We start from the raw sequence: 72,089 nt of genomic DNA on the forward strand, positions 1-72,089 counted from the left end.
TGTTTTGAATAATGGTTTACAGACACCTAACTATGGCATAAGCTCTTCTGGTCTTTGACCAGTAGAGCTAAAAACTATGGGTTAAACTTGTTCATTTCACTATATATAAACAGGACTCACTGGTCGATAAAGTTTGTTTGCATCATCGGTCCATAAGTGCCAATATTTTCCCCTGATACAAGAACTATCATCGAATCTTCTTAATAAACTCAAGGAAAAAATATTAGAATCTAAATAAAAATCAGTTTATTCCATATCGTAGAATACAAAACTTAAAGATGATCACATTTACTTCTCATTTATAAACTGTAGTCATACAAACAATTTGATTTCAACAGAATTTTTTGTCAACACACTCTTGCACATGTAATAGAAGTGTTAAACAAATGTGATTGGAGACAAGCCATGGATTAATCCCTAAACATGATGTTCAGACTGACTATTTATTTTGTGTATAAATTACTGCACATGTCATGGTAAATCATATACATGCACAAATATATATGCAGAATAGCCAACTTAAGTCATTAATTTTGAAAATCTGTCTAATTGATCAAACCTAATGACAAAATGGCTTCATAAAAAATAGTAACTTACTGAAAAAGTATGGCTAAGCTAAGAAATGATCTAATAAGATGCACTGGTAACAAAAAAAAAAAAGAAATGCCCTAAGGCAATCAATTACTGCAAACAAAATAAAATGTAAAATTATCATCACCTCTGATGCACATTTACATTTGTTTTCATCTTGAACCTTTAACTGTTGAAATACTTACAGATCAATATTAAATTGTTGTTATAATGTAAAATGAGCAGCGGCTGTGTTTGTTAACAGAAAATACTGACTCTGCCTATCTAACTACAATACACAATTTCATGTGAATAAATTGAGTCTCGAATGTCATCTTGTTTGATTAATACATTTAAAGTGATGTCGACTTAAGAGAACATACACCAAATTTTAGTGTCAATATTTAAATACCAACAAATTTTTAAATTAACAACATTTGCAGTATTATCATGAAAACATTTTGTTGAACTCATGGAGTTCAGTGGCAATTCTGACTAAAATTTAATTTCAAGGAATTAAAACTTTTGTTGACAAGATCAATACAGAACAAAGCAACTCTATTTGATTATTTTTCCATATCATACCCATCTACAAATGTAAACAGCCAATCAGAGAATACATTACAAACAATCTTGGATGATTGACATTAGGTGAATGATGGCATCACATGTATAATGACATTAATATGACACTACCGAGTAAGGGTAAGAGATAGATCAAAACACTGAATGTTAGTTACTGGAATGTTTTTCCCTGCCAGAATCTATATGAAAAACTTTGTGGTGTCATTCATTAGAAATCAAATATCCAACAACTTGAGTCTATAATGTCCCTTAAGATTTAAGATTTACATAACTAAATTATCTGTCAAATTTTGATTTCAAATTATATCTTTCATCTAGAATACTGTATACAAGCTTAAATTTTGTGAAATTCCTTCTGATCAAAAATTTGTTCAACTACATGCAAAAGCTTTATAAGCTAGAGTGAAACAGTGTAAGTATATGTATTCTTACATATTACACTTAATAATAAAGATACAATATAGTAACTGCAATCTTGATTTTTAAAATATGGTAAATTCTACACTTGATTTTTATTGAAACTTCTTTTTCCTATAAAGGTGTGGTTTTGTTTAACAAAGATTATGTCTTTGATGAATAAATAAAACACTTTAAATGACTTTTTAAAAGCATTATGCAGATATTTACCTAATTTTTCCACTTTAACAATGATACAATCTGCATTTCAGGTAAACCAAGAAGTTGATCTTAAATATTACATAACTTTCAAAAATTTGTTCCATAATCTTTTAGTGACAAAACATTATCAATAAATTACAATAAACATGATATACAAGAATGTACTTATAGTACACCCAATCAAAACAGCACACACAAATATAATTTGCATTAATTAATTACAATCATAATCTGCTTTTTTGGTCACATGCATAATACATCCCCTCTCTACACACAACAAAATTCATATAATAAAATCCAACTAAATTATCACATAACATAAACAAACTGGAAGCTTTCCCAGAAATAATATACACAGTTAGGTTCAGTGGATTTCTTGTGTAAATTGTCAAGGTGTAATCATGTGTGAAATGATTGCTGTTGAGTTTGACTCCCCGTGTTGCTGTAAGGATCTCGGCTGCTCCAGTGACCCCCCTCTGATACATCTGTGTAGGTTACACTTGGTGCCTGCTGGGAATCTTTATATCCTATGACTGCACTGTTCCCTGTAAGAAGGTAAACTAGTGTATTAGACATTCCATCTGACTTCAGATATCTGTTTTTACAACATACTTTGTAAGTAACCATGTAAAATAAACTGCACGTCATTAGGTTTATTATGAACAGTGTATTATGATAAAGGAACATAAACATAACTGTGTTATTATTAGCAGAAGAACAGCACTTGCACATTTTTTTAGCCAAGAAATTGTCAAGGAAGCAAAAAACCCTTTCTACAGTTTATAAAGAGATTTCCATATATTACATGTCAATCAAATTTAGATATACAATTGTATATTAATGCTATACTGAACCTTTTAGAAAACAACCTTATACACTGCCATGGCAATCCTCTAAAACATTATGTACTAGCTAGCTTTCAAGATTAAAGAAAAACGTCATCCACGTAAATATTATATATGAACAATTTCCAGAATCACGTTTCCTTCACCTTTTCTTGACAGCTGCTTGTTTTCAAACCTATTACAATCAATAATTTTCTGTTTCCACCAATATATCTGTACATTATAACACACTTCTCTGAAATTTGATTTCATACTTTTTCTCCTGGTGATACTTGGCTAATGACCGCAATTTTTTAAAATAAATCCTCTATTCATACTTAACACTATGAGTAAATTCAATTTTTTGCTCATCTCACATTTATGACAGTGACAAATAATATCACCAAATTTAAAAAAAAAAAAGAAGACACAGAAAAGAACAAAAGACCTAGAACACATCTAAAACCACATACTAGGGTGATTTCTACATATTGACATACATATTTATATGTGAATGTATAATTAATGAAAATATTAAGTCAATAGAAAAATGCAAGTAAATGAAATTAATCAAGCATTTGAGGCAATAATAAACCACACAATGAATGAAAAAAAAAATACTCAAAGACATATTCTAACCTAACTTTCACATGAAGCAAAAACTTAACTTCCAAGCTCAAAAAAAGCATGAAACATTAGGTAGTAAAGCAATAAAATATACAATATATATATATATTTCTTTTAAACAAACTACAAGTATCCTTTGGCCTTGAAAGTCACAGAGTATAACAGATTTCTGAACACCTAATTAATTCAGTTCATCTTAAATTCATGTAATATCTGTATTCATTTTCAGATATAGTTAAAAAATATTTGATGATAAATCCATGATTTCCAAAAATGCAAAAAAATGTTTCTTCCAAGGGACAAGTAGAAAGCATTTTCAATGACTGATTGTCTTAGCCCCTCCCTGGATCATGAAATCTGGACCCCATGGACCGTAAATGTCACAATCATGGTAATGAACTCTTAATTCACTGACATTGAAGTCTGTGCACATACTGTGCATTCATATCAAGAATTGAGAAAAATTGAAAATGTAAAATGCCTTTTCAGGATCTGATTAATTTATTTCCATCATAGAGATAGGTAGAGGTGATAATGTCAACACATTGCCTGCTAGATGTCATTCAGGAAAAAACACATTATCAACACTTGTGGGAATGTCTCACTTTGCCCAAATCTGAGGCTTAAATGATGGATCAAGGACAGGGTCAACAGTTTACAATGTTGTTAGTTGCTTAATACAATACACCTAACCATGTTACAGTGTTCATGAGCCAACAAAAAAAATTCCAAGAGGCAGGAACTATGACCACCACTTAGGATGGAGAGGGGTCTGCCTGGAATAATTCTTATCCATCCATATATACTTTCACAAAATATAACATAATTCTGCAAACAGAAAGCTACATATCAAGTGACCAAAAACTAAAAACATAAAAGTTAGCACTACTATTTTTTTAAAAATCTAAACTGATTGTGGTACTATTTATAAAGCCACCATAGGGCCGTGACTACTCACCTACCACCCCATTACCAAAGCAGTGACATGTTAGGGGTGATGCAGGGCTGGAAGGAAATTGTTAGTATTAGCACTTTTATACCTCACCTTCCGTCACAATTTGATTTCCATCATTTCAGATTCTGTTTTATAAAAAATTCTACATGGGCATAAAAAGTTTTCATATTCATGTATTAAGGAAATTGAGATATACTTTTAAAAATTCAACAGTTTTTTCTTCATCCCACCACCAAAAAAATATTCCTGTATTTAACATTATTGCATGTTACTTTTCTGGCAGTCTCTCCAAAAATTTGATACAAATGTAATCTTGAACAATCAAGTGTTGACCAAAATTTAAAATTTACATAAGACCCACATCTGCCTTGGTAAGTGATTGGTGAGGACCCATACTCAACTTACCATTCTGATAAGTCAGTTGTGTCATTGTCGTATTCCACAGGGGATTCTTACCCACTGTTACATGCAGCATTAATAAAAGAACTCATCTTAGCTACTTAGTCAAGAAAATCTATCATTCAGTGAAGAGCTCTGATTTATATACTCTGTACATGTATTATTCTCTCGTCATGGATGATGTTCACTAATTATTAGAAAATAGTATCTCACTGGGTTTTCAGTATAATACTCTGTTATATGTGAAAAAAAATCTGATGACTACCAATAAACAGGAAGATATGTATATAATAAGTTTAAGGGCCCTCTGTACACTGCTAATTGAAGGGTTTTTTTTACTTCAGTAGTATCTTTATGCAGAGTTATCTGCCCTTTGATCTTAAATAAAAAAAATAGAAATCTTCAGTGCAGATATTTGAAAAATGAAATAAGTGAACTCAGAATTTACATCCATATCTGATTTTTTAATGTCAACTCCACACCCACCCCCCATTTTTCTTCAATAATAGAGGACCCTTAAGTCAATCTGAATTCAATTACATAACATACAAAGACATGATTTGTTGGATGATTTACAATGACAGTACACGGTCCTAGGACACAGACAGACAGACCTACCGTTGGTGGGGGGGAGTCGGCTGTTGATGGACCCGTCCGCTGTCTGGTAACTGATCATCTGTTTCATCACCGGTCCCGTACCGTTACTTCCTGTCACATGGTGACCAGTGTTTGTTCCCACATTGTTAGTCTGTGAACAGTGACAAAGGTCGGTTAGTATCCGTGCACAAATGTTCAAAGGCAACTTCACAAAACTTCAATTCCTTTTGTGACGGATAAATAACTTTTCAATTTACAATTTCATGAACAATATCATAATATTTTAACCTTATCTGCATTTATGACATATTATGTTGTACTTATTCTCTTTCCATTTTGAAAACACGTCATTGGACATGTTGGATAAACATAATAAAGAAACCTACAGAAATTTTGCTTTGAAATCAACAAAAAAAATCCTTCCCATTGTAATCCAGCTATACCCCCTCCCCCTAAAAAATTTGGTTAACTAAGGAAGGGAAATATATATGGTAATATATCAGCTGAATAGATGGATGGACAGACTTGTCACTACTGGGCCCCTATATAGAGAGGGCCCTGGTAAAAGATAGTCATTGCTTTGTAAATATCATAATTTCTGTGTCTGCACATTATTATTGTGACACAAACTATTGCTACAAGAAGGATGTATGTGAATGCCAAAACTAGTTCTACATTCAAATTAATTAATTTTTGTACTATCTGTGACATCAATTTGTTCTATGTGTGCATTAGCTACTGTATAAAGGGAGATTTCTGCCCTGGTTATATTTTCACCCTTTGTGCTCAGCTAACATGTGGGCAAATTCAAAATGAGTTACATTTAAAAAACACAGAACAATTTCTGAAACAGATTTGTGACTGAGTGAATTTATAATGATGCAAAATTGTCAGCAAGTGAAAGGGCGAAAAAATGACACAGAACGAAGATACTCCTATATACAGTATTTTGTGATGGTGGTGCAGGTCAGTATAAGCTCACACCTTAGTATTGTTAGTAGATCCGTAATATTCATGTTTAACATTGACGGCATTACTCTCTTTGCCGGTAGATGCATTTACCCCTTGTGACTGTGAACTGTCCGGGATGACAAAACCTCGACGGTCCAACAGACTGAAAAGTAAACACAGTCACTATACTTAGACAAGAAACGCAACAAGAGGCACACATATCTGAGTGTTTATGTGATTTATATTTCAATTAATGATTCGTTTTCCTCTGTGTTTAATAGTTATCTTTTGTAATATAGATTACTTTAGTAGCTTCAGTCTACACACACCCCTTACCTTGGGGGAGTAGGACCACATAGAACTCCCAGGCAGTTTCTAAATATAGATCCCTGACTGAAGGGGTTGAAGTTTTCCTGCCCTCTCTTCGCAGAGTAGGAACCTTTTATCTGAAAAAAATCATAATAAAAGAATAAATAGCTAGTCATATCTCACACTAATAAAATACTTAATCCAATCCCAAAATAGATATAGTGATAATAATCACATCCCAACATAAAACAAGAAAATCTTCAATCTATCCAAGTATCAATTTCATGATGACTTTTGTTATTTCTTACACATAGCATGAATTCAAAATGCTGCGCATTTTAGATATTTCCTGAGAATTACAGATTTTTTAGACTTAAGTCTAACACAGTGAATTGTACTCTGAGTATACAGTTGGGATTAAAGGTCATAAGAAACAAATAGCCGAACATATTGAGTAACATACAGGAATAATTTTATCTGAGCTGATAAAATAGGACTGAAAATGTTATTTAGCTTTTTAATGCAAGATAGAGACAACACAGTTGATCAAAATTACTCAATTGGGAAAATGTGCTTTGATTTACATTGCTTATCTCCCTTAGACTATGACATTAGAAAGGCCCAATCGCTGTTCAAAGCTATACAATGTTTAAAAACTGTAATGTCATTTTGCAGCTTATTTTTAAGAAATATCATAATCATGGCTGAAACCTTGTATAATCATATGATCTTCAAACAGGCTGGTATTTCTTTTTTTATAAATTTCATCGCATATTTGCAAGATTTTTGGCATGTTTTATCAGTGACACTGAGTCAGTGATTTCTCATCGTTTGACACTTCGATAGATGAAAGGCTGGGCATTTATTCACAACACTGTTTTCATTATCAAGAGTCCAACATGGTCACGGATTCAATTTTCCTTGATAATATATACTACAGACCTCGTGAATGCGCTACCTATATGATATACATGACTGTTTAACTATTCCTTTGTACCCTTCCCTCCCAAATTGCTAGAAGCAGTAAAACATGAGGATCAGTTAAAATCCTATAATAATAGAATTCTAATTTCGTCCAATATTAAACGAGGTATAAAATTAACTGATGCTACTCATATTGACTGCAGGCTTTTTTATGAGAGTCCTATATTTATTCATCACAATAACACATACATTACATGTATTTTAATTAATGCTTTTTTCTTTAATTTTTTATCATGAAAACATGACCTTGAAGAAAATCATTTTACAGATACAGTCAAACAATGTCATCTCAAACCAAATGGGGCTGAGAAAAATCTTCAAGATATTCGTTGATATCAAGTTTAAAATACTGACATAATAAAATATAGCTGGAACTTTTAACATCACTTCAACACATCCAATTTGTAAATGAAGTTTGAGATAACGAAGTTCAAATGTATTCTCAGCAAAATGATATGCATATAATTATGTGCAAAATATAATTACGCAATAATAAGCAAGTGATGGAGAAAGGAGCAGTGATACTTACATCTTCATTGGTGGTTTGTTCTGAAGCTACTAGATATGTATGAAATCCTGCTAAGCCCACCACTGACCACACAGAAAAGAAACAGATAATGGCCTCTATCACAGTAAAACAAAGTTAAGGAAAATACAACATCGACAATAGGATTAAAGCCTCTCAAATAAATCGCACAGAGTAAAAGTAGGGTACTTCAAATTCTTGACAGGATTTTTTTTTACCGCAACAAAAAATAAATTCAATAATGAGTTAATTCCTTAAAAACAATCCTTCCCTTTTCTTAAAACTAGATATATAAGTCATATACACTCAATCTATTTCCAAATAACAATAAATTGTATGTGTCAGAGAAAAATGAGCATTTTATATAAAAGCAATAATTGGTTAAAAAAAAACATATAAAATGTAAGAAACATCAAAAGCGAGGTGTAATTGTAATTCTGTGAGCACACCAAAAAGTAAGGCCAGACATGAATAAATGAAATGACAAAATTCAGCACACTGGGAAGACTACTCACATCTTCATTAGTGGTTTGTTCAGATGTAGCTAGATAGGTATGGAACCCTGCTAGGCCAATGATTGACCAGACCGAAAAGAAGCAGATAATGGCCTCAATGATGGTACAATAATGGTTAAGGAGAATGAAATCTAACCACCGTATAGCTTGGACAAAATCAAAAATGCTTAGAAATTTATCTTTTCCTCAACGTCACATGGATTGATTTTTGAAGCCATTTTAGAATCAATTTGTTTGTCGCAAAGAGTAAGCCACTTCAAGACATACTTTTTGTATGGTTCTCATTTTTCTTTCTCGCTTTCAAAAGAAGAATAGAATACTTTGTCAACATGGTCAATATTAACACTCTAATTAACATCAAACTGTTACTTTTTTTCCATATCTAGAAAACCATATAGTTTATTTTTTTTATGGTGGTGAATTTTTAAAATGAAAATAAAAGGTGGAAAATAGTCTGGCAACCAGCAATATTTACTTAAAATCTTAACTTTAAGAAAAAACCCCTGAATTTGGCTTCTAACAAAACCAGTTTCATTCTAGAAATACTGACAATCTACTGGTAATCCCATTCCACATTCTACTACTTCTCCCTTTTGTTTTCTTGAAGTGTTAAAAAAAGGATAACCTCAACAAGCATCTCTCTGATGTCATTTTATATCTAAGTCACAGATTCTTAGACAAATATTGATTTGACTTTATATACAATATAGGGCTGACCAGATTCTAAATAGAGGGCCCCACTACTCCTATAGAAATATTGATCCCTCTGCTCTTATCTGTATTTCAGCAGCACTTTATAGCTTACAGACTGGGATACACTCCTGTAGTAGACCAATGGCTGTTCCAGTCCTTTGATCTACTGGTATATCTAATCTTATAATGGACAAAAGATGAACATCACTTTGGAGTTTCCATAAATACTGCAGAGAAGTACTTGAGATATGACCTCAGAGAAAATTACTACAAACAAACGCCACAACAGTATTGGATCATACGACTTGATTATTCAAATCATGCACTTTGAAAACATTTCAGATAGTTAAATTCAGCTGAGCTAGATACCATTGTATATTATAAGTCCCCCCCCAAAAAAAAAATACATCACTGAGATAATATAAATTATGATATATATTTGAAGAAATGACCAAAACAAGAAATATATAGATGTACAATGTTTATGCAATGTTCATCTTTTCCACTGGGCCCAAAGAATAGTGTGCATGTCTGAAGATTTGCACTTACAGTCTTACACCAATGATATCTGACAAAAAACGAGAAAACAATTGGCGAAAATGCCTGAAATGAACATCCAATTCATCAAAAAATGCTCTTATAGCTCTTATCCTGAAAGAAAGGAAGCTTATAGAATATCCTATAGCTACAGCAATCCAATCTATTGCTTTATGTCTCAAGGGCCAAAGATAGTAGTTAGAGGAGCAAGAAATGAATTCACTCTTACAGCCTAATCTGATTTAAAGGTCTTCTAAAACCTCATAAAAAACAGTCTCCAATTTTTTTCCAATCCTCTTTATCTATAGAAGAACAGCTCTGGATTCATTTTACTGAAGGGAGTCCCTAAGTTAAGGCTGAAATCACTACAGACGATTTGTTATCAAAAGGATATCTAGCAGGGGAGTCTCGCATTGCATGTAAAAAATTGTCCTCCTGTGACCCTGAAACAAAGAAAACATCAAAATGAGCAATGTATTTCATCCCAATTATTACCACTATACATATTAAGATTAAGTCTCCTAAGATATTATTTGATTCCTTTAGAAAGGTTCTCAAATGCTAATTTATTGACCTAATATTGATATAATCAACTTTAATCAAGATTTGTGCAAATGGAGAAGTACAGTCATATTTGCATTCTTTTATCATGTTTACATGTATATATATGAAAATATTTTCTTTTTAAAATAAACATAAACGAAGGTCATTGCTATTTAAAAGTACTTAACATGTGACCATAACAATGTTGCTCACTATATAAACCAGAATACAGGATTTGATCACTTAACATTTTTGTCTTTCCTGACCTGATCTACAAAATATCTGCGTCTTAGTGCCTCGTATAGATTGTCGTCTGAGGTCAGATCACAAAAGATATTTTAAGACTTCCCCTACATCTTATTTTTATTTTGTCAAAAGATGGTGCATATTTCACTTGTTTATTCTTTAAAATCAACAGTAATTTTGCCAAAAGCATCTATTGTACATTTCAGTGCATTGTAAAACATGATTATGACAATCTGTTTTGCTTCAAATGACAGATGCCCTGAAACCAGTGTACAACAAAGTGTGTTTATACAGCGAGTGTAAACATTCCCTGGAAGATCTGCTTTGATATGGTTATTATTATCGATCAATCCTACATGTAAATTTACAGGTGTGTTAATATTTCTATGAACAAAAATATCAACCAAATTAAGTAACCAGAGACCTATAATCATGACTTGATGTTTATAGTTTTCAATATGTATTAAAATACGTACACTGCACTTAGATTATACTTCACTAAAAATTTTTTTCCACACAGTTTGTACAAGTTTTTGCAATTCCTTATTGAAGTATATTTTTGTAAAAAAAAAACAGCAACTTACGTAAAATGAGGTGAGTAAGCACACAGGCGAATATATAGATACAAAGTATGGACAGGGAAAGAATAAATAAATAAAAGTAGCGATAATTCCTCCTTCCCACACAGTTCCCCACCCAGGGGCAGTGGTGGTCAAATCTCTCTGAAACGAAAACACCAACAATTAAAAAAATGTCCACTGCATCAGAGAATTATGTCTAATAACTAATTTAGAAATTAAGACATAAAGAATTACTAGTTAGAGATATCAATCATCAATGAAATTATGTTAAAAAGTCTAAATTTACAAAATTACAAATTCTGTTTCAAGTCTTTGTTTCCTTTGATAACAATCAACTTACCAACACAATTATCACATAGACTACAGTGTGAGGCTCGCGGTGGTCGGAATATTTTGCATGTAAAACAGTACTTTAATTTGACGACTTGTCCCTTAATAACTACCTCCTTGGTTCTGGGGGGTGGGCGGTATGTCCCGGGGGTAGAGTTAGGGACCTCTGAAATGAAGAAATACACTTAATATTGTCTTTATGATCAATACCAATTAAGTTAAATCTAAATGAAACTTCCTAAGAGATTCATGAATTACTAATTATCAGGTGAATTATATGAAAATCTGATAAATAATTTTTAATCCAAAATGTCAATTAGGAACTTATTGTAACTTCCAAAATTAATATTTTTACTGAACGTTAGAACATTGGTATTAAGGTATAGATTCTTCCCCTCTTCAAGCTTAAAAAAACTTGATGAAAATTTTATGTGGTTTGTATTCCTTATTTCTTTTTAATCTACCCACTTTTTGTCACATTCCCTTTATGTATTGTACATTTGCCTCTATTTATACAAAATTGTATGTAACTAATACCTAATTTACCAATATTTGTTTGAAAGATTGATCTGAACTCAAACTGAAAGTCTATAATTATTTGTATTAACTATAAAAATAAATGCCATAAATATATACTTGGTAACTGGAAATGCTTTTGGTAATAATTATTGGAATCATGTGACCTTCTTCTGATACGTAACATCTCCTTAAACAGCTACACGTAGTATTATACAAGGTCCTAATTGTTAATAAAAGACCCATAATGAAGTGTTATTGACTTTCTGGAAGTGTCAAGAGGTAAATATTCTATACTTAGCCTGTTATATAAGAACTTCAAAAGCATTAACCCTGCTAACTCTATGATGATCGTGATTAATAAATTTAATACCTTACTTAATCTGTTATTGCAGCCTTATTTTATTAAATTTCAATCTACCTGATGACACATGTTGCAGTGATGTAAATATTCTGTATTCATGGTATTGTATTTATTCAAATTACAGGTAACTAGCAGTACAACATAGGGACTATCTGTAACCACTACACATTAACTAGGAATTTATTTTCAGAACAAATATTGTATTTTGTAAGCATATAAACCAACATGATCAATGATAAAAAATATTATTACATAAAGAAAAAATCAAATTTCATGAAATCTGTAAAAAGCAACAGTCAATCCTACACAAAGTATTTCTAAATAAACATGTTTTGGGTATAACCATGTTTTACTGTATTGAATGTTAAGTGTTTTGGGTATAACCATGTTTTACTGTATTAAGTTTTTTGGGTATAACCATGTTTTACTGTTAGTGTTAAGTGTTTTGGATATAACCATGTTTTACTCTATTAAGTGTTTTGGTTATAATCATGTTTACTGTTAGTGTTAAGTGTTTTAGGTATAATAACCATGTTTTACTTTATTGAGTGTTTTGGGTATAAACATGTTTTACAGTTTTGAGTGTTTTGGGTATAACCATGTTTTACTGCATTAAGTGTTTTGGGTATAACCATGTTTTACTGCATTAAGTGTTTTGGGTATAACCATGTTTTACTGTTAGTATTAAGTGTTTTAGGTATAACCATGTTTGACTGTATTAAGTGTTTTAAGTATAACTATGTTTGACTGTATTGAAGACTAGACTTACCTATCTGTCTCTCTATATCGGCCGCCTCATCCGGCGAGGCCCGGGGGATCACTCCCGGATCACTAAAACTCGTCCTGAACAGGGTAGACATTACAAAAATAAATAGGGCGATTCCAAAGGCCGGAATGGCTGGGGTGACATTTTTTGCCAGGTATGGACAGCTGAAAGGAAAAGAAAGCAAACTTAATCACATGTCATACAGAATTTAAAAAACATTACTAATGATAAACAGATTACAAAGTCTTAAATTAATTTTGCTGTCTAAACTTTAATTATTCCAGTGTCTATAATCAGAGGGCTAGCTTAGCAAGAATTTATATAATTCATCCTTGTAAATATCAGTATCATAAGAGAAGTCAGCAGAACTTATGTATATTTTGTTCTAAGAGTGCTGCATGTAAATATTCATTATAATTCTTGTTGCTAGAAATAGGAGTTATACTTTATTATCTGTAAGCTACATTAAGATGTTAAGTATAGATTTATATATGTATGTAAAGAATCATTTCTATTAGCAGACATTAATTCCCCGTCCCATCTAGCCTTACCCCGAAAAATATAACTTAACATAGAAACTTTAGAGTATAAAATAAAAAATCTTTCCTTCTCCGCTTATAGTCAGCAACTCATTTTAAGGATACACAAGATAACTATCTGAGATTGACTGGCTGGTTATCATGCTAGTGTGCAAAAGTAATGAAATGGGTTTATTCATTTATTTCCATGACTGTAAGCGATAGCCAGACTCCAAATAGAGAGATTCACCTAGTCTGTTAATATGCTAAAAGATGTTATATGTTTGGTCAATTAGTACAGAGCCTAAAAGCAGATCAGTGCAATCTTGTCAGTTGTGTATATTTATAATTGTCTAATTACATGTATATTATCGGTCTTCATGAAAAATTGTTTTCTGAAGACTGTTAAACATTGGTTAATTGTTGTGTAGCCAGAATATCATGTTCTATTCCTGTAAGAATAAATTCTGAGATAGATTAGATACATCATTGACTTTTAGCAAAAAAAAACAACCCTGTTTAAATATCGTCTATCTCAAGAAATTCATGCATTGTCACATGACATATCCTAATGTATGACACCTGTGTTGTCCAGCCCAGCTATTAACCACTGTGTAATTAATACTTTTATGACATTGCTGTAATGTATTTATTGTACAATATGAAGTAATATGTGATTGCAGTCTAGCTAATCTTTCGATTCTCATTATTTTAAAACTGAATGACATTAATATATCAAACAAGTCAAAATATTTTTGCCACTATATCTACAATGCTATACCAAATTTAAATGTATAAACCGTCATCATTAACTGAAGCTCAGTTTCCTGTTAACATCGTAAGCAGAAATATTACCATTCAGTTCAATCCTGGTAGGTTAAGTAGGTAGTTTTAATTCTCTGTCATAAAATGTATGTACAGTATCTGCTAAATTTTTTGTCACTTGGTAAAACTTAAAGTGTACATGGACACAAAATGACGAAAATGATTGTTTTTAACAGTTGGTCTTATGCTCTGACAAAATATCTTATCATAAAAAGTGAAGCTTTTAGTTAGAAAGACTTAATTGAACATTACTCTAGGTCCTACTACATGTAACTACACAACACCCAAATCACTCACTCGAATCCAAAAAATAAACCACTTGTCACTACAATTAATATACAAGTGAAGTAGAATATTCCAGTATTCCGCGCCATCATGATCCGCCCATTGCAACAGAATTTATTCTTCCCAGGGAACACTTCCCACTTTCTAGTCATTTTTTTCGGCATTTTCTTTGTGGAGCCTGTGTCGGAATATTCGGAAACTCTGTCCGTGGCCACGGCAACATAAGAGTTTTCCTTCACTGGGAGAGGAGAGGTATCCATTTCCCACGGTGAGCTTTTATCGGAAACCTTGTCATTGCAAAGTCTGTGTTTCTACAAAAACAGAAAATCACAAGATGAACATTACTTGAGGCAACCCTAAGGCCACACTCGGTTATTTCGACATGATCTCGTTCCACAGGAAACCATTCTCTTGTTATTGATAATAAATTTATTTGCGCATGCGCGAAGTAAAAAAAAGTAAAGACTAAATCTATTTCTTGAAAAGCACCAAAAATCGTAAACGTCAAATCTGGTGTGCTTTTATGATGTATAAAGGACAACATGTGTATCTAAATAATTTTTTGGCTTTTAAGTATTTTCAATGTCCTTCACATTGTAAACAATATGGCGCCGCCCATCCAGCATGTTGTGCATGCTGATGGGAGAGAAAGTGGTATTGATCAGGTAGGACCTTCTCAAACGACAACTGCAGTCATTGAAAGTGCAGATGAAAAGTGGAATCGAAGGAAAGACAAATTTAAAAGTTAGTATTGTAAAAATAGCTTTAAATGTTTATTTGCTTCTTTAAAAAAGATACAGAAGGTCATGTATGTCTCATGCATAAACCAGGCATAAACCTGAGCTAGCAGACAAAACTCAGACTGTGTTATCAAATTCAACAAATCTTTATTAGAGTAGAAATAGAGCTAGAGGTGTTCATAGACTTAATTGATAATTATACATTTGTATAAAATGGTAAGCTTGGCCAAAGATAAAGATAAAATTCTGATTTAGATCTATCATTCTATGCCCTTTACGCAAGTTTAGTAGCAGTTGGACATATTGCTTCCCCTTACTGGAGAAAAGTCAGCATTATAACAGCCTGACTTATACTTAATACTCAAGTGTACAGCATTAATTAACAGTGTGAGCATTAGCCTTATTAGGGCTATAAGTGCAGATATTTTCAGGTTTAATTTAGATCATGCTTTCCAAACTGCAGGTGACATCTGCTACATTTAAGACTCTGACATCACATATGTCAGCATATGTGTGTTGTATTAGCAAAAGGAAGTCTGAACAGTGCAAATTTAACTTTAACTATGAAGGTTTAATCTGCGGCCAATGATATATACACGACCGTCGTGCGCATAGTAAAGAAAGTCTATTTACACGACCGTCGTGCGAATAGCTAATGCAAATTGCTGAGATATATACACGACCGTCGTGCACATAGGTAGAAAAAAAATTTAACGACGTGTGCAAATAGCAATCGCATTTTTTAAGTCATATACCGATTTCAGCGCGAAACATCTCACGTTATATTTTTAATATATTACATTTTGTTTTTTTTTTTAAATTTATTTATTAACTTTAAGATAAAATATATGCTATATCATATTGCTCAAAATTTAATAATACTGTCTTTTATTAATTGTCGTGTACTCATTATTTGAATTTCTAATTTTAAACGACAATATATTCCAAAAATAACGGATCGTAAGGTGTTCGTTTGCTAAACGTGTGTTTAACAAATGATACCCCACAGTCACACATCCCTTTCTTTTTACGGTACAGTTTGAAATTCATGGATATGTTATAATTGATTATTTTAAAACATGTATAAAATATATGGACGCACCACAAAAATCAATGTTCAAGTGTGCCATTTACCTATGATTTTACCTGTTTCAAATATGTAAATAAAGCAGTTTATTAGCCATAAAAAAGAAACAAATCTTTATATATGAAGATTAATAGAAACCAAAAAAATAAAGGAAAGGGGGGTGATCACTTGGCCACTTTTGCGGATCACCAAGGGTAGATACTAACTTACACACTTGCTCGCGATGATCTGGGGAGGTGGGGATAACATACGTTACTACCAGGGCACCTCCTAAACCTTGACCCACAGAGTGCATACACTCGCACATATATGCTGACAAAATCTGCAGCGATGATCAAATTGTGTTAAATGTAAACAGTGAATCAAAGAGCCATAATCTTTATTAGAGTAGAAATATCATCGCACCTTTTGGCATTATAGGATTTGATCATGTGTTCATACCCAGGTATAACAATGAAACTCTTGAAATGAATATATATTTCTTAAAAGTTTGTAAAAAATAAAATGGAATCCCACATTTATATTTCAGCAATCACACCATGAAGTCATCGATATTGGATGGATAAATTTAATAAAATTCTGAAAAAAAATATTTTTCAACCAAAATAAAGTGCCGTCATACACAAAATTATTCAAATGTTGTTTTTATAAAGGCCCTTTATCACAGGTTTAGAATAAAAAATCATACCTTCTAATACTAAAACACTTCTGTTTTGGTATCAGAGGGTATGGATTTTTATAAAAGGCAAGTTTTAGCTTAGATTTCTGATTTTTTTTAGAAGAAATACTTTGTAAATATGTCATAGAAAAATATTTTATTAAAAAAAAGTCAAAGAACCCTTGGAGTACGGAACACGGTGGGGGAGGGGGTTGGGGTTGGGGGTTGGGGGGGCACATGTGGTCTTTATCAACAGTCTATCATCGTTTAGATACATACGTCAATATTTACTACATACTCCATAAAAACTTGATGATTTTTATAAGTAGTATTTTAAGGGAACTATTAACATTTAAATATCAACATAATTGTTTAATTTGAGGGTATAACAGTATAAAATAAGGTTTTATGACAAGTTTTTTTATAAAAGAGTGTTTAATTTGAAAATGATCAAATGCTTTCCAAAATAGTAAGTAAATATTTTATTAAAATGACTTGTTTATATACTGAAACGCATATTGTTTTACTCGTACATTTTTTAAAATGTACATGAAACAACTATTTTTTACATCATCACCCTTTTAAAGGACACATGGGGTTTTAAAACCCAATATCCCTTATTAAACATATTTATGAAAGTAGTATTTTTCATGATTTCTTCTAAATCTGATGTCTATTTTCGTTGAAATTTTGGATTTAGAAAAACTTTTAACACTCCTATTAAACCCATATTTAAGATTTGATTGCAGTGTTGATATTGCAATGCCACGCCGAAACAAAGATGAACACAACCAGGCTAACGATGAATCCATTAAAATCAAGGCAAGTCCTGTAGAATAAATCAATTTTTTCTTAACGTCTGAAGACCACTATCTCAGGTTGTTTCCATGAAGTAAAAATAATTTGATGCAAAAGTGCATTTCCTGAAATGAAGACTATATCCGTACATTAACGTTGCCAGTACATATTGTTAAGATAAAAATGACATCAAAAAAAACATAAGACATGGAATTTTATCACAACACACTCTAAAAGTGTGCAAATTTTGAATATCTGAATATATATACTATTTGCCAATGCATTGTGTTAACATCAGAGAGAAAGTCGATGTTTTCTTACCAAAAGTGCATGCCGAACTTAAGACGAAAAAACGAACGCCATAATAAGAAATACAATGGTCGTGCGAACAGTGCCGACGGTCGTGCTCACTGTTTTCGCTATTATGGATGTATTGCATATAACCTGAAAGTTAAATTTTGATTACAATCAAGCAATAATTCATGTGAAAATTATCATGTTCATGCATGGGAAAAATTCTCTAAAAGCACGAATAAATATTATGTAATATATAACCTGAAAAAATATCAATAATTCATGTGAAAATTACAAAATTCATGCATGGGAAAAATTCTCAGAAAGCATGCATAAATATTAAAATTTACCAAAAATATCACTGTGTACCTGCCGAAAATAATTTAAAATCATACACCTATATATTTTATGATTATAAGGATGGTCTTCCAAGGCAACTATTTCCGTGATCTAGCCATGCAAGGGAAATAGTTTCTGTCGAGAGGGACAATACACTCGTGAGTGTCTGAATAGACATTATGATTAGATGCTTTATTCTACCAAAGCAGACTTGTGTCACCTCAAGATCTGGATAAAATCAGAAAAGTTTTGAGATGAAAGGGAGGAAAACTGAATGCTGTTATTGAATGATTGTGTTGAGAGCTTATTTCTCCTTGAGCAGATAGCTCAAAATCTATTCCTTGGTAAATGGCTATTTAGAAAAATATAACAGGTTTATGAACATGATGAATTTTTACTTATTAGCCATAAATTTACATTTGAGAAAAAAATATGGAGGTTTTTAATATCTTTATTTACAAATGAGTTTTACAGATTTTATTAAAAAAAAATGTCATTTTAAAATGGATATTGGCCAAGTTTCTGTTGTTACCGGTACTGAGAATCTGTGATGTTTATATTTTATAGAGGTATTAATACATAATTCCTGCTTTCAGAGGGATTCCTTCTGACATCAGTAGTAGGTCTAGCTACTTACTTCCAGTTCAAGAGTGCATATGCCCTAGCAGCCAAGAAAGGTGATGGCAGTACCATTACACCAGTAAGTCAGAAACCAGGGAAAAGTGTAACAATACAACATGATAATGAATCTTTCACCACAGTACAGTGCCATTTAGATTAGTATCTGGGCACGGTTTGCTATTATTTTAATTTCATTTTCTTTAGAATGAATTACCGGTATTTGTGCACTTTTCTCAGTGGAAGATATATCAGTTTTGATCATTGAAGAACATGTCATGGTCTCCCTGTTTTTCATCTGTGTCTAGTCATTTGTATTTTTTGTTAATATCCTGAATGGTCTCTGCTACAGAAAAATTACTGTACGCTGGCTAAGTTGGCAATCCCCCCCCCCCCCCAATCTTTAGCTCTTGCGATATCTCAGCTACACCCTAAAAAATTCTTTGATAGGTATAGATTACTGGTCAACAATGATTGCCCTTATACAGGAGGTGTGTACAAGACATGTCTAATTACTTAATACAGTGTATATCATTACACATCAAGGACTTTTTTTTAACCTACATGTACATGTACCTCTAGAAACATAGGGAAAGTCCTATGCTTCTGTGAATCCCTAGAACTGAATCATAATTCCAGTACCTTCTTGCACATTAGTCTTCCACATTATTTACACTCCGAACCAAAAATATGTCCCCCTAAAACTGTGAGGCTACATGTATGTACCTTTTAAAATGAAACTGTTAAAAAAAAAAAAAAAGAATGTGTGAAGGACTGACAAATGGAGAACTATTATGATTTTATAAGAAATCATACAAGACAGACGGTCTGCGGGTGTAACTGTGATTTTTTCACTGTACAGGGTTAGGTGTATCAGTGTAATAACCTATACATTGGAGATATACGGAGAGTCAGATGTATCATATTCACAGTTCACACAGTATACACCATGATGGCAGTCCTAGCCTGATAGTCTCGATGTTTCACATGGAATTCTAGAATGTGCAAGGGGAAAATTAGTAGTTCTGTTAAGTCCATACTTCACTCAAACTACTTAGGCTATTGTCTAAACAAGCCTACTGTGAAGTAACCGATTTTTGTGGGGGTTTAATTTTCATCGTTTTTGAGGAATAAAGAGACCCACAAATTTAAGTCCACCATGAATTGTAATTTTTCACATAATACATATGTTACAGCACTCTTCACCAATTCTTTATTCATAAAATAACCCCCCACAAACCCATATTTTTTCCTCAAACAACAAAAAATTCTCCACTTGAAAATATGTGACTTTACAATTTATACCATACTTTTATTTATATGATTAAAAAAATCAGCATCACCAAATATTCTAATTCATGCAACTGGAATTAAAAGTACATGAAAGGCAGACATGATTAAAGAATAACAAAAGTGCATTGAACTATCCCTTGTAAAAAGACATCCATTTGACATTTGACTGTTAACATTTTAGCTTATATATAAACTTGTCACTGACTCCTGTCTTGAGTACATGCATCATGGAATACATGTATATGTTGTGTATGATGTGTTATATCTGTGTATAAGTGGGTGCAGGCTTTAATCATTTGATTCCTACTGTACTGTGTTCTTTAGTCTTACAGATATACTCTACAAATGCATTAATATGAGGTTACATGATCTTACTCCTATCAAGTATAGTCAGGTCTGGAGATTTATTAACAGTAGACTGGTCTTGTTATACTGAACACAATGATGGTTGCTTGTCAGCTATTTGATCTGTTGACAGTGTCATGTAAAACACCCTGATTATAATAATATTGGATCATGCAGCAAGGCAATCACATGGCTTCAGTATTACAGCGATTTCTAACCTGATCTACAGTCATCACGCCTTACCTTCCCCTGTTGGTGGACCATGCCAATGGATTGTTGGCCTGTCATATACCTTTAAGTTCCCAGAGAGTCAAGAAAATAGCCACTGATTCCCTTCTCTTTTTAGATTTTCCGAGAAATTGATTGGATAGAGAAATTTTTTTCCTCCTAACTATATGATGCCTGAAACAGAGCTTTAGATGCAACTTGTTGTAATGGTATTGATTTTTGGGAGAGAGCCCTGCTTCTAAAGTCTGCCTTTTGTGATGATAAATTTCCAATGATTGCAGTACTCAAAATGATGGAAAAATTCTGCCGCCAAAGAGAGGGATATTGGGTGGTCAGAATTTTCATTCAGGTGATGAATTATTCAGCAGCTGAGTACAATATGACACAAAGTGTCATGCTGAATGTTCGCAATACTGAACTCAGTGGTAAAGGCCATAATAAAATTCTGGTTGGGTGGTTGAACTCTCCACTCCCATGTTAAATCATTAGATTTAAATAAAGATGCAGCGAGGTTACATGTGCATATCAAATCAAAACAAACATTTAATCTTGTACCAAAGTAGTCATGTAAAAACTTTAATCATCAAGTACATCATATGAATTAATATACTGTAGATTCTTAATTATACGTGAAGAATTTATTTCTGTGTAATTTCGCGAGAAGTGTCACTCACAAAAAAATATTACTCACTTTTATTTTTATGGTGCTGAAATCTATGTAAATTCTGTTGATCAACCGTCCATTCACGAATTATAATTCTCGCGATTTGACGTGAAAGACCCAGTTCGCGATAAAAAGTACTCACGAAAAATAAGGAATCTACAGTATATAATATCATCTCAGACAAAAAAAATTTGATAATTGCTGTCTGCAGAAAAGATTAGTATATAGAATATCTTGCTTTAAAAAACAGCTGGAATTACTCTATCTATCAGCATGATCAGTATACTCAGTATATTATTGATTCTACATTTTCTTTCGCTGGATGTATAGAGCTATATGAATTTACTATAAATATTTATACCCCCCGCTTGAAAAGCAGGAGGGTATATAGTAATCGGTAATTCCGTCCGTCTGTACGTCTGTCCGTCCGTCCTTCTGTCTGTCTGTCCGTCCGTCTGTTACGCTTTTGGGTACCCATCTCTTATCCGCAACTCCTCTCATACCACTGAATGAAATTTGATGAAACTTTCACAGAATCTTTATTACATATTGCCATTGTGCACCTCCTATTTTACTTTTTGATCCGACACATATTTTGGGTTTTCCGGCCACAGCAAAACATGGACTTTGCCATTATAACTATATGGAGGCGGGGGGTATCATTTAGTGAGCTCATCGCTCACAATACCTCTAGTTTTGTTACTATTAATATGTTTATAAGAACATTTTTAAACCCCCCGCTTGAAAAGCGGGAGGGTATATAGTGATCGGGATTTCCGTCCGTCCGTCCGTCTGTCCGTCCGTCCGTCTGTACGTCCGTCCGTCCGTCTGTTACGCTTTTTCTCTTATCCGCAACTCCTCTTATACTACTGAGTGAAATTTAATGAAACTTTCACAGAATCTTTATTACATATTGCCATTGTGCACCTCCTATTTAACTTTTTTATTCGACACGTATTTTAGGTTTCCCAGAGCAAAACATTGACATTGCCATTTTTTGTTTACCTATGACGTCACATAATAGAAGCTTCTGGATAACATTTCATAGGACGAGTTATTCCTCTTTACACATTACCGTAAAACAATATAAAGCAACACATCGACATTATGGGAGGCGGGGGGTATCATTTAGTGAGCTCATTGCTCACAGTACCTCTAGTTTCATGTTTTAAGAGTATAATCTTCATTAACTTTTTCTTTTGCTTTTAAGCACAGTTGGATTTGAACCACAATATGCAATCAAGGTTTTTCCTTGGAATAATTATAGGAAAAGTCTTTAAAAATCCCTATTTCAGGATTAACGAAACCATCATCACTCATATTCATAGGGATTCATACTCAGGTTGTGTACATTCATGCCTGATTGTTCAGATCATGACCCGGAGATGGTGTGGGGTGGGGTTACAGTGTAGGTCGGGGCCACTATGGGTGACTTGAATCAATTTTAAAAATCTTTGTCTTAAGTTCAGCTGACCGATGTTTAGTCATGTTTATATATACTAGTCAAAATTTCTAAGTCCACAGGCAAGTTTTAACTTTACACCGCTCTTGTATTGAATTATTTTTACAGTATAATTTAATAAGTATACAGGATAAAAAAGTAGCAAAACAATTTTTCGAACTTAATTTATTTCATTGAAGCACTTGAACACAATATGCAGAGACATTAAGGCACCCTGGAATTAAAAATTCACAACGTTAAATACTGCATTATCCTCCATTCAAACGAATTCAAAGCAAGACAACCGTTCCTCAAAAATTTCACACTATTTTAGAAAAAAATCTTTTATTGAATGTTTTTCCATGTGGAGACTAGGTCGTCCTCTAGTTCCGCTAGATTCTGCTGCTGGAAAAGCTGTCTCACACACCCGTCTATCTTCTTCCATACATGTAAATTAGGGTTGAGATTAGGATGACAAGGGGGCTTACTGAAAGTGCTGTGCCTTGCTTACAATACCGGTAGTTACATAATGTCTCATTACATGTATTCCCCACTCCTCTAGTTTGACATTGACGGGAGGGCACTTCCGCTTCCAGTTCTATTGATTTTTCTGATAAACTTTAGGATGATTTTATTGTGTTTGTTGAAAATCTAGCAATTTCTAATGATTAAAAGGAATTTAGGTATGCTTTGTAGGTTTTCCGAGCATTAATTATAAAGGTTTTAAGTAAAATAAAGTCATACAGTGAAAGGAAACATAACTTTCGTTAACCATGACCAGCTTGGGCCATTTCAACTTCACTTTCACATTGTTGTGTGGACATACACTGCATTTTAGTCAAACTTTTTTCTGTTTTTCGTTATCAATTAACGATGGAGAACATATGGAAGTAAAACATATGAAGAATACACCCGAAAAATATATGGAACTCGAACTTCATGCTTTTTAACAAAAACGGTCACGGTCGAGTAATTACACATTCAATTACAATTTTTTTTGCCTTGACAGGTAAGTATTGCAAATTAAAGGCAAAATTGTAAGTAACTAATACATTGATATTAAGGTTTTGAACTTTTAGAAAAAATAAAAGTGGGGACTTAGAAATTTTGACAAGTATAGTAAGAAAGTATCCTGAAGTACTGTAGATTAAAGTTTGTTCGATGACCCTAGGGGTTAGGATAGTGTCACAAATGTAATCCAAGTTTTTATAGAAATATATAAGGCAAAACCTGATGTAGGGTTAAGCCAGTGTGACTCAGGTGAGCATTGTGGTCCCTGAGCTTCTTTTTTATATATTTCTTCTGTATAAAGAACGAATAAGAACTTAAAGTGGCTAAGATTACATTTGTCTATCAAATATACTATTTCTATTCATATTTTGCCATTTTGTGACACATCATGTTTACTAGTTGCAATAATGTAGCCCTCTCCGATGTCCCCCCCCCCTCCCAAAAAAAAAGGAGGGGGGGAGGGGCTACATTATTGCAGCTACAAGTTTACAGTAAGTTTCTCAATTACTTAGGTAGCAAAGATATTTTTCAGGGTTAAAAAAATTGTGCATGTTTAAAAATTTTTGTACAACTTTGAATTAAGTTTTGTTGTGTCAAACATTTTAGATCAATTCAGAATTTAACATGATATTAATCTTAATGCTTAAGCAGCTTATATGTATCTAACGCATGATTTAAAGAGTGTCTGTTTTCTCTTTCAAAGTCACCAGGGAATCTTACAGCTTGCAAGAAATATGTTTGTTCAAATTAAAAAAAAAATAATTATGCAACAACATTGAATAATATAAATTTATATTGTAGGTCAATATTGGTAGGGCAGAAATGAAGTGGGCCTCCAAGGCCTTGGCATATGGAACCATTCTGGCGATATCTGGAACTGGACTGGTCTGTTTTCTGGTAAAAAAGGCCATGGGGGTTAACAATGTAAGTTGACCTGTGGCACCAACAATTTTGCCAGTATATACTTAAGGACAGATGATACAAACAAATTTTTCCTTTCAAAAAGATTTAATATCATGTCACAAGTTTAGAAAAGTTGATGCTTCTTAGAATTTTTTCTCCGAAGAACTCGAAAATGAAATAGACTTGGGAAATTTTAGTAATATTTCAATAAAAAAACATATATAGACAAATCACATTCAGTAAAGGTTTACAAGTGAAAACAAATTTCAGAATATGTTACCTTGGTGCTAAAAGTGTAATATAAACTTTAGAAAAATATACCAAGCCAAGTGAATTTTAAGAGGAAGATCAAAATGACAAAAAATTAGCAATATCACATAGGCTGATTTTTACCATTTAGCTTTTCCTAATAAAATTCACCTGGCTTGGTATATTTTTCTTAAGTTTATATACACTTTTAGCACCATGGTAACATATTTTGAAATTTTCACCTGTAAACCTTTGATTTGTCTATATTTGTTTGTTCATTGAAATATTACTAATATCTTAGGAGAAGAAATTCTAAGAACCATCCACTTTTCTAAACTTGTGACATGATATTAAATCTTTTTCAAAGAAAAAATGTTTGTATCATCTGTCCTTAACAATAGAAAACTAAGCTATTTTACTGTTGGGCCACATAAGCGATTTTACTAGTATTATATACTATAATATATAAAACAATGCGTCTGCATATTTGTGCTCTCGCAATAATGTCTGACAACCTTTTTATCTCACTGAGCTGGAGGATCAAATGAGCTTTTATCACATTTTGTCTGGCATCCATTTGTCTGCTAACCTGTCTGTAAACTTTTCAATTTGTTTAGCTCACCTGAGCCAAAGGCTCAAGTGAGCTTTTCTGATAAAAATTTGTCCGTTGTCTGTCGTCATCGTTGATGTTGTTGTTGTCGTTGTTGTAAACTTTTCACATTTTCATCTTCTTCTCAAGAACCACTGGGCCAATTAAAGCCAAACTTGCCACAAAGTATCCTTGTGTAAAGGGGATTCAAGTTTGTGCAAATGAAGGGCTATGTCCTCTTCTAAGGGGAGATAATTATGAATTATTGAAAAATTGGTGGCATCTTTCGAAAATCTTCTCCTCAAGAACTACTGGGCCAGGAAAGATGAAACTCATGTGGAAGCATTCTCAGGTAGTGTAGAATCAAGTTTGCTCAAGTTATGACCCCCAGGGGTAGGATGGGGCCACAATTGGGGATCAAAGTTTAACATAGAAGTACATAGGAAAAATCTTTAAAAATTTTCTTCTGAAGAACAGCAATACCATGATTAGTCATAGTTATATGGAAGCATCCTCTGGTAGTGTAGATTCAAGTTTGTTCAAATCATGACCCCCTGGTGTAGGGTGGGCCACAATGGGGGATCAAAGATTAACATAAGAATAGATAGAAAACATCTTTTAAAATCTTCTCCTCAAGAACAACAAAGACATGATTGTTCATATTTACATGGAAGCATCCTCGAGTAGTGTAGATTCAAGTTTGTTCAAATCATGACTTCCAGGGGTATGGTGGGGCAACAATGGGGGATCAAAGTTAAACATAGGAATACATAGGAAAAATCTTTAAAAATTTACAGGATTACAGGATTAAAGGATTACTTAAAAAAAAATTTTAATTTCTTCTTCTTGAGAACAGCGAAGAAGTGATTGTTCATATTTATATGGAAGCATCCTAAGGTAGTGTACATTCAAGTTTGTTCAAATCATAACCCCTGGGGTAGAGTGAGGCCACAATGGGTGATCAGGGTTTTATGTAGGAATACCTAGGAAAAATCGTTAAAATTCTGTACAAGAACAACAAAGCCATAATTGATCATCAATTTAAGAGCATCAAAAAAGGTAATGTAAATCCATGAGATAGAGGAGCCATTAAAGTGGATCATAGTTATACATAGAGAATAATACATACCCTTTTCCATATCACATCCTGTATCAGCCCGAGACACCAATATCAGCCAGAGGGCCGAAGGCCCGAGGGCTGACATTGGTCAAGGGCTGATACAGGATGTGATGTGGAGAAGGGTATGTATTAATATGTTTATTACATACTTAGTAATAAAATACAGCATCAGTAAGCTGAGAAGAAAATAAGTAAATACTCATGCATGGACTTCTTACATACATGTGCATGGTCTATTGTCTCACAAGATTTGGCTTTGTTTCTACTTCTATTTCAATGCACTCGATCCGTAATTTGAAAATAATCTATTACATATATTTGTAAATTAAGATTAACCTTATTTTCAAAGAGAATATGAACCCACCAAAAATTGTGTATGATCACAAGTACTGTTTTTGTGGTTTAATTTACTAAGGATGTGATATTGATCTGTATCAGCCCTGCAGGGCTGATAACCTATATCAGCCCTGCAAATCCATATCAGCCCTGCAGGGCTGATACGGCTATTGTGACGTCAACCATATCGCATATGCAAAAAACCTGTATTTATTACTAAGTGTGTAATAAAAAGGAATACAAGAGGCCCATGGGCCACATCGCTCACCCGAGCACTTTGGCTAGGAAAAAGTAGAACTGTTTTATTATTGAAAAGTTTAAATCCAAAAGTAGTCCCATGACTAATCATAGCTTCGCTAAAAGAAGATTTTTTAAGAATTTTCCTAGATATATCTATGTAAAACTTTGATTGGACATTGTGGCCCCGCCCTACCCCCAGGGGTCATGATTTGAACAAACTTGAATCTACACTACCTGAGGATGCTTCCATATAAATATGATCAATTATAGCTTTGCTATTCTTGAGAAGAAGATTTTTAAAGAATTTTCCTTTATATTTCTATGTAAAACTTTGGTCGGCCATTGTGGCCCCCCCTACCCCCGGGGGTCATGATTTGAACAAACTTGAATCTACACTACCTGAGGATGCTTCCATATAAATATGATCAATTATAGCTTTGCCATTCTTGAGAAGAAGATTTTTAAAGAATTTTCCTGTATATTTCTATGTAAAACTTTGGTCGGCCATTGTGGCCCCGCCCTACCCCTGGGGGTCATGATTTGAACAAACTTGAATCTACACTACCTGAGGATGTTTTCATATAAATATGATCAATTATGGCTTTGCCATTCTTGAGAAGAAGATTTTTAAAGAATTTTCCTGTTTATTTCTATGTAAAATCGGCCATTGTGGCCCCGCCCTACCCCACTGATTTGAACAAACTTGAATCTACACTACCGGAGGATGCTTCCATATAAATATGATCAATTATAGCTTTGCTATTCTTGAGAAGATTTTTAAAGAATTTTCCTTTATATTTCTATGTAAAAATTTGGTCGGCCATTGTGGCCCCGCCCTACCCCTGGGGGTCATGATTTGAACAAACTTGAATCTACACTACCTGAGGATGTTTTCATATAAATATGATCAATTATGGCTTTGCCATTCTTGAGAAGAAGATTTTTAAAGAATTTTCCTTTATATTTCTATGTAAAACTTTGGTCCGCCATTGTGGCCCCGCCCTACCCCCGGGGGTCAAGATTTGAACAAATTTGAATCTACACTACCTGAGGATGCTTCCATATAAATATGATCAATTATGGCTTTGCCATTCTTGAGAAGAAGATTTTTAAAGAATTTTCCTGTTTATTTCTATGTAAAACTTTTGTCAGCCATTGTGGCCCCGCCCTACCCCCGGGGGTCATGATTTGAACAAACTTGAGTCTACACTACCTGAGGATGTTTCCCTATAAGTTTCATCTTTCCTGGCACAGTGGTTCTTGAGAAGAAGATTTTTAAAACATGCCACCAAATTTTCATTAATTCTAAATAATCTCCCCTTGAATGAGGGCCTGGCCCTTCATTTGAACAAACTTGAATCCCCTTCACACAAGGGTACTTTGTGGCAAGTTTGTTCAAATGAGAAGAAGTCGAAAATGTGAAAAGTTTACGGACAGACAGACGGACAGACAGACAGACAGACGGACGCCGGACAAAATGTGATCAGAAAAGCTCACTTGAGCCTTCGGCTCAGGTGAGCTAATAAAGGCTATATCAATAAAAATTTTCATCTTATAAACAGCAAAGCTATTATGTATCATATAAATTTAAAAGCATCTGTAGGAAGTATAGATTTAAGCTTGTTCAAATACCCCCCTCCCCTGAACCCACTTTTATATTGAAACTCTTCAATGCTGAACTGATTTTTGCTTTTACCTAGTCAGTTGCTCAGATGAGCGATGTGGCCCCTGGGCATCTTGTATGAACCACTGGATTAATTACAACCAAAGTAGCCTCAAAGGTCCTTAGATAAAGGGGATTCAAATTTATTCAAATAAAGGGCCGCACCTTTTTCCGAGGGAAGAAAATTACAGATCCTTAAAATAAAATTCATGGCTTTTTAAAAAAAATCTCAAGAATCAGTGGGCAAGAAAATATGAAACTCATGGGGGTAGGGTGGGACCATAATGGGCAATCAAATTTGTACGAAAATCTTTTAAAATCATCTTCTCCAGAACAGCAATACCATAATTAGTCATTTTTTATGGAATAATCCTCCTCAGGTAGAGTAGAATCAAATTTGTTCAACTCAGGGTTCCTGGGGGTAGGATACGGCCTCAATGGGCTATGAAAATTTTACAATGAAATAAATAGAAATAAATAGAAAAATCTCGACCAATATTAGCCCACGGTCCTTCGGCTGATATGGCCCTCTGGCTGATATTGGTGTCTTGGGCTAATACAGGATGTGCTATGGAAAAGAGTATGTATTGTCTCTATTTATAGGTAAAATACCTATACTTTATGCTAAAATGTTTAATCTGAACTTTGTCCTCTGAATTCCACAAATACCAGATACAGGTACTATAATCTTATAAACCCCTCCTGGCTTTGGGAAGGAATAAATCAATGGTATTGATTTTTCCAAGTACAATTAATCATAATGATTCATAGCAGTTGTTCAGTACATTGTTGATGGAAACATATACCAGCCAGCAGTCTTAACTGATGATGGCTTTACTTGTAAAAGCTACTCTCCACTTTCCTAATGATATAAAACTGGCATACAGTCTTATCCTTTAAGATTACTCTGTATTTTATACCCACCACCTCCCTATTTTCCTTAGATTATGCTAATCACTGGACTAGAATATGGAGTCTATTATTCATGGTATTAATATATCAGATATAAACTATTCTGTTCTAGTTCTATTGTGAGATTTTCAGTTTTTACATATTATATGGACATATAAAAGCTATTACCACCTTTCGGAAAAAATTTAAAGATACCTATTTGATAGAATGATCCATTCTTGTGTTATCTTTATGCTAAACATAACACAATAAGCATGATAAGGGGGATACTGTGTTTTATGAAAAATAAGTTTATTGAATTTTCTGAATTGTTGATCAATTGATAAGGGGGAATAAAACATTTCATTTAAATGTAACTTGTGATACCGTTTGATACTGTAATATTATAGTACTCCATATCTTACCTTGGGTTTTACAATGGTCACGTATGTTTGTTTGAAATGTTGTCCATATATGTCTGGCATCTTTCCCAGCGCATTATCAGCCCCTACAAATGCCAAGGTACTGTCACAGTGTGAAGCCAACACAAAAATAATTACTTCAATGGAAAATTGGATTTTTTCATCGTCTGCTTGTCTGAATCATCACGGGCCGTTCTGGAACGTGCACTACCTGCAATGTCGCAGTTCATTGATCTGTTTGGGAGATCATCTCAGAAACCATATTTTTTTTATAATTATCATTTGCTTTAAATGTCAAACAAGGAACATAGCGCCCTAAAAGGCGCCAGCACTGGCTATTTAGATCTAAATTGATTTTTGCTTTTTTTTAATGTATTTATTTTCCATATTGACCTAGGAAGTGCACTTATATAGATGTGCTCACATATTTATGATTTCAGCACCACCTTGGTTTAAGATCCAAAGAAAAAATTCTAATCATTTTCTTTATGTGTAGAATAATGTGAATATTTCATTTACTGTTAGTGTTGATAAAGTATTGGTACTGTTTGATCAAAACTGCATAGTAGAAAATTGAAAAAAAAAAATTCTCCCACAATTTATTTGGAGGTTGAAAGAATTAATGATTTATAGTGCAAGATTTTTTCTTCTGATTTCAGTTGGTTGAATTCAAAGAGAGAATGCATGAGATTTTTCCTCAAGCCAAGAAGTCCCCGAAAACTGGAGACGAATCTGAGAATATAGAGACTGTGGAGGACTTTATAAAATATATAACAGAGGATAAAAAGAAAAAGACAGCTACTGAAAAGTCTAATTCTGAAGATACATGATGATAGTTGATCATTAGAAACAGATTTTTCATTGTGGTCGTTGTGTGTGATAAGTTTGTTTTAGTGAGAGTGAATGTAAAAAAAAGGATAAGGTTAGTCAAATACATGTACAAAGATTTCTACCAGACTGAGTATATACCCGTAAATCACAATTTATATTCAGAGATGTGAAAGTTTGTACTGGTTTTGCAAATTGTATTTAATGGTATGAACAAAGGAGGACAGTGTGTGTTTTGTGATTGACTAATGCTCCAACTTTTTATGAATAAACAATACTGTATGAATTCATTTAAAATTAGGAACGAGCAAATTAAAGATTTTATCCAAAAAGTGGAAAATGTCATTTAGTATTTGTACATTGTATAATTAAATTTGTGTGATTTCAAGGATGAGTTTTTATTTTCACAGAAAATAATTCTGATTGAATTGTTACTAATATATTTTTTTTGATAATTGTTCTAAAGCCAAAATCAGATGCTCATTAAAAATACTGATATTCAGTATCAAAAATAATATAAGATTTATTTCTTTTTCGTTGATGAATGATACGGTATAAGTAGAAATTTTAGCGAGGTGCAAATTTAGTGATTTCTCTTTAAAAAATGGTATTTTATTTTTAACGATAAGTAATTTTAAAATGCTCACTAGAAATGCTCACTAAAATGGCTATTACAAATAAAATTAAAAGCAATTACCTTTTAGGGATATTCAGTTTTAGCAATCTCAGCACCCTCGCTAATGAACCCAAAATTAAATACTCGCTAAAAAAAATTCTACTAATACAGTATGTTAAAATGTTCAAATAAGGATTAATATGTACATGTAACACAAACAAGTACTTTTCACAAATCAACAATATTCCTTATAGATTTATATTCCAATAGGGTACCTGAATAACATTTGCCAATTAAGAGAATTGTGTGCAATTTTGTCACAATGTTAAAATTTGATATAGAATTACATCAACAACAACACTAAGTAAAGGAATAGAAATATGAAGTGCCCTCTGTCATTAATTGTCAGAAATGTGTGTTTCTCTTGCCTAGATCAAATGTGGCACTTGTATTCAGATACTCAGTCTTTAAAACTTCACATATTTGTAAAATGTTTAAGTTTAACCCATAAAGTGAACTCTTGAGAAAAAATATTTAACATATTATGAAAGGATAAGATGGCTAAGCCCCTTCATGGCCCCTGATTTGGGTGTCTTTTAGAATGATGTAGAAGTTTATCAATAAATACCTGTTGTCATCCCTGCCACAAAATGAGTATTGTTTTTTAGGTTTGAAATACACAGAGAGGTCAGAAAATAGGTCAATTTTCAAATTTTCTCATTTTTATGCAAATTTTCATCGATTTTACAGCACATTTTGTTTCGGAAAACATATATAGCACAAGTTTGCCTATCTACTAAATTTATATATTATACACTTGTATCAGATGCAGATTATTTGTAAAAATCTCAGACAGGCAAGCTTGTGCTCTATGTTTAACAAAGAAAAAAGTATCTCAAATATAATGAAATTCTGCCAGCATTGAGGAAATTCGGGAAAATGTCCAACATCCACACTCTCTTGTGGCCTCCATGTAAGTAAGTAAATAGTGCTGGTTTTAAAGTAAGCATCATTTTACTACCACAATTTCACCAGTGTTCTGATTTTTACATCAAATAAGGGGCCAGATTAGGCCATTAACCTACCTTGTCCTTTACAGGTGAAAAACTGCACAATTTGTAAAATATCCAAGTCAATTTTGTGCAAAGACTAAACCCATCTTTCCTATTTTTAAAATATCAAAAGACTGCTTGAATGTAAAATTTAATTACAGGATAAAATTTTATGACTTGTATACCGGTATGTCTTCTTGTTCATCTATTTGTTATGGTGTTCTGCAAGTTTCATGCATTTCATTCGGCTCAGTAAATCAAAATTAAGTCATTTTGTATCTTGATATTCATAATATCATACCAAAAGAATTTGATGCATTGCCAATGAAATTCAAGCAAACAGAAGCACGGGAAATGATGAGAGAGTCTTGATGTTTTTAACCAATAACTCCCAAATTTTCTCCAGGGGTTAAAGGTACTTGGACACAGATTTGAAGTCAATATTTTCTCTATAATATTACGACTTATATATTTTAATAGCATTTCACACAAAAATTAATTAAAAATCTTATTTCATTTAAAAGTTATTAAAACTTCAAATTTTTCGGCGGGTTTGATTGACACATCCTTGCACTTTCACAAATTTTAACATTATCACTCCTTCACAAGTATCGTCATTCCGAACTAAGAGTTGCGTACAGAATTTAGCAAATCGAGCACACTCGTGTTATGTACACAGTTTTTGTAAACAGGGCACGAGTTTTGTTATTGTTTATGTTTAGAATTCACCGGGTGCGTTCAATCGTCACAGTCTGCTTACCACAACTGCACGGACTGACAATATATTGTGTGTTTGTTTTGGTTTCGAACATGTCTACTCTGAATTTTCTGGATTATAGTATTAATATTTTTCATTTATACAAAACGAGATTGCCACTTTTCCTAAGGATTAAGAATAAAATTACTTTGTGAAAGTGCAAGGATGTGTCAATCAAACCCGCCGAAAAATTTGAAATTTAAATATCTTTTATATGATTGATTGATTGATTGTATACTGTTTAACGTCCCTCTCCAGAATATTTCACTGATATGGAGACGTCACCATTGCCGGTGAAGGGCTGCAAATTTAGGCCTATGCCCGACACTTAAGGCCTTTGAGCAGGGAGGGGTCTTTATCGTGCCACACTTGCTGTGACACGAGGCCTCGGTTTATACGGTCTCATCCGAAGGACCGCCCCATTTAGTCGCCTTTTACGACAAGCAAGGGGGTACTGAGGACCTATTCTAACCCGGATCCCCACGGGAATCTTTTATATGAAGTAAGATTTTTAATTAATTTTTGTGTGAAATGCTATTAAAATATATAAGTCGTAATATTATAGAGAAAATAATAACTTCAAATCTGTGTCCAAGTACCTTTAAAGTTTGTTTTCTACGTGCATTTCTTATTACTTGTTTGCTTCTTATGTTTTACCATCAGTTCAAACAAATCAGTAGATCAGTATAATTTACGTTCTATTAGCCATTTGTCAGTCCCCATGATCCAATTTGTGTTTTTGTATATATAATAAACTTGGTAACTATAACATATTGTTGAGTTTTATATAAAAGATCAGGATACCTATATCTATAGCTTAGTTTCACTTCTGTCGAATTCTTTTACCCAGTCTCTCTAATATATGTCTGATAGAATGTTTTAAGCCACCGCCAAGAAATGGTGGATAGTATACACATAGTGAATATCCCTTTCCATTGGTTTCCTAACATCTCTGTGTGCTCAAAGATAATGGGCAGATTTATGTCTGTCTCTTTATATTAATAACGGTCAGAAAAGTTATATGAAGATTAATAAGATCATTGGCCTTGTCTTGATTTGCATTTTGCTCTTTTGATGAATTTTTTTTTTATAATTATTTCTTATTTTTAAAATTACTTGTTAATAAACGATTAACGAGAGAATTATTTTCATTTTTTATTTGTTGTGGTGTTCTGTAAGTTTCATAAATTTCGCTCGGCCTATTAAATCAAAATTAAGTTATTCTTAATATGATTAATAATATAATATCAAAAGAATTCAATGTATTGCCTATGAAATTCAAAAGAAACCGAAGTATGAGGTGAATCTTGATTTACAGGTCAACATACCTATATCTGTAGGGCCAGTTTAAAGGATCTGTTATGATGTTATAGACCTGTTTACATGCAGATGCAGTTTTACTTCTGTCAATTTATTTTACAGCTATCTCTCTAATATACTAGTAGTCACTGGATTAAAAATCAACATTTCTTACAATCATGTACTGTAAAATTGTCTGACTTTATCAGTGATTGTACAGTTACCAACTATTGGCATCCTCTGAAATCAGAGAACAGTCGTTTTATTTTACCACTCAAAATTTTCTTTTACCTATCTTAAATTCTACGAATTCAATCGCTGGAAGGGGAATTCTTCTATTTAAAGCATTTTAATTGATATAGAACTGTACAAAGTATTAACAGTGAACAATCATTTTTGAAACTGAGTTGCCTTGTTAACCAGCATCTGAAATTATTTGAAGTAACACTCGTCTCTTAACATTTGAATGACCAAGTCCAGTAAAGCTGATTTATTGTGACTCAAAAAAGTCTTTTTCCCTTTACATGTACCATATTTTTGCACATATATATACATGCATGTACAAACTCACAATTAGTTTTCTGATAGAAATTTTTTCAAATGATTATGTGCTGCTAAATTAAGGTAAATGACTTTTAACCCACTAGAACATTCCTCAAGAATTTTTCATAATATTCCTATGATAAATGTTAAAGTTATCTCCCCCTAACCATCTACTCAATGATTTTATGCAAATTCTCGGTCATCGTCACTCAGGCACAGACTTTATACTATATTAGTCTTTAGGCAATCGAAAGCAGATCAGACAGCCCCGAGAGTACTGGTCAATAATTTTGTAACACTGAGCTCCTCTCACTAATCAAAGTTTCCACAAAGCTTTTCGTCTCAAGTAACGGTCCGGAGTCCGCATATAGCTCTCTCCCAAAATGGGATAGGATCGTAAATTTTGGCCGTGGTTTGCGACGATGCGGTACATTTGTTAAGGTCACTCAAACATCAACAGATATATAAATTTCTTTTCGGTTACATTATTAATTAATGACTATTAAAAAAAAAAAAAAAAAAAAAAAAAATGATTGGTGTTCCTGGGAGTTGAACCTGGTTCCTTTGGCGTGCGGGGCGGCGGGTGTAGTGGTTCGGCTATCAAGTCAGTATGTATTACTTTGGTAATTTCTATTTATCTTACGTATGTGCTTTAATAATTTAAATATCTTTTGGGGTCTATTTTGCGGCACGCGGTGAACCGGTCCAAGGGTATTTAAACTCGTGTTTTGTGTTCTTTTGTCATTCGACAAGTTAGCCACTACGTATCAGTTAGATACATAGATGAATCTGTCCGATTCAGATAGTGAGCCATCTCCACGTGGTAGCCCGGGGAAAAGTGTTCCTCATGAGCCAAAAAGACGTCCGTCTAACAACAATGAGGCTAGCCGCAACCGTTCGCAAACTTTGAATGAAGACCTTACTAACGCAGAGGCATTCCAATTGTTTTCCCGCAAGTTAGACGTAGCTTTAGCAGAGAACAAAAAGCTGCTTTTGAAGGAGTTAGAAGCAAAAAATTCAACTTGTGTATCCAGAGAAAGTTCGGTTGATTTTAAGTTGGATCATCACAAAGAAAGGTACAACTTCTTAACAGATTTACAAAGTGACTTTGAAAGTATTGATAAATTTATTGACTTTGGTGATAGTTTGAATGCTAAAGAGATAATCAAAAAAGCTGTTCTTCGTATTAACGACCAGAAAAAAGTTATAAGAATTGCAGATAAGTACGGCTGGGATGTGGCTAAAGAGTACAAAGATGACCCAATCACGGAGAGTACAGAGGAAAGTCAACGACTCCGGCAAGCAGAAGCCAGGGCTAAAAGGAAAAGGTTTGACAAAAGAAATTATAATAATCCTTTTCGTACAGATAGCAGCAAATTTTTCCAGCAAAGATTTACTCCTTACACCAGGCAGTTTAGTTCATACGGGAACTTCGGAGGATCACAACCAAGCCCATACAGAATACAACCAGACCAATGCCTGTATTGCAATGGGTTCGGGCACTGGAGTGTCAACTGTCCCCTCAAGAAAAAGAGCCAACCTTTCGCGATCGGCAAGCCAACTTCAACACAAACCGGACCCTCCACAGATAACCAAAGAACCTAAACTGGTAAAAGATATTTTGTCTTGTGAAAAAGAAAATGTTAATTTACAAACGGTTAAAGGGAGATTAGTAAAAAACATTTCTTTTTGGAAAGAACAATTGCATGCTGAACAATATATAGTTGACACTATTCAGTATGGTTATAGTATTCCTTTTGATTGTTTTCCAGAGACGATTATTTTGCATAACAATAAGTCTTCTCTTGATCATGAGGAATTTGTAGACAACGAAATAAGAAGTTTGTTAGGCAATAAAGTCATTGTAAGGTGTAGTACTGTTCCTTCTATAGTTAATCCTTTGTCAGTTTCTATAAATTCTCATGGCAAGAAAAGACTTATTTTGGATCTTAGACATGTTAACAAATGCGTACGAAAAAATAAATTTAAGTTAGAGGGTGTTAGCAGCGCTATCAAACTTTGCAAGAAAAATGACTTTATGTTCAAGTTTGATCTTAAGAGCGGTTATCATCATTTGGACATAAATCCATTGCATTTTCAATTTTTGAGTTTTTGTTGGAAAAGTACCTATTATTCTTTCACGGTACTTCCTTTTGGTTTGAGCTCTGCTCCTTTTATTTTTACACAGCTGCTCAAGCCTTTGTTGAAATATTGGAGAGCAAAAGGTCATAAAATTGTTGTTTATTTAGATGATGGATTTGGGTTAGCAAACGATCTAGAATCATGTAAAGTTATGTCTTCAGCTATTAAAGCAGACTTAATTTCAGCAGGTTTTTTGGTTAACGAGGATAAGAGTATTTGGACTCCCTGTCAATCAATGGAATGGTTGGGGTTTTCTTGGGATACTGTACATGGTATGCTTTTCATACCTCAATCTAAAATTGATAAATTATTAGGCAAAATCAGGGAAGTTATTTCATCCGAGAAAATTACTCCACGTGTTCTAGCTAGCATAGCTGGAAACATAATTTCTTTCCAGCAATCCTTAGGAAATGTATGTTCTATTATGACAAGAGTTATGCATATGGTTATTGCCAATTCAGTTTCTTGGGATCATTGTATTGTTCTTTCAGATGAAATTGTGACTGAACTTAATTTCTGGTTGCGCAATTTACAATGTTTGCCATCTAAATGTTTTCTTAAAGGCAGTTTCATTCCTCAAAGGATCGTTTTTACGGATGCAAGCAAGTATGCAGCGGCTGGTTACATTGTGGAACTCGCAGATAGTGTAGTGCATAAAATGTGGACTTCTGTGGAAGCTCTAAAGAGTTCTACCTGGAGGGAGATGAAAGCAGTAGAGACAACTTTAATATCTTCTACAGATAAGATTAGCAACAGAACTGTAAAACTTTATACTGACAATCAAAATGTAGTTAAGATAGTTAATTCTGGTAGCATGAAAAAAGAGCTCCATGATATTGCACTTAATATTTATGCTTTTTGTATTCAGAATCAAGTAACATTAGAAGTTGAGTGGATTCCTAGAGAGGAAAATAGTGTAGCAGATTGTTATAGCAAAGTTTATGATTTTGATGACTGGTCTGTTTCTGATATTATATTTCAATTTTTCAGTAAAAAATGGGGGCCCTATGATGTAGATCTTTTTGCAGATTGTAACAATTTCAAGGTAAAAAAGTTTTTTAGTAAATTCTGGACGCCAGGGAGTTCTGGGGTCGATGCATTTGGTTTCAATTGGAAAAAATTTAACTCTTGGATCGTTTCTCCAGTTTCTCTTATTCCAGATGTTATTAATCATTTAGGTTTGTGTAAAGCGCATGGTACACTTGTTGTGCCAAAATGGACATCCTCACTTTTTTGGTCCATGTTGGTAAATTCAGATGGAAAATTCAAAAATTTTGTGATTGACTATATTGAATATGACAAACCAAGAAATTTTTTCATTGCAGGGTCTTAAAAAGAAAGTGTTTTCGCTGGAGTAAAATTTTTCTCCAATGTAATAGTACTCCTTGTTAATTTTGATATTTAGACTTTTTCAGGTGCATTTGTGTTATGACATTTAGATGGAATTCTGACTGGGAGTCAGAACTGAGACTTTGTATTGTAAGGCTGAGTATTTGATTTGTGTTATGACAGGCTGAGAGCCTAATATTTGTAATGAATGGCTGAGAGCCCATGTGTATGATTGGCTGAGAGCCTTTGTGTATGATTGGCTGAGAGCCGGATATTTGTATTTGATTGGCTGAGAGCCTTATTTGTGTATTACTGGCTGAGAGTCAGAATTAGTTGTTTAGCAGGCTGAGAGCCTGATGAATGATTTCAATGGCTTGAGAACCAAAATTAAATTTAACTAGTTAAGGCTTAGTTAAGCCAGGATTTAAAAGTGTCTGCAATTGCTTACTATTTAAATTCAACTGTTTCTTAAAATATTAAATCTTTATATGTTAACGTTTTGTTTGTTTATGATTTCAGTTCTTCAACCATTCACATTGGGCAGAATTGAGAACTCATGAAGAGGGGGACATTGCTAAGCTGGCTGGGAATATACCGGACTTAATTGAGGCTTCAAAATCAGAGTCCACTTTACGTAAATACAAGACATATTTTTCTAAATTTGATCATTGGTGTTCATTTCACAAATTATCTTCTTTACCAGCATCACCTGCAACAGTGTCTCTCTTCATTTCTCATCTTGTTCAGAGTAAATCAACATCTTCAGTGTTAACCTCTCATTTTTATGCTGTGCAATGGTATCATGAGAAAAATTTGTTTCCAAATCCGTGTTCTGACAAACTTGTGAAAATGACTTTTGAGGGAGCGTTGCGCACTCTTACAAAATCTTCAGTGAACAAGAAACAACCGATTACATCTAATATTATTTCCAAAGTCTTTAATTTAAGAAGTAACTTGTCAGATTTATCTGATTTGCGTACTAGATTACTCTTTGTTCTTGGATATGCAGGATTTTTCAGGGCCAGAGAGCTGTGCAACATCAAGAGATCGGATATTACTTTTTGTGATACTCACGTGGAAATTGAACTTAGAAGCTCTAAGACAGACATATACAGAAGGGGTAACATTGTGCACATTGCAAAACTCGACTCTGATTTGTGTCCCGTTCAATGTCTTATTGATTATCTTAAATTAGCTGGTGTTCAAAACGATTCTAATGAATTTATATTTAGGTCATTAAGATATTTCAAAAAATGTAATTCTTATAGGCTTGCAAAAAGTAACAAAGCTATATCTTATACTTGTGTCAGAGAACTTATTTTGAAGGCATTGAAAGATGTTGGAGAGGACGCTTCAAAGTTTGGTGTGCACTCACTTAGATCCGGAGGTGCTTCAGCTGCAGCCAATCTAGATATTCCCGATAGACTCTTTAAGGCTCATGGACGGTGGAAAAGTGAAACGGCAAAGGACGGTTATATTAAGGATAGTACAGAAAAGGTTCTATTTGTGTCAAAAAATTTGGGATTGTAATTAAATAATTTTTTCTTTTCATTTTCCCTCAGACGTTTTTTATTCGAATTTTGGCTAACATTGTCGCCTCCTCTATATTTGTGTTTGAGTTTTTGTTTATGTAAAGAGAATATGAAATACTTTATGTTCGTCTGAGCGAAGCGAAAGAGAACATAAATAAATTTCTTTTCGGTTACATTATTAATTAATGACTATTAAAAAAAAAAATGATTGGTGTTCCTGGGAGTTGAACCTGGTTCCTTTGGCGTGCGGGGCGGCGGGTGTAGTGGTTCGGCTATCAAGTCAGTATGTATTACTTTGGTAATTTCTATTTATCTTACGTATGTGCTTTAATAATTTAAATATCTTTTGGGGTCTATTTTGCGGCACGCGGTGAACCGGTCCAAGGGTAATTAAACTCGTGTTTTGTGTTCTTTTGTCATTCGACAAGTTAGCCACGACGTATCAGTTTTCCAAACTCTTTTACTTTTATTTAATGAAATAGAATTCTTTTGCAGATTGATGCTTAGTTTCTTTGAAGTAGATTCCATTCCTTGTGTGGAGATGCATGTCGCAGTTTGCCTGGACCAATCCTGTTACCTTGGTGTTTTATCTTCCTTCCCGGGCTGTATGGACGCACTTAAGGACGCGTTTACATTTGTACAAATCAGTTTATTAAATTTTGGCTAACATTGTCGCCTCCTCCATATTTGTGTTTGAGTTTTTGTTTATGTAAAGAGAATATGAAATACTTTATGTTCGTCTGAGCGAAGCGAAAGAGAACATAAAATTCTATACTCGGTGAAAATATTGCATCTGGAAAAAAAAAACAAACAACAACATACTTTTATTTACCAATATCATGCGTTAGACGTATTGCAAACTCAAAATTAGTTGTCTGCATGATAGAATGTTTATGTCTTCGCCAGGAAATAGTGCACATAGTGAATATCCCTTTTCATTGATTTCCGGAGTCTCTATTGTACTTATAAATAATGAGCTGATTTTTGATGTCTCGTTATTGATAACGGTCAGAAAAGTTGTGTGAAGATTTATAAGATCATTGGCCTTGTCCTGATTTGCATTTTGCTCTTTTAATGGAGTTTTTTTTACTTCTAAATTTAAAAATTATTTGTTAATAAACAATTTAAGACAGTAATATTTTTCATCTATTTGTTGTGTAGCCTGCAAGTTTCATGCATTCTGTAGGTTTCGTGTATTTCGCTCGGCCAAGTTAATCAAAATTATATCATTTTTTATTCTTATAATAATAATAATAATAATAATATATCAAAGGAATTTAAAATTGTTCAAATATAGTAATACATATATACATGTATTCCTTTTATCTCAGTTAATAAACCACTGATAATTACGTACAGCTTTTAAAGGGAAAAGAATTTTAAACTTGAAACTACGAGGGTTGATCCAAAAGTAATGTCACAACATCGATAAAATCGCTATCCGTCGACGTAAAACAACGAAATTATAAATGAAGAAAGCTACATTTATTTCAAATCAGACCTGAAAATTTCAATTCAACACGATTTATACTTTTCAAAATATCGGATTATATACAACGTGCGATTATGGTAGTCGCCGCACCTAAATAACGTCATTTACGCGCCGTCATACATTTAAACGCTTCCCTTCGTTTCATTAAAAATATTTGAGATTTGATATCAACGAACACGTTCACAAATTTCACTTTCTTACCCTTAGTACCCATCGTACACTCACTCTTTTCATAATTAATTCTGTCAAAATTCATTGAAGAGTAGTAAAAGACCAACTTAAAATTTCACATATCGCTCTATCCATCTGTCTTTTTGACAACGTCACGCACCATTGAACATTTCCGTCCGCCCTCCCATCTTTCGATTTTCTTGTCATCTGCTGAGCATTTAATGACCCATCACCCACCTAGCAGTGATGTCATATAATTTTTAATTTAAGAATAAATAATGATGTGAATTTTTGTCTTTTAAGGTATTTTGCGTTTAGGTGCTTTTAAAAGATTTTTTTTAGTGTTTGTCTTTTTTATACTAAAAAAAGTACACTTCAATTTGGGACGTTCGGTTTTGACGCGGCGACACCCCCTATCTTATATGTTTTAAACATCTATAAAATAAATTCCGTTAAACATTATTGAATGAAAAATTTAAGTTTAATTAGATTTATATTTGTGCGTATTTTGGTATATTATATTTGATAATATGACGCCAAATATAAAAGATATGGACACTGTGACATTACTTTTGGATCAACCCTCGTACAAGCCTTGAAATTGTTCAAATATATTGACATTTATTCAACATTTCTACCTGCTTTTATGTGAACACCTTTTTTTTCAACATCTGTATTAAGAGTGCTCAGTTATGTTTCCCTAACTTTGAACTTTTTGGTTTTACACAAATTTTCAGTCACCATCACTCAAGAACAGACCTTTATTCTAAACAAGGATTTAGTCAGTCAATAAAAGAGCAGTAAATATCCCATGAGCACTTGTCATTAACAGTGAACAATCATTTTAGATACTGAATTGCCTTATTAACCAGCATCTGAAATCATCTGAAGCAACATTAGTGTCTTAATATTTGAATGACCAAGTCCAGCAAATTTTATTTATTGTAACCCAAAAACTTTTAATTTTCCCTTATACTCGTATAATTCACATGTACCATATTTTGTGCACATAAACAGACTCATAATTAGATCTCTGATAGAAATTTTTACGAATGACTGTGTGTTTCTTAATTAAGGTAAATGATTTTTAACCCACTAGAACATTCTTCAAAAGATTTCATAATATTCCTATCAAAAATGTTCAAGTTATCTCCCCCTAATCTTCTACTCAATGATTTTATGCAAATTCTCAGTCATCTTCACTCAGGCACAGAATTTATACTACTACATGTAGTATATAAGTCTTTAGGCTATTGAAAGCAGATCAGATGGCCTCGAGAGTACTGGTCGAGCTTTGTGAGCTCCAGACTGAGCTCTTATCACTAACAAAGTATCCACAAAGCACCGGTACATTTGTTAAGGTCACTCAAACACCGACAGTTAATTATATATTCTCAGTCTAGATATTGTATCTTTAAAAAGTACTCTTCTTTACCTATACCATGTGTTAGACATATTTGCAAACTCAAAATTAGTTGTCTGCATCATAGAATGTTTATGCCTCTGCCAGGAAATGGTCGGTGCACATTAGTGAATATCCTTTTCCATTGGTTTCCGGACGTCTCTTTTGTACTCATAAATAATGAGCTGATTTTTGATCTGTCTCATTATTGATAACGGTCAGAAAAATTGTGTGAAGATTTATAAGATCATTGGCCTTGTGTTGATTTGCATTTTGCTCTTTTCAAATAAACAATTAAAGACAGTAATATTTTTCTTCTATTTGTTGTGTTGTCCTGTTAGTTTAATGCATTCTGTAAGTTTCATGCATTTCGCTCGACCTAGTAAATCAAAATTTAATAATTTTGTATCTTAATATATTAATGATATTATATATAAGGAATTTGAAAATGTTTAAATATGTATACATGTATATAAGCATGTATTCCTCTTATCTCAATTAATACACCTCTGATATTTACGTACAGCTTTTAAAGGGAAAGAATTTTAAGCCTGTAACTACAAGCCTTGAAATAGTTCAGATATATTTACATGTATTAAAAATTTCTACCTGCTATTATGTGAACTTTTTTTCAAACTTCTGTTTTATATCTCTTGAGTACTTGTCATTAACAGTGAACAGTCATTTTAGATACTAAGTTGCCTTATTAACCAGCTTCTGAAATTATTTGAAGCAACACTCGTCTCTTAACATTTGAATGACGAAGTCCAGTAAAGTGGATTTATTGTAACTCAAAAACGTCTGCATTTTCCGTTTACATGTACCATATTTTGTGCACACTCACAATTATTTCTCTGATAGAAATCTTTACAAATGATTATGTGCTGCTTAATTAAGGTAAATGATTTTCAACCCACAAGAACATTCTTCAAGAATCTTTCATGATATTCCTATAATAAATGTTCAAGTTATCTCCCCCTAACCTTCTACTCAATGATTTTATGCAAATTCTCAGTAATCGTCACTCAGGCACAGACTTTATACTATATAAGTCTTTGGTTTGGTTTGAACATATTTTATTGCACTAAATATATCCAATGGGATTGGGCACAGGTTCTAAAAATTTAAATCGCCCTCTCCCTACATGAGATATTATAACAGGATGAATTAGAAGTGTTCAACAGTTTGTACAAAATAAATTACAAGTAAATTAAATAAACTCTCATTGTGGACATATATAGACTGCTACATTATTGTTTATACAAATAGTTTTAAAAATGAGTACAATCAGTTAAATCTACCAGAGTGCTGAATATAAGAATGTACAATAGAAAATAGATATTCATTTTCAGCAGTACTGAGTGATGTATCCCCCCAGAGTAAAGTCTGAATGTCAACAATATGGACTTTATTAAATCTCAAGAACTTATCGAAAAACTCTTTCCTAGCCTCGTTGTAGTTAGGGCACGAGGAAAAATAATGATGTGTATTTTCTACCTTACCACAGGAACATAGTGGACTAGATATTATATTACATCTATAAAGATCAGCGTTTAGCACGCAATTGTGCCGAAGCCGTGCATGCAGTATATTGTTGCGTCTTTTACCAAAATTAAAATATGGCGGAGCGTCCGTTATTTTTTGTTTAATTTTACTTTTGAAAACAGACAAAGAGCTCGAAAATCTGGTATTTAGCGGTAAGGATTCCACTCATTTATTTCATTTACAGTTGGTACAAATGATGATTTGTAAGTTTGCAATTTACATACAGGTATACTATAATTTTGTGAGTTTCTTGTTGTATATGCAGAAGCATTACTTTGCATATCAGGTATAATCTCAGATAGGTAATTTGGTGCTAAATCATTGTGAATTTTGTACATGGTATTTAATCTTTGGATCTTGCGTCTGTCGCTGAGTGGTTCCCAGCCTGTTTTAAAATACAAAGAGTCTCTAGAGGCAATCATAGCTAGTCCAGTAACAATCCGAGCTGCGTGTAGTTGCAATTTCTCTAATTTTTCAGAATAGATGGATAGACAACCACCCCATACAACTGAAGCGTACTCAAGTTGGGGACGGATAAATGAAGTATACATAAGTGAAAGGCTTTTTCGATTTATTTTAAACTTAAGTTTTTTCAAAATACCTAATTATTTGTATGCATTAGACAGCAAGATTTCAATGTGAGATGACCAACTTAAGTTGTATGAAAAAGTTACCCCAAGATGCTTAGGAGTTTGAACATATTCTAATTGGCTATCCTGGAAAAGGAGTTTTGGAAATTCTTTGTTTTTTCTTGTGTTAAAAAATACAACCTTAGTTTTAGAGGGATTAAATTTTAGCAACCATTTTTTTTAGACCACTGTTCAAGAGATAAAAGATCATTATTCAGATGACCTTCTATAGATTTGACACATTTAGATGCATACTGCAAACTGTTATCATCAGCAAAAAGTCTGCAAAAGCTTAACATCTTATCAGCTACATCGTTCACATAAATTAAAAATAACAAAGGACCTAATACAGAGCCTTGTGGAACACCTGCATAAAGGGATTCAGTAGGGGATACCAGGTTTTTGTATATCACTCTTTGCATTCTATTCTCTAAATAGCTTTTTAACCAACTATACATATCTTTCTTTACACCATACATTTTTAATTTAAATAAGAGTCCTTTGTGCCAGACACGGTCAAAGGCCTTAGATAAGTCACAAAAAATCATACAGCAGGATTTGCCTTCATCAATATTTCTAACAATGTTATCATATGTTTCTAACAACTGATAAACAGTAGAGTGACCAGGTAAGAAACCAGCCTGGTATTTATAAAAAATATTGTTAGAGTGAAAATAGTTGTACAGGTGTTTAAATACAATATATACGCTCCATCACTTTACTGACACAGCTTAACAATGAAACAGGTCTATAGTTAGATAAAACTGCAGGATCATCTTTTTTAATCAAAGGGATTACATTAGCTAATTTCCATTTTTTTTGGAAAAACACAGTCTTTCAATGAACGGTTAAACAATAAGCACAGAGGTTTAACAACAGATAATTTTGTTGATTTTAACGTTTTATGGCTAATACAGTCTTCTCCAATGGCTTTATTGACAGGTAATATAGATAAAATGTCAATAATTTCTTGTTCACAAATAGAGATATTATATATAATATGATATAAGTCTTTAGGCAATCGATAGCAAATCACATAGTTCCGAGAGTACTGGTCAATAACTTTGTGAGACTGAGCTCTTCTCACTAATCAAAGCTTCCACAAAGCACCGGTATATTTGTTAAGTTCACTCAAACACCGACAGAAAATTTTATACTCAGTGGAGCTATTGTATCTAAAAACACGTACTTTTCTTTACCAATATCATGCGTTAGACATATTTGCAAACTCAAAATCAGTTGTCTGCATCATAGAATATTTATGCCTCCGCCAGGAAATGGTCGTTGCACATTAGTATGGAACGCCAAATTAACATATATTCAAATATTTGTACCTATCTTCAAATAATTGTACCTATCTTCAGTTGAATTGTACCTATCTTTAAATCAATTGTACCTATATTCACATGAATTAGAGATAGGTACAATTCAATTATACCTATCTTTAATTCATTTGAAGATAGGTACAAATATTTGAATATATGTTAATTTGGCGTTCCATACATTAGTGAATATCCTTTTCCATTGGTTTTCGGGCGTCTCTTTTGTCTTTGTAGATAATGAGCTGTTTTTTTTTTTATCTTGTCTCTTTATCATTGATAACGGTCAGAAAAGTTGTGTGAAAATTTATAAGATAATTAGCCTTGTGTTGTTTGGATTTTGTCTTTTAAATGAGGTTTTATATTTCTAAATTTTAAAAATTATTTGTTAATAAACAATTGATAACAGTCATATTTCTCATGTATTTGTTGTGTTATCCTGCAAGTTTCATGCATTCTGTAGGTTTCATGTATTTCCCGCAGCCAAGATAATCGAAATTACATCAATTTGTATCTTAATATTAATTAACAATATTATGTCAAATGAACTTGAAATTGTTTAAATACGTATACATGTATATAAACATGCATTCCTCTTATCTCAGATAATAAACCACTTGTTACAGGAAGGGAGAAAATGTATGGCTGGCTAATCGGTCATACACTGATAATTACGTACAGCTTTTAAAGGGAGAGAATTTTAAACAAGAAACTTGTTCAAATATATTTACATGCATTAAAATTTTCTACCTGGTATTATGTGAATTTTTTTTAAACATCTGTATTAAGAGTCCTCAGGTTATCTTCCCCTAACTTTCAACTTGTTGATTTTACACAAATTCTCAGTCACCATCACTCAAGAACAGACCCTTATTCTGAACAAGGCTTTAGCAGTCAATAAAAGAGCAGTAAATATCCATTGAGTACTTGTCATTAACAGTGAACAATCATTTTTGAAACTTAATTGCCTTATTAACGAGCATCTGAAATTATTTGAAGCAACACTCATCTCTTAACATTTGAATGACCAAGTTCAGTAAAGCTGATTTATTGTAATGTCTTCATTTTCCCTTTAAATGAACCATATGTTGTGCACATATATACAAACTCACAATTAGTTCTTTGATAGAAATCTTTACAAATGACTACGTGCTGCTTTATTTAGGTAAATGATTTTTTACCCACAAGATCATTCTTCAAGAATTTTTCATAATATTCCTGTAATAAATGTTCAAATTATCTCCCCCTAACCTTCTACTCAATGATTTTATGCAAATTTTCAGTCATCTTCACTCAGGCACAGACTTTATACTATATAAGTCTTTAGGCCATTGGAAGCAGATCAGATAGCCTCGAGAGTACTGGTTGTGCTTTGTGAGATCCAGGCTGAGCTCTTACATGTATCACTAATCAAAATAACCAAAATGCACCGGTACATTTATTAAGGTCACTCAAATACCGACAGATAATTGTATACTCAGTGGTAGATATTGTTTCTAAATACGCGTATTTTTCTTTACCAATATTATGCGTTAGACATATTTGTAAACTCAAAATTAGTTGTCTGCATGATAGAATGTTTATGCCTCCGCCAGGAAATGGTCGGTGCACATTAATGAATATCCCTTTCCTTTGGTTTCCGGACGTCTCTTTATTGCTTAAAAATATAATGAATTGCTTTTTAATCTGTCTCTTTATCATTGATAACGGTCAGAAAAGTTGTGTGAAGATTTATGAGATCATTAGCCTTGTGTTGATTTACATTTTGCTCTTTTAATAACTAAATTCTAAAATTATTTGTCAATAAACAATTTAAGACAGTAATATTTTTCATCTATTTGTTGTGTTTTCCTGCATGTTTCATGTATTCTGTAGGTTTTATGTATTTCGCTCGGCCAAGTAAATCGAAATTAAATCATTTTGTATCTTAATATTAATAATATTTTATGAAATGAATTTGAGATTGTTCAAAAATATATATACAATACATGTATATAAACATGTATCCCTCTTATCTCAGTTAATAAACCACTGATAATTAGTACAGCTTTTAAAGGGAGAAAAATTTTAAACTTGAAACTACAAGCCTTGAAATTGTTCAAATATATTGACATTTATTAAACATTTCTACCTGTTATTATGTGAACATTTTTTTTTGAGATTCTGTTTTAAGGGAATTCAAGCTACCTTCCTCTAACTTTCATCTTACTGGTTTTATACAAATTCTCAGTCACCATCACTCAAGAACAGACCCTTATTCTGAACAAGGCTTTAGTCAGTCAATAAAAAGCAGTAAATATCCCTTGAGTACTTGTCGTTAACAGTGATCAATCATTTTTGATACTGAGTTGTCTTATCAACCAGCATCCGAAGTTATTTGAAGCAACACTCGTCCCTTAAATTTTGAATGACCAAGTCCAGTAAGGTTGCTTTATTGTAACCCCAAAAGTCTTCTTTTTCCCCTTACCTGTATAATATATTTTGTGCATATATATAAACAAACTGACAATTAGTTCTCTGATAGAAATTCTTACAAATGATTTTGTGCTGCTTAAGTAAGGTAAATGATTTTTAACCCACAAGAACATTCTTCAAGAGTTTTTCATAGTATTTCTATGAAAAATATTCAAGTTATCTCCCCCTAACATTCTACTCGATGATTTTATGCAAATTCTCAGTAATCGTCACTCAGGCACAGGCTTTATACTATATAAGTCTTTAAGCAACCAATATCCGAACAGGTAGCCTTGAGAGTACTGGGCAATAACTTCGTGAGACTGAGCTCCTCTCAGTAAGCAAAGTATCCAAAACGCAGTGGTACAATTGTTATGGGTACTCAAACACCGACAGATAATTCTATACTCAGTGGAGATGTATCTAAATACACGGATTTTTCTTACAAATATTATGCGTTAGACATATTTGCAAACTCAAAATCAGTTGTCTTGTGATAGGAAGTCTATGCCTCCGCCAGGAAATGGTCGATGCACGTAGTGAATATCCCTTTCCATTGGCTTCCGGACGTCTCTTTATTGCTTAAAGATAATGAATTGGTTTTTGATCTGTCTCTTTATTTTGATAACGGTCAGATAACGGTCAGAAAAGTTGTGTGAAGATTTATAAGATCATTGACCTTGTCTTGATTTGCAGTAACTGTTATGCTCACACAGTAGCTCTTTTGATAATGTTTTTTTTTTTACTTTTTAAATTATTTTTTGATAAATAGAGTATTCCCCTATGGTGCTCTGCAGGTTTCATGCATTTCGCTCAACCCAGTGAATCAAAAATAAGTCATTTGTATCTTAATATATTACATCAGAAGAATTTGATGCGTTGTCAATGAAATTCAAACAAACAGAAGTGCGGGAAAAATTGCGGTGGGGGTGTCTTTTACCACACAAAGAAAACCTACGTATTGTAGTTTTAGAGCGAACTCAATAAATTAGGAATTGTTGTTTATAATATGTGATTTTCCCAGGGAGATGTGTACGAGGCAATTAATCAGGTGTTGTAGACTCACTGCGTGTTTCTATGGGTGCTTGAAATCAGGACTGAAAATCCGAAGAGCATACCGAAAAAACTTGTAATAGTCAAACAGCAAAATGAAAACTTTAAGAAAAATATTATTAATGGTAGCCTTTCTGTTTTCCACCTTGAACACCGGACCAATTTACCCGGACTTTTCGGAAGATCTACAGCAAATTATGATGCAATTAAAACAAAATGCCATTACAAATTGTGAAACCTTGAATATCGACATTGCATCCTTCCAGATGATACAACTCCCCTCAATGGTTTTCTGAGAGAGAGGACACGCTGTAAACACGTTTTTCATGCAAGGAATCGAGGCAGATGAACACGCGTAGGCTTTATGGAGTCAGTTTGGCGGTATGGACCTGCTTCTTGTCATCTCTTGCCCCTACCTCAGGGACTGAACGAACCATTTATTCTAGGTCTTACTTTGCTATTGCCTCCTCTGTTTCTATAAACGTTCTCGACCTTTACAGTCATGTTCAATTCGTTCTTACAGTGTGATCCTCAGCTTAAACAAAAGGGTGCATACTATGAAGAACTTGACTTAAAGCTTAGAGTGATCGCTTCAAAATCGAAGGAATTATTCATATTTGATGGCTGTAGCATTTCGGGGGCTTATAACAGTTCCTGGCCAGAATACATTGGGTACTTCGATACTGGTTAGTTACATAAGAAGGGACAGCAGCTGCTTGATATAGTTGCACCCAACTCGACGTTTGTGTCACCTACACATTCACAGTATATAATGTACTGTAGGCAAACAAGGTCTAAACAATCACATCGGTTGGATCTTCGCCATCTCTAGGGGACCATTCCTCAAGAATGTCATTATTACAGTGCAGGGGATCTGGACTAGACTGCAGAATAGACTGTGATTCTATCCACTCCATACAATAGTCAACAGCAAATTATGCATACAGTCCAAACGTAGCCATACACTGATCAAAAGAGAAAAGCACATCATATCATTTCTACTGGAGAGCGGGAACGCGTCTGCAAGATCTGTGCACATTATTATTACATGTACATGTATAGCATTAAACAAGGTCCTGTTGAGTTGCCTGAATGACAATTATTTAAAAAAGTAACCTTGAATTTCATTTGTGATGACGAACTATACGAGTCTGTTTCAGCCACCTCAGTATTGAAAGAAAACAAGCTAGGATGGGAAGAAGATTGTAAGGACTGGAAACAGGAGGTATAAAAGCCTGTCACCACTACCGAAACGCACTGCATTGCCGAAATTTTTAGGGCACTCTTGGTGCGTTCGTAAATGCACGAAGCAACATACATACTATAGCTACCGACAGAACCTATGTTTCGAGATTCAAATTTTTAAAATTTAAAAATAAAAGATAAAGAGATAATTAAACCCCTCCAAGGAACTACCCTGTGTGTTGTAGGAAAAGTTACCGGATTTGCCACTGAGAAATGAGCACAGCAATTTCACCATGAAAAAAAAATATAATATTGAAATGATGCTAGACAGTGGTAAAGGACTTAGGAATGACTTAATTCTATAGACTAATACAGGACTAATACAGGAGTTAGCTCCATTTCTAATGTATATATGGACTTGTGCTGTAGTACTAGGACTAGGAGGAAGGTGTTTACATGTAGACCTGAATGTATGTGTGTGAATTTATTGTTCGACAAGACACGTGTGGATATTGGTCACCTTACAAAAAAAACGAAAGAAAAATGTATCCTCCCCGGCGGGGAATCGAACCCCGGTCTCCCGCGTGACAGGCGGGGATACTTACCACTATACTACCGAGGATTCATGTTTAAACTGCAACCAACGCATAATTTATATTTGAAAATTCAAACACCTGCACTTATTCCCTGTGTACACGTACTTACTATATTCGTTGATAATTTTTTGATTTTCTTTTTCAAGCAATGAAATAAAGATAGTAATTTTAGTAAACAATACGAAACTACGCTTTTGAGAAAAAAAAAAACTTTGCTGAGGTCACGTGATCATCATGAAAGGAGTTTCCTGTTTTCAAGGTACGGGTAATTTTATTCAGGTTTATCTGCTACTTGTTTATTTTATTTAACAGAAACTACTGCTGATGAAAATAACAGTATAGAACGAATATTAAACACATGATGTACATTACGTATATGAAAGTAATTAAAATGTGGAAAAGAATGGCTTATTGAATGGTAAACATGATAAGTCTCAGTCTAGTTTAGTTGATCTCTAGGCTTACATGCTGCAGGTCTGTTTTGATTAATAATTATCTTTCATAAATCAATTTAAATACTCTACAGATTTGATAAATAGATTACAAATACAAGTACTTTATCGAGTGTTGTATGATTTTAGCTAGGCTAACTACTATACATTATTTTCTCACAACATCATGCAGATTTCCTATCAGCCTCATGTTGATATATATTTCCAATATCCCCAACATACAATTGAAAAAAAGAAGTTATGCATTTAAAAATAAGTAACCCCCTCACATTAGATAGAACGTTTTATTACCACCTTCATGGTAACTGCGGTGTACGCGGTACTACACTTTTGCAGGGCAAAATAATAACGTTTGGCGAAGTTTTTGTTGATAGATAATTAAATGACGTAATTTAAACAATTACTTTTACTTCATATTTCACCAAACTATATCATTTTGCCCTGCAAAAGAGCAGTACTGCAGTTGTCGTGAAACGTCTATTGTTAAAATGATATTGTCCTATGACCTGTTTTAGCAATAGAGTTGTTCCATGTACATTGTAATCTAAAAGAACTCGGAGATGAGTTTCATTACATTTTAAAGTGCAACTCGCTACAAACAGAAAGAAAACTATGCTTAACAGAAAAACACATAAAATTTCAGAATATAATTAGTTTTAAAAACATTATGAATAACAATAAACACTGCTTTCTAAGAAAATTGTGCTCCTTTGTAAAGAAAATAAGATATGCTCCCCGGCCTAAATTACCATACTTCACATTTATAGTAACCTACATATTTTTTGTTTAGTTTCTTACTCACGCATGCCTTTCTAGACCTATTGTTGTATATAAAATCACCTATATGTTTTTGTAGTCTCTGTACGCTATTGTAAAATGGTGAAGAGATTCAAATAAATGATTGATTGATTATGTACATGTATGTATTTGCGATGTAGCAAAACAATTTAAACTCAGGCGATAACTCATATTCAGTGCATTTTCTATTAATAATCCAGAGAGTTCCGAAGGTAAACATGGTATGTAAATTTGAAGCAAGAAAAAAAGACGTTGAGAAAATTTGTTGAATTTTAGTATTTTCATGGATTGTTTATTTGGGGATAAAAGGTGTATAAATTACCAATACATTTCCAAAAAGGTTTGTTTTGATAATTTGGTAGTTATTTTTAGCATAACCTCTGTTGACAGTTGTATTCTTTAAAATCATTTCGGAGCGGATCTGCTCTGATTTGCTACAATGCAAGTATATGAGTGGAATCCCTGCTTTTGGAAAACCCAAATATAAATCAGAGATTCCTTGGACTCTAACCCCCTGCTTTTTATATTGTGAATTTGTGACAGTATAAAAAGCAAGGGTTAGAGTCAGAGGAATCTCGGATAAGCCAAATCTGTTTGATCAAAATTTTTAATTAGGAAGCACACAATGACAATATGTAATAAAGATTTTGTGAAGGTATCAGATTTTATTCAATTGGATAAAAAGAGTTATGGAAAAAAAAAAAAGATTGATACTCCAATATCATAGAAAGAATTGCATGCAGTGTCCATGTTTTGCTATGGGAAAACCCTATTATCTTTCTGATAAAAAAAAATACAAAAGCAGGAATAGGAGGTCACAATGGTTATAAAGTCTTTGATTGTCTAATTAAATTTATTCAGTTGTATAGGAGATAGGGATGAATACCCCAAACAAACTGAAAGTGTGATGGACAGACAGACAAACGAACACCCCATTCCTCGAACTCTATATGGGGAATATAATAGAACTAGAAGGGGATTATAATGTCAGCTTGTTGTCAAATATATCAAAAAATAGAAATTATGTGACAGTAATAGATAAACAAATGTTTTTCAGGATGGACATTGATGAAACTTAAAGACATGGTATAGAAGAAACAGCTAATGGATGTTTTGATCAAGTTCATCATTGTATTTACAAGATGAGTAAGTATGCTTGCTACCATTCAAGTAGACTGTTAACAGTGCATTCATCGGCTAGAGACTAGATCAGATCCATGTACATCAGCCTTACTAGTAGATCTCAGTGGCCAGCATGACGAGTTTTCATTGGTTTTAATGGAGTCTAACCCAAACTTAAATTATTGTCAAGCCCATCATACTAGAGTGCAGTAGGTTATATGCAATATGCAAAATGAAAAAAAAAAAGATTCTGGATCAAAATAAACTTATTTGACTATTAGTGAATTTTAAATTTGGGAGGAAAATTCTTATTATTAAGCAAACAAAGTTTTTCCAACATTTCCCAATTTCTGCCTTCGTAGTAGCTTCATTGAACAGTTCTTCAACTATGAAATCAAATCCCCATGAACCAATATATTTTCCTCAAACCATGAAAATTTGACCCCTCGAAAATATGTGATTTTACAGTATCTATCTGATCATAGAAAAATATTTAGATTGAATATGTATATATTATTACATGTAGAAGAGTAAGAAATCAAACCTGTTTTACATTTTATATAATACAGTCATTTTATGTATAACACTGTATAATAGACAGTCTGTTAACTTTGTTTTTTGCCAGATTTTGAGAAAAGAAAAGGCTTTAGCATCCTTATATTTCTATACAAATTTGAAAGATAGGAAGCACTTTAAAAGTTATACTTTGTACTGAAGCCAGAAATACAGGAGACATAGCCTTATTGTCTACATTTTATTTTTTTAGTGTGAAATTAGTACGACCTGACGCATAAATACAAGCATTAAATCTTTTATTAAAAGCAGTATGTGCCTCTCAGACATGCTACATGGTTAACCTTATTTTATCAAATTTTATTTACAGTCAACTAAGCAGAGTTTCATTATGTAAGAAGACAAAGTTTTTGTTAAGTTTATAACCAAAATTAGGGATCAGCAAATCATAAAAAAACATCATCTTCTCTCTCAAGTTGTAGTTTTCTATTTTTATTTGCATTTAGCTAGTATTTCCTTTTAATTTCAATCCTTGCAGATTGCATTCAATAGCAAGATCAGCTAAAAATTATATGGAGTTGATATTTCCCTGATATACCAGTAGTATCTTGTGCTATTTCTTTCTAAAACTATTTTAGTAAAAACTGCAAATCTAATTTGATAGCTAAATTCTTAGGAGTATATAAATACTAGGATCTTGTGGTATTCAATATGTTCAGGATTTAAAGTTAGAAAGAATAAATTGATAACTAACACATAATAATCATCATGTTGAATGCCCTCTCCATTTTTTTTAGCCCCCCCCCCAAAAAAAATCCCCTCCAAACCTGTTGGACAATTGGTCACATTGTGCCATCTAATGTAAACATGCTTATTTTAGCATTTATCATGTGCTATTTTATATACGTTTACAGTATATTTTCAAGCTTTTTAGATGGAGGCACATAAATTTATTTCAATTTGTGCAATAAAAGAAAAAGTAAATCACACCAAATGTCATCTTCGCTAGCCAAGGATTTTCGGTCCGCATATTAAACCCTTGGCCGATATGCTTTGGAAAACGCCAGTCAATTTTCATTGGAGAGTTGTAGCAGACCGTGGACCAATGGAAAAAACTGTTTTCAATTTACGGCCTAGAACTTTTGAGAAGTTTTCTAGAAAATTCGAGCGCATGTGTAAACCCGTTTTCGTTCCTATGAACACACCACATCTGTGCATTAAAGCATATATCGCTTTTTGTTGGAAAGAATTTAAATTTTTGTATTCCAAATGTTGTTTTAATGGAAGTTGCCATATTGTGTATAATTTTCTACCGAAACATACATAAAAACTATCATTTCATTGGCTGTTTGCTTCAACCAGAATTATCGTTCTTTCTGAAGAATTTACAGATGGCGCTATGTGTGACCGGCGTTTTACAGTGCATATCGGCCAAGGGTTTATGGGGAGCATTGCGGACCAAAAACCTTTGGCTAGCGAAGATGACCAAATGTTCACCTTTCCCTTCCATACCTCTTACAGCTCATGAGATATAGGGTGTGACAGACAGCTAAAGAGCTAGACAGACAGACAGACAGATGCCAGGTTTAGTGCTCCCTGACTGCTGCTGTGCTCTGCAGGTGACCCAAAAACTAACGAACAATAATTAAAAAAAAGGGAATTAAAGTATTTAAAAAAATTATTGGATGGGAAAATTCTAGTTCTAAATGATAAATGTCCATCAATATTTTTTTATTGCTCACTCATTTGAAAAATTATGAAATCACTTAATATTTATTTTCACTTCTGAAAGAACAGTAGAAATTTTGACATAATGGTTATTTTATCTTGGGTGTATTCTAAGTAGCAAGGAAATCCTTGTTGGTGAGAGATAAATGACTTTATTGGACCTTGTTATGGGTGTTGACATAAAGTCCTACACCTACTAGACTGATTAAGGAGTCATCCAACCTGTTTGATAGCTCAAGGTAAATGGTCCACCTTATAGGGCATAAGGAATATGTGCAGGTGTATTCCTGTTTTATTTGCTCTATATATGTTAATATCCTGTTGAATCACTCTATCATGGTGATATATAATGCTGAGTTTTACATAATTTTTTCTATAAAAAAAGAAGCATTATTTCTGACACTTCTTGCCTATCCTTTTTATTGACATTTTGAAGACTTTAAAAACCAAGAAATGAAAATATAGGATGAAATGATTTTATGGTTTGATGAGGTAAAAAAAAAAAAATCACAGTTTCATGCCAACCTTGCTAATCGAATGTTTTCCAAAAGGTGGCACTTGTTGCAAAGGAGTAGAGCCATTTTAGCCAGCAGGAGAGGGCAGGCAAATGAGATTTTAAAAGATGGCCTCAGTTTCAACTTTCAAAATAAAAGCAAAGTCATCCAGTCACAAAATAGAACCTTTATTAATTACTGTTTTAATGATTAGTATAGGAAAAAGAAGTAGCTCAAATTAAGTCAAATTGAATATGGTTTTATGAAACGCGGAAGATTATTGAAAGTACATTATGTAACAAATGCTCAATAAATAAAAATTTATAAATTTATGCCTGCTCCCTGTGCATGTTAGACCTTTGTTAACAACACAAAACCATGTAATGGGGACCTTTTTGATCGACATTCTACCGTACATTTTTGGATGGAGTTTAAGGAGGTTAAGGTTGTGACATGAAGTTAGGAGTTGGTGATCTCAGGATAAGTGAATTCACACACAATTCAATCTTGTTACATGTGAATTGCTGTACAGTAGGTATGCAATGTTACTGAGTGGTCAGTTGAAATGACTTCCTGATCAGTACAGTATAGCGTGGAGGTCAAGAAACGAAGTGACAACACCATGTAGATACGTAGAGGTGTACGTAACGATAAACATTATATACAGTATTCTATGTACTGGTTAGAGGAAATGAGTACGTACTGTTTGATGATAGAATGTCAAGGAGATATAGTAAACTGATGGTCTCAACTTGGAGGGGGTGAATTTTCTAATCAGCTGATTATGTTTACTATTAAGGAATTAAGTGGGCCAATGTGTGACAGAAATGTGTATATTTAGTACATATACATTGAATTGTACTCTAGGATTTCTTCCTCAACGCCATGTGAATGGGTTGCGAGAATTTCCTTTTTCCGTTCAAGCATCGTTTCAGATGTAAAATTCTCAATAAGGCTGTCAAAGAGGAATTTCTGATCTTTCTTATTTTCCCTGAAAGTTTACATTCTGGAACGAGTTATGTGATACAGTAATAGCTACTATAGTCTGTTTGGATTTAAGATGCTGAACTTTGTCATAAGATGAATAAATGGGTAAAAAGGACCATGTGCAGATTGTCAAAAGGTAATTTTGTTGTAAATTTGGTCATTCCTAGAAGTTTTGGAGTGTAATCAGAAATATAAGCTCGGGACATGGATTGGTGTTCTTGTTTTATGGCTCTGAAGAAAATTCAGAATAATTTTGACTTGAATTGCTACTTCAAACATTCAGTCTTGCATGTAAATATATGCAGGCAATATACAATTATCTGAATTATACGACATGTACAAAAAGTTCTATGTCATATAGACAGAGATCGAATGACAAACATTTACTGTCGAGTAAATCTGTTAAATTTATAGTCTAATAAGATTTTAAGTTTTGAAATCAGAAAACGAACAGCTAAAATTCTTTTTCCATGGGGTCATACAATTCCAAGGGAACACAACTTCTCTTTTAAATGTTATGGGGCAGAAAATTATGCGGAGCCCGTCGATCTTAAATACAGTTAAAGTATGCTTTAGAATTTTCAACTGAAAATTTTTGATTTGCCTTTATGCATATATGGCAACTTTGTATCTCATTAAAAAAAAAAAACAGTATTCTAGGTATATTAGCATGGTCCAATGAACTTTTAGAGTGATGAGAAAAAGAAAGGTTCTGTCAAACTTTCTCAGCTGTACACATTCAGAATTAGACACTGTGAGATCGTACCATGATGTACACAGCGTTAATTAAGGAAGTAATTCTAAGTTCATCCAATTTTGTTCTAAAAATAAATCACACTTCCTATATCAATTCATGTATATTATGGTATGGCAGAACTATGTTAGATATATGTGTTCAGATGTCAAATTCATTATGATATTCACCCAACATGCAATACAAATTTAAAGACATGGTGATAACTTGACATGTATTTAGTGCAAAACAAGACATTAGTCAGAGGACTGTTAGATTATGACCCAGTATAGATCCTGTTTAATGGTGTGTTTGAGGTACATGATACTAAACTTATGTCAGAGTTATCACAACTCTGTATTATATAAGTATCTTGATAAATACCATGCTAATTTTAAAAAAGCATGTATATTTAATTAAACATCCATGTAACTTAACTCATCAGCTGGCTTGTTATGTTACCTTGACCTAATTAAGTGAGGGTGGAGCTACAATTTGTTTTTAAGTGCAGGAAAGGGTTGAGTAGATCTTACTCATTGTTGGTTTCTTTGTACTTTTGAATTTTAAAGTAGATCATAATTTGATGCAGAGTCGTAAAGAAGAAGGAAATGTGTGCTACTGAGCTGTAGAAATAGTTTACAGAGAAATATTTATAGCATTGAGTCATGATTTTGAAGTTATGAATAATCTTCTGTCAGTGATATAATTTTTATGTGTAAATCAATGTTCATAGTATGATATATGGTTTACTTGCAGTTATATATAGGTAATAGAGATAAGCTATAATCTTAGAACTACACTTTTTTCCGGTTATATTTTACCTTCAAGGAAGAGAGAACGGGATTAAAATACAAATTGCATGTATGCTTGGTATTCCTTGAATTATATGCCCGATAGGGATGGGTATCGCTAAACATTTCGTATCGCGATATATCACGATTTTTTCCCCACAATATCATGATAATATCACGATATTTTTAAAAGCAGTTTTTACAATGATTTTATATAAAAAGTCATTATTTTTCTAAAAAATATGCTAGAAAAACAAAATTTTACCTTCTATAAATGTTTATGTATATAAAATAAATGATGTTTGGACGGTAAGATGCCGGTCTTTTCGCTTCTTACAACATTTTTTATACTTTCTGTAATTGTAATTTGAAAGATTGAACCAATAAATGAATAATTTCTGGACTTTATACTATGAACCTAAAAGACCGGTATTTAGGTCTCCGTATCACGATATGTATCACGCAACATAAAATCGCGATATACCGGTATACCGATAAAATCGCACATCCCTAATGCCCGAGTTGTCAAAAATTTCACCATAATATGAAGTTGAGGAGTGATCAAGTTTTATTCTGATAATAGACAAGTACTGATTAAACAATTAAGTCTACCTATATAGCTTAATTAATCATTAATGATTGTCCTTCTTTCAGCCTCACCAACCATAGACGAGTATGATGAGGTTCTGAGAGCCGCGGAGGAAAGGAGGGAAATCGTCGCCAAGTATGACAAGGTGAGGGGAGATATGAGTTTATAGGGAGGTGAGGTTGATTTTAGGGGGTGGTTTAGAGCCGCAGAGGAAAGGAGGGAAATCGTCGCCAAGTATGTGAGAAGAGATACGAGTATCTGTTTGTTTCGAGGGTAGTAGAGGTTGATTTGTGGGGGTGGTTGAATAGGGGTGAGGTTGGTATGTTGAGATGTTGATTTGAAGTGGGGTAGCAAATGAAAAGTTTAGAGAAATCACCAGGTATGTGTGTTTTTGAGGGAGGAGTTTGGGATGTGGTATTACACGACAAAGTGATTGAAGACACCAGTACTGTAGTGTATGTATATAGGTTGGGTTATAAATGAAAAGGCAAAAAAGGGACACCTGCTATGCATGGGGGGAGGTACATGACAAATTGAGACAAATACTCAATGTGTTTGTGTGTTTTTTTAGCTCACCTGAGCCAAAGGCTCAAGTGAGCTTTTCTGATCAAAATTTATTCGTTGTCTGTCGTCGTTGTCGTTGTCGTCGTTGTTGTTGTAGACTTTTCACATTTTCATCTTCTTCTCAAGAACCACTGGGCCAATTTCAACCAAACTTGCTACAAAGTATCCTTGGGTAAAGGGGATTCAAGTTTGTTCAAATGAAGGGCCACGCCCTTTTCCAAGGGGAGATAATTATGAATTAGAGAAAAATTAATGGCATTTTTAAAAAATCTTCTCAGGAACCACTGGGCCAGGAAAGATGAAACTCTTGTGGAATCATCCTCAGGTAGTGTAGATTCAAGTTTGTTCAAATCATGACCCCGGGGGTAGGGTGGGGCCAAAATGGCCGATCAAATTTTAACATAGGAATATATAGGAAAAAATTTTAAAAATCTTCTTCGCAAGAACCACTGGGCCAGGAAAGTTGAAACTCAGGTGGAATCATCCTCAGGTAGTGTAGATTCAAGTTTGTTCAAATCATGACCCCCGGGGGTAGGGTGGGGCCAAAATGGCCGATCAAAGTTTTACATAGGAATATATAGGAAAAATCTTTAAAAATCTTCTTCTCAAGAACCACTGGGCCAGGAAAGATGAAACTCATGTGGAATCATCCTCAGGTAGTGTAGATTCAAGTTTGTTCAAATCATGACCCCCGGGGGTAGGATGGGGCCAAAATGACCGATCAAAGTTTTACAAAGGGATATATAGGAGAAATCTTTAAAAATCTTCTTCTCAAGAACTACTGGGCCAGGAAAGATGAAACTTCTGTGGAATTATCCCCAGGTAGTGTAGATTTAAGTTTGTTCAAATCATGACCCCTGGGGGTAGGGTGGGGCCAAATGGCCAATAAAAGTTTTATATAGGAATATATGGGGAAACCTTTTAGAATCTTCTTTTCAAGTACTTCACAGCCATGCTTAGTGATATTTATAGGAAATCATCCTCAGGTAGTGTAGATTCTATTTTGTTCAAATCATGACCTCCTGGGGGGTTAAAATTCAAGCCCCTTCCCCCCCCCTCCCCCAGTACACTTTCAGTTCTGATACTGTATAGTGGATTAATTTCACGGGTTGTAATTTTCACGTTTTTCTGTGCTTTACATGTAAACGACATTCTTCAGCGTTGTTTTTATTTAGCCAGGGTAGGTTTATATAAAATTGATAGATTTAATTAATAATTAATTAAAACAAGTGCAGTTATTAAAAGTCCTAATCTTTAAACGTCAAATGACTTTCCTATAGGCTATTACGATGAGTGCATGTGATCTTCAATGGCCCCTGCCGAAATAATACCATCTTTAAGTTTATTTATTTGAATGTTGATAAAAACTAATATGCATGATAATGCAGGCAACAAATACACGTGGTAATATTAGTTACGCACGGGGCTATTAAAACAGCTTTTGAACAAACACGAGATATTATCTGCCGATTAGAATTAAAGTAAAGCGTGATAATTAAAATAATTGTGACGAGTACTACTCGTAATTACTGAAACGACCATGTACTGCATGTACATGTATATCAACATGTCGTAGTGGTGTAGGGATGAAAATTTATTCACTGAATTCACGGATTTATTAACACCGTGAATATAGCTAACACCGCGAGACCTATACAGTATGTGCTTTTTTAGCCAATTTTTGTGGGGGGGGGGGGTGATACACGAAAAGGATACATCAATGGTGGGGATTAGAACTCTGATGGGTGATTATAGCATTGGTATGTGGGTTGATGTACATGACAAAGAGAGTACTCAAGTGGCAGGAGAAGGGGGTTTATATATATACATGTACAATGGACCTTCAGATATCTGGACGCCAGATATCTGGATGCTTCAGTTTGCGGACGATTATTCATGGAAACAGAATTTTTAAATGTTATTTTGTCTCATTTAACTGGCAATTCGGATATCCGGACGCTTCACATATCCGGACATATTGACTGGGAACCAAAGCGTCCGGATAAATGAGGCTCAACTGTAAATAAGTGAATAGACACCATTTTATGGTTATAGTGATGCATGTAATGGGGATGGGGACAGGGATAAAACTGTACAAATAAGAAATCTGTGATTTTGATTAACCCTGACTTGGTGGTATTCCACAATGTACATTATCATGTTACATGTTTTAAAGGGAGGAAATTTGTTTTTCCATGTCTTAAAATTGGGTTTGAAATTTTACATGAAAACATGTCCCCCACACATTGTCCAAATGCAAATGCAGTTGAAATAGTTGTTGATTACTCAAGACAATTTTTTGAGAAAAAGAAAGTGAGTGTCTAACTTTTGAGGAGTGTACTGGTGCTTCACAGCAAGCCTGAATCTCTGGTTTATAGTTACATGTAAGTCAGATGGGTCTGGCTTTGAATGAATGGGAAGCAATGCATCAATTCATGTCATATTACACTGAATCCCTCAGAGAATTAAGTCAGCTCCAAAATTCTTCTTTTTCTGAGCTTTATTATAGATTTTCTCTTACATTCAATGCTTTGTTTCTTGATACACACTGAAAGAGTGCATTCTGGAATAACAACAAACTGTTGTATTTGATTATATATGCTTAAAAAAAAGATATTTTTAGCTTTGGCTCTTGGCTTTGATATCAATGATGAAAAATGAAATGAAGTGTCTAAGGAACACCACACATGTTTTGACTCATTTATTTAATGAACACTATTTGGTATATACACACAATCATCCAAACTGTGACGGTCAGTTACAGATCATTTATATGATCATTTTACTAAACTTCAAAAAGAACTTACAGGTGGCTTAAATAACGATAATCTGATCATAACAAAAAGTACTAAAGTAGAGAGTATTTTATTGAGTTGTCGTGTGATGAAAGATTTTGCTGTTCCTTAAAGATAATTTAACTTTGTGATTTTGGTTTAATAACAACATTGTTTTCCCATGAATGATCATGTCATTGTGTGATATTCTGATGAATGTAATCTTGTTTTATTGCTGACTTGTTTAGGGAGGGGGGCCAGATTGATTATAATAATTATGCCCCCCTTCGAAGAAGGGAGGGCATATTGCTTTGCTGCTGTCCATCGGTCTGTCGGTCGGTCGGTCTGTCGGTCCATTTAGTTTCCGTTCATTTTCTTTACAACTGCTGCATATACTGAAATGAAATTTGGTATACAGGTTTATCAGGTAAATATCTCGGTCAAGTTCTGTTTTGGGTACGATCACACCATTTTTGACAGAGTTATGCCCCTTGGACTTAGAAAAATTCCATTTATTTGCAGTTTCCGTTCATTTTCTTTGCAGAGGTTGCACATATTCAAATGAAATTTAGTATACAGATGTTTCAGCTGAATATCTAGGTCGAGTTCTGTTTTGGGTTTGATCGCACCTTTTTTGATAGAGTTATGCCCCTTGGACTTACAAAAATTCCACTTATTTGCCGTTTCCATTCATTTTCTTTGCAGAGGTTGCACATATTCAAATGAAATTTAGTATACGGATGTTTCAGCTGAATATCTAGGACAAGTTCTGTTTTGGGTTCGATCACAACCTTTTTGTCAGAGTTATGCCCCTTTGACTTAGAAAAATTCCAATTATTTGCAGTTTCCGTTCATTTTCTTTGCAGAGGTTGCACATAATGAAATAAAATTTAGTATACAGATTTTTCAGCTGAATATCTAAGTCAAGTTTTGTTTTGGGTACGATTGCACCATTTTAGACAGAGTTATGCACTTTTGGACTTAGGAAAAATCCAATTTGGGGGGAGGGGGGCATAAGTGTTTTACAAACATCTCTTGTTAATAATTATTGTTTTGTTGCTTACTTGTTTAGGGAAGAGAGGAGGGGGCACAGATTGACCCCTGGGAGGATCCAGCGTTTGAGGTGTACCATGTCCTTGACCGGTGGGGCTTCATACAGTGAGTACAGAGTCTAATATAGGGGGGGGTTATTACGAGAAAAAATAGAACTGTGTCTGACACTAGCTTAATGAATTTAATGATTTGAAATAAAAAATGAAGTACAGACATCACTGAATTTTTTTATGGTAATTAGATTTATTAATCAGTAATAATACATATATAGTCTAAATCCTTCTGGTATTGTTCTAAATGACAAAAAAGACTGTTATGAATGACGTGGCGTCGGTAGTCTAGTGGTTAAGGTGCCAGACTCCAAACCGAAAGGTTGTGAGTTTGAATCCTGGCTGTGGCAAGTCGACGTTGTGTCTGTGGGAAAGGCACTTTACACAAATTTCCTCACTCCACCCAAGTGTCAAAGGGGTACCTGGCTATAGACAGTGAAAGATATTGTCAGAATGTTAGTGTTCTAGCGCCTTAATGGCAGCTTGCATGGAGAAAGATTCTGGATTGTTATGGTCTGTTGGGGTAATAATGCATTGTAAAGGGCTTTGAGTAGCATTTATGCTAGAAAAACGCTATATAAAAACAAAACAATCATTATGAATGATATACACATGTACACTATAAACTATACAATCTTTATCTAAACAATCCTTAAAAAAGAATAAATGAGAGAAATCATTGTTTGGGTTGTAAACTTGTTGTAAAGATAAATACACACTCACATGCAAGCATGCCTCATTTATTTAGATTATAATGCTGTAATATAAATTTATATCTTGAAAGAAATGTCAGAGGTGACTTCCTTTTCTGTGCCATTGTTTACATTGAATAGACTAACATAAAACAAACTGACTTATTGTAGTGAGTACACTAATTCTATGATGTGTATTTCAGTGACCATCGACTTCCTGAGGGGAGGGATGCAGCAGAAAGCAAGGTAAACTAAAGTCCCATACAGCAGGGGTATTGTATGATTGACAGCCAGTCTTATAATGATATTAATTACTGATAGAGAAGAAAGCTTGTTTCAGGTTATAATTTTCATACAGTATATAAATGTAAAAGTACTTTTCTCCAGAGGTCTTAATTTTGAAGATTCAATATTACTGTTTAATATGCTGATTGAAAATTTCTCAGATAGAAGACTCCACTATCTCTTTTGCACAAGGATATTTAAAAGTGAAGGCGAAAATAACATGAGGTGAAAGAAACCCTGTATACATTAGTAAACAATATAAATATTTAGTCTCTAAAAGAAAGATAGTAAATACAAAGAAAACTTAAATAACTATATTTTGTTAAACCAGGCAATAGAGATAGAAAGAGAAAGATCCAAGAAATGGCTGAAAATGATCAACAAGTGGGAGCAGTACTACCCGGGGGAGAAGGTAAGGGGGACAAGTGGGGCCTAGGAGTGTATGGGGTAGTGGGTACATTGTATTACAATACAATGTAAACACAGTCATCTCTTACTATATAGTAAATGCCATACAGGCTCAATTGATTATCTGTATTGGAAGATAAAAAAGAAAATTAAAAATTGTAAAGTTTTTATTTGTGCAGCTCTTTAAAAATATTATCCTTATGATTACAGTAATTGAAGGATAATTGTACCTATTGATGTAACCTTTGTTTACAGATTGTCAGGAGGATTTACAAGGGGATTCCAGCAGGTCTGAGGGGACTTGTATGGGCCCGGATTCTCAATATCAATAAAACCAGAGAGGAGCAGAATGGAGTCTACAGGGTAAACATTAGCATCTGTAAATAGAGTGAATCACTAACCTGTTACTGGCAGTTGTGATTCAGCAGTGTTTGCCAAAATAGAATTACCAGAAAACTTTTAAATTATCTTAATTAGCCCAATATCCCCCGTGTTGCTTAATTTGATTTTTCCTGGACTGAAATTCGTAGTTTAAACATCAAAATTTTCAAGTTAGTAAAATAGTGTAAATTAATAAAAAAGATCTTGAATTAGCTATGAAGTAAATTTTGAGGTATTTAAAAAGTAATATATAAACTGTATTTTATTCAGGCAATGAGAGACAGGGCTAGGAAGAAGTCACCCCACATAAGACAAATTGATATAGATGTCAACAGAACCTACAGAAACCACATCATGTTCAGGGAAAGATATGGTGTCAAGTGAGTGCTGGTTCTATTGTACAGAAACAAGAACGGGTGGGGGGGGGATATTCATACATGTCCACAAAATTGAAATGAATCATCTTGCTTGGACAACACATGGAAAGCAAAGGGGAGAACAATCTTATCACAGTTAATCTGTAATGTTAAAGGGAGATAAATATGATGCCTTTGGTATTTTCCAGACAACAGGCCTTATTCCATGTGCTGGCGGCCTACTCTACATACAATACAGAGGTGGGCTACTGTCAGGGGATGAGTGAGATAGCCGCTCTCTTACTGATGTACCTTAATGAAGAGGTCAGTATTAACACAACAATTTGTCAGAAGTGTCTTAATGGATAATATGTTTACTCTTTATTTGTCATTTATCCACTTTATGAAGACTGAAGTTTAAGTAAATCAACATGGATTGTAATTATAACACACATATAAAATCAGTTGTATTCAAGGAATTTAGAATTTAGGATTTGAAAAGATAAAGTGAAATAAGACATTTGAGTTAATAAGCATCCTGTGTTTTCCATGCTGACTATTTTAGGATGCTTTCTGGGGCCTATCTCAGCTGTTCTGTAGTAAACAACACGGCATGCATGGTAAGAACCCCAGCCGTCTGATGCATGGTAAGCCCTGGGGCTACAGTTACCCTCTCTTATTTACTTAATACTTTTATTTGCATTTCTAAGTACATGTATGAATTCGATAAAGATGAAATGATTTGGAAAGTAAAGGAAAAGAAAAAAAAAGAATGCTTTTAATAGTGTATTTTGTTAAAAAAAAAAATTAAACTTTAGAAAGTTTTTGAAAGAAAAGATAGTTAATTGATAATATAAAATGAAGAAAATTTTTCTTAATTGTTTTTGAAAATAAAATATAGTTGAAATTCACTAGCTGTCAATGTAATGTAATTATTTACTTTCTTATTGCACTACCTTGGTGAGAAAATTAATGTCTAGAGCAGCTACAAAAATTTGTTTGCTTTAACCCATTATTCATATATTTAGATACTGAAATCTTCAAAATTATAAATAGCTATAGTTTCCTTACCAATTTGGATTTAATTAAAAAGAAATATTATACAGAATATGGTGAAGAGTGTAATATAATTACATTAATTTCTTATTCAACTTTCGATATATGATTGTAATCAAAATATTTATGGATGTATGTAAGACAAAGAACAAAATATAAGTACAATAGTTTCCCCAAATTTAAATCCTTGACAAGCTTTCAAATATAACTGAAAAGTAAATGGCTATAAATTTCAATAGTAAACACGCTAAGATACTTCTGTTAGTACTATATTTGATATATTTATATGAATCAACACTAGACTATAAATTGTCAAATTTTTGTGACAAATTTTTTGCGAGATTTAGTTTGTTTGTTTATACATTCCATAGAAATTAACAGAAATGTTAGAATGTTGTATATTCTGTGAAATATAAAACTTTAAAGTTTGCAATCTTTGTATGCCATTATTAACATCCATCAGGCCTCTGAGAAATACGAGCTGTGTCATGAAGCTTTGTACTTTGTTCTTTGTACGCTATATACATGTTACTTAATATGTAAACAAGACATAATCAGGAATGTTGTCATTACCTCTAACTTTGGTGAATAATGACTCTTACATATTATTATTCCAACCAATAGCTTTTTATTTTCAACTCACTTGCACTTAAGTTTTGTTTAGTTACGGTATTAGTTTAATTTTATTTTTATCAATAGAAGACATCCTCACTCATGCACACAAATTAAGTTTAAAAAAAATAATTCAGAGTGGTTAAAACTGATACTTTCACTGCATTTCAAGATTGTGTCCGATTTTTATAGCAATGAATTAAGACTATATTTTATGTTTTTAATATGCTTTTAAAGAATTGCCAAAACTTACAATTAATTTATTGTTTCTCTAGGCCAGATATTTATTTTAACACTAATGGATTTTTTAGTGTAGAAAGACTTTGTAGTGTTTATTTAACATTTTCTGTGATGGAAAACTGCATGCACTGACAATTTCTGGTAGTAACACTTTACTAGTGTGAATTTCTGTTGTTAGAGAGTACTTAGTTTGGCAATTTAGAGTAATTTTTTTTTGCTGTTTTAAATAATAGAATTCATCACCTAAACATTTAATAGTCATAAACAAAAAAAATAAACTAGTGGTGGTGTTCAAGTGTTAATAGAAATAAAGTAGGCTATATGTTCCTGTTTAAGAATCTCAGATTCTGACACATTATTATCATATTATGATTACACATTGTTTTCTATTATTTCAGGTTTCTTTATACCAGGGTTCCCCAAACTTTTTCGATATCAGGAACACCATGATGTAATCCTGAAGAAATTCTTACCCAAAGTCAGGAAGTATTTTGTAAGTTTTCAAGAAAAAAGGCTCTTATACATGTATATGACAATTAAGTGCTTCGATAGATTTTTTTTCAAACACTTAAACAGATTGTTTTCTAACACTGAACTTTGAACCATGAGAAATGTAATTGTTATGTAAAATGATCTTTCTTATTCTTAACAGGAAAGAAATGACATTTACCCGTCATTATATTCCATAAAATGGTTTTTGCAGTGTTTTCTGGGAAGGGTAAGAAGCTGGTTCCTATATTGTTACACACTGTGCTACATAGATCTTAACTCAGATCTTTTTTATTACAGTGTACTATACACTAGGAAAGTAGGTGTTAAAAGGATATGAATTGTACAACAAAGGTTATATTAATTATTCATATATAATTTCTATGTGATGTATATAAGTCTGACTGTTTGTGATGTAGATCCCCTTTACCCTGACCCTGAGGCTGTGGGATATCTATATACTGGAGGGGGAGAAGGTCCTGTCAGCTATGGCCTACAATATCATCAAACTACACAGGAGTGAGTCTCGTATTCTGTCACACCAAACATTAACACAATACACCGACACTATTTTCTGTTATACAATCCAGTTAAAAATCTTTCATGTCAATATTTATATTTGTATACTTTACAATATCTCATGGAGAATTGAACATGCCATGAAATAGGCTCAAAGATATTATTGCATTAATGGCTTTAGAAGAGTTGTTGGGTGATCAGGACTATGGCAAGAAGAATGTTGTTCTGTAAGGTTTACCCTGTATTTGTAGGAAAGATGATGAGGATGGGTCCTGATGAAATCCTGCAGTTCTTTCAGACGGAGCTGGAGAAGAACTTTGGTTATGATGATGACACTGTGATAGATCAGCTACAGATTTGTATGGAGGAACTACGCAAAGCTAAAATGGACCTCCCTCCCCGTCCCAAGGTGAACGAAGAGCCAACGTTACCATTCGGACTGGAGATAGAACCCAGCATAGAACAAATTATAAAGGGACGTCACCCTGAAACAATTGACGAACACTTTAAGAGAAATCCCCACAAAGGCAAGGCGGGTTATTTAAAGAAAAGGGGACTGAACTCTGTCGCTACCCCTGACATGCCTCGTAGTCGCACGGACTCTAGTCGATTGTCGGAATACTCCATGGATGACACTTCTACCTACTATGATACTGCTGCTAATTCTAGAATTTCTTTTTCGAAAACTTCGATGCAGAGTTCGCGGACGTCCTACGCTGATGATTCTGATGTGGAGGGTTTTCGGCAGACGCCTATGATGGATGACTTAGATGAACATTTAGTGGGGATGGAAAATGGGCATCCGTCCCGTGACACAACCATTGAGAATATTGCAGAGGAGCTGAAAACTCCATCTGTTCATTCAGACTATGATAACATAGAAAACAGTGCAAGTCCCAATGCGTCATCCAAAGCCAGCTTTCACGATGCCATGGAGACCACAATAACAGAGGTACCTGTTCATCATGAAGTCTCCATCCACATACCATCAAGTAAGTCTGATGGGTACATCAAGTCAAGAAGTCGTATGGAAAATGGCGAAAACCACAACTCATCTAATGCCAGCCATGACGTGACGCTGCAGGAGAATGGCTCCTACAGACAGGGAGCCAAGAGTGCCAATGACATTAGCAGCAGTCCCTCTAGGTATGTATCTAAAGTGAGTGTACACACGGATTATAACGGGCATCCCAACGGCTTCCCCGAGGAACATACGTCTCCACACAATATGCACAACTCGTCTAAGGTCAAGGTATCCAGTACCAACTTCAACCAGCGGTTAGTTAGTAAGCATCAGATTCAACTCAAAACTAGTCAACTGTAGACCCTGATATTAGGATTATTGTAACATAGGCCATGAACATGTTAATTTTATGTCAGACTTGCAATTCGAAATGTTTTCATTGTATTTCATGTTTTCGCAAAATGATGCTGGGACCTTTGTTGAATTCTTAAGATTTTTAATTTGAAACATAAAAACACCTGTAAAGATATCAGGTTTTAGGGAAATAATAATTATTTTACCACATTTTAAAGCATGTTTTAAATGTATAAACTTGTTTCAAGATCTAATGAGTTTTACATTTTCTCTAAATTTTACCTCCAAATATTAAGCCTTAATAGTTGAATAGAATTTGTTATTTGTAATTTTTTGTGCAAAGAAATGATCTCACAAAAGATGACAAACGTTGACATACTTTCTATGATGGCAGGTGGCAAAGATGTCTGTGTACTGTACAAAGTCATAAATTTTCTACAAAACTACATGTTTCAATTCTCACTAGTAAGATGTTCTGTTTTTTCATACTTTTATCACTGTGATTTAGGTACTTTTGATATTCAAGTAGCTTAAAGCACATGGTAGTT

At 33.5% G+C, this 72,089-nt stretch overlaps 4 protein-coding genes, 1 long non-coding RNA gene and 1 other non-coding gene across 16 annotated transcripts in view; 4 read left to right on the forward strand and 2 right to left on the reverse strand.

Annotated features, from left to right (window-relative positions):
• Positions 1-228: 228 nt before the first annotated feature.
• On the reverse strand, positions 229-30,715 carry LOC134281923 (palmitoyltransferase ZDHHC14-like). 9 transcript variants are annotated; one of them, XM_062764351.1, is made up of 13 exons: positions 30,597-30,714; positions 14,677-14,975; positions 13,040-13,200; positions 11,401-11,556; positions 11,064-11,201; positions 10,085-10,133; positions 7,949-8,051; positions 6,463-6,572; positions 6,160-6,289; positions 5,197-5,326; positions 4,585-4,638; positions 4,270-4,304; positions 2,192-2,318 (listed from the first exon to the last, which is right to left on the reverse strand). In XM_062764351.1, the coding sequence occupies exons 1-12, from the start codon at positions 30,654-30,656 to the stop codon at positions 4,276-4,278; spliced, it is 1,419 nt and encodes a 472-aa protein (XP_062620335.1). In that variant the 5' UTR covers positions 30,657-30,714; the 3' UTR covers positions 2,192-2,318; positions 4,270-4,275. The 9 variants fall into 9 exon arrangements, with proteins under 9 accessions (XP_062620338.1, XP_062620333.1, XP_062620332.1 ...); XM_062764352.1 differs by lacking the exon at positions 4,270-4,304 and adding an exon at positions 4,183-4,229 and having other exon boundaries at positions 2,195-2,318; XM_062764355.1 differs by lacking the exon at positions 4,585-4,638.
• On the forward strand, positions 14,921-31,809 carry LOC134281924 (transmembrane protein 242-like). Its single transcript, XM_062764358.1, has 4 exons — positions 14,921-15,408; positions 19,177-19,280; positions 24,982-25,104; positions 31,253-31,809. Exons 1-4 carry the CDS (start codon positions 15,270-15,272, stop codon positions 31,421-31,423), a joined length of 537 nt encoding a protein of 178 aa, XP_062620342.1. The 5' UTR covers positions 14,921-15,269; the 3' UTR covers positions 31,424-31,809.
• A 1,217-nt stretch (positions 31,810-33,026) lies between these two features.
• On the forward strand, positions 33,027-34,615 carry LOC134281925 (uncharacterized). The gene is made up of 2 exons (XR_009995193.1): positions 33,027-33,504; positions 34,454-34,615. It is a non-coding gene; the product is annotated as an uncharacterized LOC134281925 (long non-coding RNA).
• Positions 34,616-36,471: 1,856 nt separating this feature from the next.
• LOC134281916 (uncharacterized) lies at positions 36,472-38,530 on the forward strand. Its single transcript, XM_062764341.1, has 2 exons — positions 36,472-37,297; positions 38,394-38,530. Exon 1 carries the CDS (start codon positions 36,472-36,474, stop codon positions 37,291-37,293), a length of 822 nt encoding a protein of 273 aa, XP_062620325.1. The 3' UTR covers positions 37,294-37,297; positions 38,394-38,530.
• Positions 38,531-52,491: 13,961 nt separating this feature from the next.
• On the reverse strand, positions 52,492-52,563 carry Trnad-guc (transfer RNA aspartic acid (anticodon GUC)). Its single transcript has one exon. It is a non-coding gene; the product is annotated as a tRNA-Asp (tRNA).
• Positions 52,564-52,750: 187 nt separating this feature from the next.
• LOC134281926 (USP6 N-terminal-like protein) overlaps positions 52,751-72,089 on the forward strand; it is a 20,043-nt gene continuing 704 nt past the window's right edge. Inside the window, exons 1-14 of one of the 3 annotated variants that reach the window (XM_062764361.1) lie at positions 52,751-52,796; positions 54,845-54,933; positions 60,810-60,889; positions 65,155-65,240; positions 66,081-66,123; positions 66,494-66,574; positions 66,826-66,933; positions 67,222-67,331; positions 67,517-67,631; positions 67,873-67,954; positions 69,614-69,708; positions 69,868-69,933; positions 70,124-70,223; positions 70,475-72,089. The exon at positions 70,475-72,089 is cut by the window's right edge and continues 704 nt beyond it. In XM_062764361.1, the coding sequence (XP_062620345.1) occupies positions 54,930-54,933; positions 60,810-60,889; positions 65,155-65,240; positions 66,081-66,123; positions 66,494-66,574; positions 66,826-66,933; positions 67,222-67,331; positions 67,517-67,631; positions 67,873-67,954; positions 69,614-69,708; positions 69,868-69,933; positions 70,124-70,223; positions 70,475-71,547 (2,043 nt within the window). In that variant the 5' untranslated portion in view covers positions 52,751-52,796; positions 54,845-54,929 and the 3' untranslated portion in view covers positions 71,548-72,089. Of the gene's footprint in view, positions 52,797-54,844; positions 54,934-58,380; positions 58,768-60,809; positions 60,890-65,154; positions 65,241-66,080; positions 66,124-66,493; positions 66,575-66,825; positions 66,934-67,221; positions 67,332-67,516; positions 67,632-67,872; positions 67,955-69,613; positions 69,709-69,867; positions 69,934-70,123; positions 70,224-70,474 lie in introns of those variants that run through there. The other 2 variants (XM_062764359.1, XM_062764360.1) reach the window with 2 other exon arrangements.

Source organism: Saccostrea cucullata, unplaced genomic scaffold, assembly GCF_032062105.1.
Source record: "Saccostrea cucullata isolate Sc308-1 unplaced genomic scaffold, CSIRO_AGI_Scuc_v1 ctg616, whole genome shotgun sequence".
In the NCBI taxonomy this organism is placed as follows: domain Eukaryota; kingdom Metazoa; phylum Mollusca; class Bivalvia; order Ostreida; family Ostreidae; genus Saccostrea; species Saccostrea cuccullata.

Excerpts from the sequence above, each read along its gene's own strand:
- LOC134281923 (XM_062764349.1), bottom strand. The coding sequence starts at position 30,656 with ATGCCAGACATATATGGACAACATTTCAAACAAACATACGTGACCATT. Across the intron at positions 13,201-14,676 it reads GGTTTATTTTTTGGATTCGA|CTGTCCATACCTGGCAAAAA; the intron begins GTGAGTGATTTG and ends TTTTCCTTTCAG. Across the intron at positions 6,573-8,460 it reads AACAAACCACTAATGAAGAT|ATAAAAGGTTCCTACTCTGC; the intron begins GTGAGTAGTCTT and ends GATTTTTTTCAG.
- LOC134281924 (XM_062764358.1), top strand. The coding sequence starts at position 15,270 with ATGGCGCCGCCCATCCAGCATGTTGTGCATGCTGATGGGAGAGAAAGT. Across the intron at positions 15,409-19,176 it reads AAGGAAAGACAAATTTAAAA|AGGGATTCCTTCTGACATCA; the intron begins GTTAGTATTGTA and ends TCCTGCTTTCAG. Across the intron at positions 19,281-24,981 it reads ATGGCAGTACCATTACACCA|GTCAATATTGGTAGGGCAGA; the intron begins GTAAGTCAGAAA and ends TTTATATTGTAG.
- LOC134281916 (XM_062764341.1), top strand. The coding sequence starts at position 36,472 with ATGAATCTGTCCGATTCAGATAGTGAGCCATCTCCACGTGGTAGCCCG.